Source organism: Lolium perenne, chromosome 4, assembly GCF_019359855.2.
Source record: "Lolium perenne isolate Kyuss_39 chromosome 4, Kyuss_2.0, whole genome shotgun sequence".
Taxonomy (NCBI): domain Eukaryota; kingdom Viridiplantae; phylum Streptophyta; class Magnoliopsida; order Poales; family Poaceae; genus Lolium; species Lolium perenne.
The window spans coordinates 55,641,660-55,713,748 of NC_067247.2; positions in this window are offsets into that span (position 1 = coordinate 55,641,660).

Here is a 72,089-nt window from a genome sequence, read left to right on the forward strand (position 1 = left end):
AAGTGGATCACCCAAGGATCTCAGGGAGGAAGAGGTCAAAGATATCCCTCTCATGCAACCCTGCAACCACAAAGCAAGAAGTCTCTTGTGTCCCCAACACACCTAATAGGTGCACTAGTTCGGCGAAGAGATAGTGAAATACAGGTGGTATGAATAAGTATGAGTAGTAGCAACAGTGCCAGAAAAGTGCTTTGCTATCCAGGACTGGCGTGTGGTTGATGGTGGTAATATTGCAGACAGTACAGATGCAGTAGAACAGTAAACAAGCAGCGATAGCAGTATTGGAAACAAGGCCTAGGGATTATACTTTCACTAGTGGACACTCTCAACATTGATCACATAACAGAATAAATAGATAGATGCTAGACTCTACACTCTCTTGTTGGATGATGAACACCACTAATTGCGTAGGGCTACAAGAACCCTCAATGCCGGAGTTAACAAGCTCCACAATATTCGATATTCATATTTAAATAACCTTAGAGTGCAAGATAGATCAACACAACCAAACCAACACTAGTAGGAAAACCCTTATAGGCAAAAGCTTAGTTCTGTGGCGCACCACTAAAAATGCGCCACAGAAACTGTTTTTGTGGCGCACCAAGCAAGGTGCGCCACAGAAATAGCTTAATTTTGTGGCGCAGCAGCCGACCATGCGCCACAAAAACTTGGCGGGCCCCACAACCTGTCACCCCCAATTATCAGTGTACGTATTTCTGTGGCGCACGCGGTGCGCTGCGCCACAGAAATTACTGTTTCTGTGGCGCACTTTCTTTGGTGCGCCACAGAAGTATTTGATTCTGTTGCGCACTTGTTCTGGTGCGCCACAGAACTAAGGGAACTTAGCTATATCATCCCGTGCCCTCCCCCGCCCACGCCTGTTCACCTCTGATCCGTACCGCGCGCCTCTCCCCTCTCCCCTCTCCTCACCGCGCGCCGCCATGGTCGTCGCCATCGCCGTCGCCATCGCCGCCGCCTTCCTACGCGAGGGCCGCCTGCCGCCACGCTCCTCCCATCCCCGCCACCTGCAGCACAAGCTGCCGCTACGGCGAGGAGGGGCCGCCGCGAGGAGGGGCCGCCGTCGCGTCAAGGTGGAGGAGCCGCCGCGACCTCCACCCTTGCCGTCGTCGTCGGTGAGCTCCTCCACAACTGTTGTTGTCGTCGGTGAGCTCCCTCCCTCTTCCTCCCCTCCCCTCCCTCTTCCTCCCCCGCGCGAGCACAACGTGCTCGACGAAATGCTCGCTCTGGATGTATTGCTGCTGTTGCTCTGGATGCATTGCCCCTAATCGTTTTGCTTCATATGGTGTTCATATGCATTGCTGCTGCTAGTGATGCTTATTGGAGTGTTCTATATGTTGTTCTGAACCTGTACAATGTGACAATGAAATTGTTCTGAACCGTACCTGTATATGGTGTTCATATGCATTGCTGCTGCTGCTAGTGATGCTTATAGAAAGATGTGACAATGAAATTGTCTATGCTTATAGAAATTGGAGTGTTCTATATGCTTATAGAAATTGTCTATGCCTCTGCCTCTGCCTCTCTGTACTTGTTCTATAAATCCTTGTCTGAACCTGTACAAGGTAATGAAGACTTGCTCACTTGGTATTGCTTGCTAGTTGGACATTTGGTTGGTTTTGATGCTACTGGTTCATTTAAATGCATGAAATGCTACTATGGTATGCTACTGTGGTATCCTCTGGATCATTTGCAATAGTCTGGTGCACTGTTAATTATGCATTTCATTTATCTGGTTAGTTTAACTTGATTGATTAGATAAATGAGATGAACTGCTGAGCAGTAATGATCTCATGGATGGACTGGATGTAGCTAGAGGGTTGCCAATCATTGATTGGGTACCCTAGCTCATGCTGAGCCCTATTGGGTTATGATGCAGTGGCTTAGTGAATGTTCCTATGGGTTTGAGGTAGCCCTGACAGCCTTTATGTTGTCCAAGGGTGGCTCCCCTTTACTGTGGCTGTTGTTGTGACTCTCTTATGCTATCTGGTTGATCCATGACTAGATTACCAGTAGCTTTTGCTGTTGAAAACAAAATAGACATTTAAATGTCTATATTCTGATGGTATAACTAGCTGTGTGGTGCTAGGTGAGTTTGGATGGCTAGTTAGGGATTAATCCATGTTGGATTTCTCTGGTAGTGTCACCATACTGACATACCAATGTTCCCTTGGTGATTTCCTTCTGGCTGATCTTCAGTTTGCTTCCACCAAATGGCTTAGTAGCCAGATGATGATACAAACTGGGTATTCTACCCATTTTGGCCTGGCAAGCATGTGGTGACTCACTGGCCTGTGTGTGCTGTTGGGCATGCACACTGCCTGGTGAGCTGTTTGGCTGCATCTGCCCCATGCTATATATGTGTATTTGACCATGCTTATGATGGATTTCTTTTAAGGACTCTAGCTAGATTAGAGGGGAAAAAGTTGCTGCTTTGTTGCCTATGATAATGGATCATAAAATGTTTCCCTTTGTCCCCTGGTTGCCTCCTTAATTGATGCCTTATGATCCAAATTACTATATTATTGGATTGAGTGATATGGCTACTGCTTGTTTGCTCTCCAAATTACCAAGTGATGAATATATAATCCCTTTGGAGCATCTGCCCCATGCTATATATGTGTATTTGACCATGCTTATGATGGATTTCTTTTAAGGACTCTAGCTAGATTAGAGGGGAAAAAGTTGCTGCTTTGTTGCCTATGATAATGGATCATCAAATGTTTCCCTTTGTCCCTGGTTGCCTCCTTAATTGATGCCTTATGATCCAAATGACCCAAGTCCCTTGCATGATCCCATTTGTCCCTAATGTTGCTTAAGATGAATAAATTCCCTCTAATCACCATTTGGAGATCAAGACTAGTTCTTGATTTCCATTAGCTAGACTCCAATATTAAAAATGTCTCCCAAATATGGAGACAAACATTTTAACATTACCCCAAGTGATTTACTTGTCGATGATTAGATGGTTGGTCGATCACTCGTACACTCGGGGGTGGAGCAAGTGAGGCTTGGTGTGATGGCACAAATATCAATATCTTGTGCATCCTACCTGGCCTCACTTACTCCATCCCTGGATGTTAATATTTGTTTCGACCAACAAAGTATGAGGCATTCCATTTAGTTGATACCACTTGGCTCTTTCTTCCATTTTAGTGCCGATGATTAGAATGTTCGGTCAACTGTACACTCCGGGGTGTCGCTAGTGAGCCTGGTGTGATGGCACAAATATCAATCTCTTGTGCATCCTACCTGGCCTCACTAACGCCATCCCGGGATGTTCATATTTGTTTCGACCAACAAAGTATGAGGCATTCCATTTAGTTCATACTAGCTACTTCTTAATTGCATTGGCCTTTCTTCCATTCTAGCTAGTGCCGATGATTAAATTGTTTGGTCACTTGTACACTCTGGGGTGGGGCCAGTGAGCCTGGTGCGATGGCACAAATATCAATCTCTTGTGCATCCTACCTGGCCTCACTGACCCCATCCCGGAATGTTAATATTTCTTTCGACCAACAAAGTATGAGGCATATGATATCTAGTTGAGATACCACTTGGCTCTTTCTTCCATTTTAGTGCCGATGATTAGAATGTTTGGTCACCTATACGCCGCAATATACTTTGTAGACGAGCTCCCCTTTCCCTAGCCGCCGTTCCGTGAACGAGTCCTTGACGAGACAACAACGCCGACATGCCTCTCCGGCGCAGCACCACTTTTCTTCTCTCGCCGTCCAGTACGTGAACGAGTCCTTAATGCGAAGATGGTGCCAGCCTCCCTAGCATCATGCCGACCCCTGTTGTCGTGCTTCAGGCCGTGTCGATCAGTGGACACACGGTTTGAAGCGCGGCAACACGGCCCGGCATAATGCTGGGCAGGCCGGCACGGTCTTTGCATCAAGGACTCGTTCACGTACTGGACAGCGAGGGACTGGCGTGGTTCTGCGCCGGAGATGCAGATCGGCGTTGTTGTGTCGTCAAGCACCCGTTGACGGAACGCCAACCGGGGAAAGGGGGCCCTTCTGCAAAGTATACGGCGGTGTATACTGCAACTATGGTTTATTAACATAGTATTTGTGTTGACCAACAATGTATGAGGCACTTATTCCATTTTGTCATTCCATTTGCTTTGAGATTTTCAAAATGCCGATGATTAAAATGTTTGGTCACCGTACACTTGGGGGTGGCGTAAGTGAGCCTGGTAAGATAGCACAAATATCAATCTCTTGTGCATCCTACCTGGCCTCGCTTACCCCATCCCTAAATGTTAATATTTGTGTTGACCAACAATGTATGAGGCACTTATTCCATTTTGTCATTCCATTTGCTTTGAGATTTTCAAAATGCCGATGATTAAAATGTTTGGTCACCGTACACTTGGGGGTGGCGTAAGTGAGCCTGGTAAGATAGCACAAATATCAATCTCTTGTGCATCGGACTTGGTCTCACTAACGCCATCTCTAAATGTTAATATTTGTGTTGACCAACAATGTATGAGGCACTTATTCCATTTTGTCATTCCATTTGCTTTGAGATTTTCAAAATGCCGATGATTAAAATGTTTGGTCACCGTACACTCGGGGGAGGCGTAAGTGACCCTGGTAAGATAGCACAAATATCAATCTCTTGTGCATCGGACTTGGTCTCACTTACACCGTCCCTGAATGTTAATATTTGTGTTGACCAACAATGTATGAGGCATTTATTCCATTTCTCTTGTGCATCGGACTTGTTGGTCTCACTTTCTTCCATTTTCATCATAGTAGGAACTGGATGAAGGACCCCGATGCAAGCGAGCCTGGTGGGTAGAGATGACGGAGCAAAGGAGGAACCGGATGAAGACTACTTTGTATCTTGAAATTGTGAATTTTGTATGAATTAAGAGTTGTATGCAAAACATTTGACACTTGCCACTATATATGTATCTTGATCGGGTTCTAAGTAATGTGATGATGATGTCTATGTTATATCTGTGCAATGTACATGATATTTATATTATATCTGAATGTTGCTGTATATAACCTGTGTATCTGTATTGCTGTCTATAAACTGCATGTGTATAGCAGGCAGAACAAAATCGTGTATAATACAAGCAAATTCTGTGGCGCACTAAAAACCAATTACAGGCGCACGCGTTTCTGTGGCGCACCTAAGAACAAGTGCGCCACAGAAACCTTAATTCTGTGGCGCACGGGAAGGTGCGCCACAGAAACCTTATTTTTGTGGCGACGTTTCTGTGGCGCAGCTCCCATGCGCCACAGAATCCATTTTTGGTGCGCCACTGATGAGGCTTTTCCTACTAGTGCAAGTACTAACATAGCATGCACACTGTGACCATCACACTATGAAAGGAGGAATAGATCACATCAATACCATCATAGTAATAGTTAACTTCATAATCTACAAGAGATCACAATCATAGCATAAACCAAGTACTTCATGATGCACACACTGTCAACATTACATCATGGAGGAGGAATAGACTACTTTAATAACATCACTAGAGTAGCACATAGATGAATTGTGATACAAAACTCATATGAATCTCAATCATGTAAGGCAGCTCATGAGATCATTGTATTGAAGTACATAGGAGAGAGATTAACCACATAGCTACCGGTACAGCCCCGAGCCTCGATGGAGAACTACTCCCTCCTCATGGGAGACAGCAGCGGTGATGAAGATGGCGGTGGAGATGGCAGCGGTGTCGATGGAGAAGCCTTCCGGGGGCACTTCCCCGTCCCGGCGGCGTGCCGGAACAGAGACTCCTGTCCCCCAGATCTTGGCTTCGCGATGGCGGTGGCTCTGGAAGGTTTCTCGTACCGTGGCTTTTCCGTATCGAAGTTTTAGGTCAGGGACCTTTATATAGGTGAAGAGGAGGCGTCAGAAGGTCAACGAGGCGACGACACACTAGGGGGGCGCGGGCCCCCCCTTCGCCGCGCCAGGGTCATGTGTGGTGGGCCTGTGGCCCCCCTCTGGCCTCTCTCGGGTGTTCTGGATGCTTCCGGGGATTCTAAGATGCTGGGCGTTGATTTCGTCCGATTCCGAGAATATTTCCTTACTAGGATTTCTGAAACCAAAAACAGCAGAAAACAGCAACTGGCCCTTCGGCATCTCGTCAATAGGTTAGTTCCGGAAAACGCATAAATATGACATAAAGTATGCATAAAACATGTAGATATCATCAATAATGTGGCATGGAACATCAGAAATTATCGATACGTCGGAGATGTATCAGCATCCCCAAGCTTAGTTTCTGCTCATCCCGAGCAGGTAAACGATAAAAAAGATAATTTCTGGAGTGACATGCCATCATAACCTTGATCATACTATTGTAAGCATATGTAATGAATGCAGCAATCCAAACAATGTAAATGACATGAGTAAACAATTGAATCATATAGCAAAGACTTTTCATGAATAGTACTTCAAGACAAGCATCAATAAGTCTTGCATAAGAGTTAACTCATAAAGCAATAATTTCAAAGTAAAGGCATTGAAGCAACACAAAGGAAGATTAAGTTTCAGCGGTTGCTTTCAATTTATAACATGTATATCTCATGGATAGTTGTCAATGTAAAGTAATATAACAAATGCAATATGCAAGTATGTAGGAATCAATGCACAGTTCACACAAGTGTTTGCTTTTGAGGTGGAGAGAAATAGGTGAACTGACTCAACATAAAAGTAAAAGAATGGCCCTTCGCAGAGGGAAGCATCGATTGCTATATTTGTGCTAGAGCTTTGGTTTTGAAAACAAGAAACAATTTTGTCAATGGTAGTAATAAAGCATATGTGTTATGTAAATTATATCCTACAAGTTGCAAGCCTCATGCATAGTATACTAATAGTGCCCGCACCTTGTCCTAATTAGCTCGGATTACCTGGATTATCATCGCAATGCATATGTTTTAACCAAGTGTCACAAAGGGGTACCTCTATGCCGCCTGTACAAAGGTCTAAGGAGAAAGCTCGCATCGGATTTCTCGCTATTGATTATTCTCAACTTAGACATCCATACCGGGACAACATAGACAACAGATAATGGACTCCTCTTTTATGCATAAGCAACTAACAACAATTAATTTTCTCATATGAGATTGAGGATATTTGTCCAAAACTGAAACTTCCACCATGGATCATGGCTTTAGTTAGCAGCCCAATGTTCTTCTCTAATATTATGCATGCTCTAACCATTCTAGCGGTAAATCTCCCTTACTTCACACAAGACGGACATGCATAGCAACTCACATGATATTCAACAAAGAGTAGTTGATGGCGTCCCCAGGAACATGGTTATCGCACAACAAGCAACTTAATAAGAGATAAAGTGCATAAGTACATATTCAATACCACAATAGTTTTTAGGCTATTTGTCCCATGAGCTATATATTGCAAAGGTAAAGAATGGAAATTTTAAAGGTAGCACTCAAGCAATTTACTTTGGAATGGCGGAGAAATACCATATAGTAGGTAGGTATGGTGGACACAAATGGCATAGTGGTTGGCTCAAGTATTTTGGATGCATGAGAAGTATTCCCTCTCGATACAAGGTTTAGGCTAGCAAGGTTTATTTGAAACAAACACAAGGATGAACCGGTGCAGCAAAACTCACATAAAAGTCATATTGTAAACATTATAAGACTCTACACCGTCTTCCTTGTTGTTCAAATTCAATACTAGAAATTATCTAGACCTTAGAGAGACCAATTATGCAAACCAAATTTTAGCAAGCTCTATGTATTTCTTCATTAATGGGTGCAAAGTATATGATGCAAGAGCTTAATCATGAGCACAACTGAAAGGATCGTATGCCGCACCTAGAGGGGGGGTGAATAGGTGCTAACCAATTTTTAGTTCTTTTTCAATTTAGGCTTGACACAAAAGGTAAATTCTCTAGATATGCAACTAAGTGAATTTACCTATATGACAAGGTTATCAACTAGGCAAGATATAGCTACGCAATATATAAGAGATAGAGTGGGATAGAGGTAACCGAGAGTGGAGCACGCGATGACACGGAGATGATTCCCGTAGTTCCCTTCCTTTGCAAGAAGGTACGTCTACGTTTGGAGGAGTGTGGTTGCTACGCAAGCCAAACCAACAGCCACGAAGGCTTCACTCAGATCTCCTGTGAGCAACGCCACGAAGGCCTAGCCCACTTCCACTAAGGGATTTCCTCGAGGCGGAAACCGGGCCTTTACAAAGTTCTTGGGGCACACATCCACAACCAAATTGGAGGCTCCCAAATCTGTAACAACACAACAAATCAACACGCATACATCAACAACAACTAGGGATCCAAAGAGGAACACTAGCAAGGGGGCCCTCAAGCATAAGAGGGGGAAATGAAGAACGCTTCGGTGAGGATGTAGATCGGGGTCTTCTCCTTCGATTCTCCAAAGCACAAGTGATTTGGGTGGTTGAGGGAGGAGATCTGGCGATTTTGGTGTTCTTGGTGGCTCAGCAATGGAGGATGAAGTTCTTAGGGTTTGAGCAAGCTTCCAAGGTAGGTGAAGGGGGGTATTTATACCCCACCTACTTTTCTGCCCGTTGGAGAAGAATCGCCGGCAGTGCCGGCCAGGATCCGCCGGCAAAGGCCGGCCTGAATATCGAAACAAATAGATCAGGCTGGCCGGCAGTGCCGGGCCAGAAACGCCGGCAGTGCCGGGGTGCACGCACCGGCAGTGCCGGTCTGGACACGCCGGCAGTGCCGGCCTGGATACGCCGGCAGTGCCGGCCTGGACCAGACTTCAGGTTCCTCCTTCTTTTCTTCCTTTTTGAGTGAGTCGAGATTTTCCTGTGATATCTTTTCCTAAACTGTAAACCACTTAGCACACGGTTAAATTGTCACCGGTGTTGTTAACAAACACACAAAACTCAGAGATCATGAAATGTTCTTTCAATCTCCCCCTTTTTGGTGTTTGATGACAATACCGGGATTTTGCAAAGAATAGAGCAAGAATATCTATATGTTTGACAGAAGAGAGAAACTCCCCCTAGATGTGTGCATGCGAGAAATTTAGTGCAAGAATGTATATATGCACACATTAGGTATAGAGCAACTTCAACTAACAAGATAGTAAGCACAATGCTCATAAGACATAAGGCATATAATGTATGGGAAAAGATAAAAGATGACAAGTTAAGATCATACCTTTTCATACTGACATCCTTAACATTTCAAGACAATAGCCTCAATATTATGAACAAGAGTCCCATAATCACATCAAGTATCAAATTGAGATAGATCCATGGACAATATGAGATATAAGATGATCATACCAATCCATGACAATACTCTCAACCATATAGAATACCGAAACCAAAGCAATAGTTCACCACACAAAGGACACATAAAACACAAGATAAGGTTCAACATAACATAGAAGATAAAAGGAGGACACAAGCTTTAACGGAATGATAAAAAGCAAATGCTTGTGCCCTTAAACCACCCTAGCAAATCCCGTGCAAGTCCTACTAGACCTTCTTCTCCCCCTTTGGCATCAAGACACCAAAAAGGAGAAAAGAAGCGATGCTACAACGTCCCATGAGAGCTCACTCATCCTCCGTCTCTTCATCGTCCTCCGACTCTTCATCCTCTTCAGACTCGGCGGGCTCAACATCATCACTAGGAGGGCGCCGACGGCGAGAAGGACCGGGGAGCCCAAGCTGTTCAAACTCAGACACATTGCCATGCTTGGAGAGCCATTCTTCTTCAGGAGTGATGACCTCCTCAGATCCACTTTCAACAGGAATATCCAACTTGCGCATGATGAGCTTTGTGTTCCTCCTGTCCATTTTCCGCTCCCTATGAGCCTGATACTGACGCCTGTTGATGTCAGACTTGAGGCAGAACATCTTGGCCAACTTGGCCTCTATGCGAGCAAACCAGCCATTGTCAGCAGGAGGTGCAAACTCAAAATCAGAGTCTTCTTCAGCAGAATCCTCATCATTGGGAAGACGAGGAGGGTTGTCGTGAGTCTTGACCTTGAGATCCTTAGCCTTGTGAGGTACCAAAACACCTACCTCACCAGAGAGTATGCCATATCCAGCATTGTCCCAACGAGAGCATATGAAGCGCATGAAGTAAGGGGCAAAAACAGGAGCCTTGCGAGCAATAATGCATGCCCAAAACTCATTCCACAGAAAGTCCATCACATCAAGCTGAATCCCAGAGTCACGATGCTGATGAGAGAGATATAACAAGTTCCCAAGGTATCCATAGATCTGATCAACGCAACCAACCTTGGGATTAAGGACCTCTCGATAAATGCGGAGGAGGATGTCATACACCGGGCGAAGAAATTTCTGAGATCCATATACCACTTCTCCTTCAAGATAGAGATCAGCAAGGAGAGCCTTCTCAATGGGCTTGGGAGAGGTGTGAGCTCTAAAAAATCCATCTGCATTGTCAGGGAGCACAGGATAACCAAGGCAAGCTGCAAATTGGTCCCAAGTGCCATGTAGCAAGCGACCCTCTGTCATCCAAGTCATAGTCTTGGCATCATCATTGTCAACATAAACTGTGGCAAAGAATTGCCCAATCACATCCACACTGTAAGGCTGCTGGAACTTCATAAGACGAAAGAGACCAAACTGCTCACAAATCTCTCGAGCTTCTGCAAAGTATTGGACATGTTTATCCATGTGAGAAAAGTTGATGTGATGCATAGGAGCGACTTTGTAGGTGGCATGAGCATAGAGATCATCAAAAATCTTCTCTTGATACTTAGTCCAGAACAGCTCAGAGCAATTGGTGGCCTTTTGAGTGGTGTAGATGTTGGTCTGACGCAGTCGAGCATACTCATGATCGGGCCACTTCCCAACAGGCATGCCTCTCAACCTCCTGATGAGATTAGCTCGAGGTTCAACCGGAGCCATGTTCTTCTCCCGACGAGACGACTTCTTCACAGGTAGGACTTCAGCTTCAAAGTCACTCGGTAACGTCCGTTTTCCTGAGTTGAAGCGATGAGGGTCAGCACCTGCACCGGAGGAGGAAGCCATGGAGGGGAGGGGGCCCTGCCCGGATCAACCGACCAGAGGAGGAAGGAGAGCCCGGGACGGCGGCCGGAGGGCAGGGGCGATGGCGGCGGCGGCTGGAGTCGGATGGGAGGAGGAGACACGCGCTGGGGAAGGAAAAAGGGCAGTTCCCCTAACCCCCTTTGCGGGTCCACTACATATCCCACGCCAACAGCGGCAGTGCCGCCCAGCCGGGGCCGGCAGTGCCGGCACCACCGGCAGTGCCGGTGTGGACACGCCGGCAGTGCCGCCGAAGCTGCCCACAGCCCAAAAACCCTCGAAAAATTGCGGAGTTTTAGAGTATGGAGATAGATATGGTTTCTTTAGGAAAGGTGAGGCTTAGGATAGATACGCCAAACTGTGAGATGGTACATGATCACTCATTTTTGCAAATAAATCAAATGAAGGCCAAAAATGAGTGATTTCCCATAAACAAGGAGATGTCAAAAAGATCCAATGAAAATCCAAACAACTCCAACTCTTCACGAAGAAGAGTGTGGTGGCCTAGGCCACCATATATGAGTGTTATGGTATGGCACCGCGAAGATATATCTAGGGTCCAAACCAATACTCATCATTTAAGCTCACATATCAACATATGATATAACGAGAATGAAATCATTAATGTTGGCATTATGGGGGGAGGGATAGCTCAATAATTTAAACCGCACTCCCCCTATTTCCATGCCCACATCTAAACCAAATAAAGTTTTGAGACGAAGGTGTGTTTGCAAGATAGTCAAGCTATACTCCTTGAATCGATGATATTTAGCTCATTCCTCAAATAAGTGAACCTTGCTTCATCAAGAGGCTTCGTGAATATATCGGCAAGTTGATCTTTGGTAGGAACATAGATAAGCTCAATATCACCACGGGCAACATGATCCCGAATGAAATGATTCCGGATCTCAATATGCTTCGTTCTTGAATGTTGCACCGGATTATAGGCAATCTTGATAGCACTTTCATTGTCACATAATAGAGGCACTTTGTCACAAATGACACCGTATTCCTTTAAAGTTTGCCTCATCCATAACAATTGAGTGCATCCACTTGCGGCGGCAACATATTCGGCTTCGGCGGTGGAGAGAGATATGCAATTTTGCTTCTTAGATGACCAACACACCAAGGACCTACCAAGAAATTGGCAAGCCCCCGAGGTTGATTTCCTATCATCCTTGTCTCCCGCCCAATCCGCATCGGTGTACCCATTGAGAATAAAACTTGAGCCTTTGGGGTACCAAATACCATATCTTGGGGTATCAACCAAATATCGAAAGATTCTCTTGAGAGCTATCATGTGGCTCTCCTTAGGAGAAGCTTGATACCTTGCACACACACCAACACTCAACACTATATCCGGTCTAGATGCACAAAGGTAAAGCAAGGATCCAATCATGGAGCGATATACCTTTTGATCCACCTCTTTACCATTGGGATCAAGTGCAAGATGACATTTGGTAACCATAGGAGTGGCAACACCCTTCATCTCGGTCATCTTGAACCTCTTGAGCATGTCTTGGAGATATTTTGCTTGATTGATGAAGGTTCCTTCTCTCAATTGCTTGATCTCAAAACCAAGGAAGAACTTCATCTCTCCCATCATAGACATCTCAAACCTATCGGTCATAAGCTTTGAGAATTCATCATTGAAAGCTTTGTTAGTAGAGCCAAATATAATATCATCAACATATAATTGGCAAACGAAAAGCTCCCCATTGACTCTCTTAGTAAAAAGAGTGGGGTCGATTAGCCCAACATTAAACCCACGGTCTACCAACAATTCCTTAAGGTGCTCATACCAAGCTCTAGGAGCTTGTTTGAGACCATAAAGTGCTTTATCAAGCTTGTAGACATGGTTAGGAAAGTTGAGATCCTCGAACCCCGGGGGTTGCTTAACATACACCTCTTCATGCAAAGGACCATTAAGAAAAGCACTTTTCACATCCATTTGTTGTAGCTTAAAGTTATGATGCGATGCATAAGCAAGAAGGATACGGATGGACTCAAGACGAGCCACGGGAGCATAGGTCTCTCCAAAGTCAATCCCTTCAACTTGAGAGAAACCTTGAGCCACCAATCTTGCCTTGTTCCTCACAATATTTCCAAACTCATCTTGCTTGTTCTTGAATATCCATTTAGTGCCTATAACATTGCGGCACTCCTTTGGCTTCTCTACTAAGGTCCACACTTTGTTGCGCTTGAAGTTGTTGAGTTCCTCATGCATGGCTTCAACCCAATCCGAATCTTCAAGGGCTTCAAACACTTTCTTGGGTTCCACAACGGAGATATAGGCATGATGATTGCTAAAGTTAGCCAATTGCCTTCTTGTGGAGACTTTTGCTCGAACATCACCGAGGACCTTATCACGAGTGTGTCCACGAATTTCAAGGGTCCTATCTCTTCTTGCCAAACGACGGGCCTCGATCTCCTCCTTGGTTCTTCTTGGCCTTGGAGGTGTCACTTGATCAACTTGATCATTTGGGTCCCCGTCTTGACCTTCAATTTGAGCTTCCTCAATTACTTGAGGTTGCTCATCCTCATGTGCTTGATCTTGGACATTATCCGGTGAGAGTAGAATGTTGAAACGATATTCATCGGATCCATCATGAATCCGTGGTTGATCTTGTCCTTGATCTTGTCCTTGATCTTGTCCTTGATCTTGCACACAAGGGGGAGGGTTTTGTTCTTGTTCTTGGGTTGGTGCAACATTTGCTTCACTTGATGGGGTTTGTTGATGTTGAGAAGATGAGGGCTCCACCGTGGTAGAGCATAGTCCTTCCCGAGACGCCACACCGTGTCCCTCAATGGGGCGGAAAAATCCCACACCCATTCTTACTATGGCATCTTGAGGTATTTCATCACCTGCACAAACATCAACTTGCCCCACTTGGGAGCCATCATTTTCTTCGAACTTCACACTACAAGATTCAATGATAATCCCGGAGGATACATCAAAGATTCTATAAGTGTGAGATTCGGCACCGTAACCAACAAATATACCCTCCAAAGCTTTAGGAGCAAATTTAGACAAACGAACCCCTTTGATTTTGTAGAAACACTTACACCCGAACACCTTGAAGTATGAGATATTAGGCTTGTTCCCGGTGAGTATTTCATATGGAGTCTTGTTCAAGCCCTTGCGGAGATATAGCCGGTTGGAGGAGTGACAAGCGGTGGAGATGGCTTCGGCCCAAAAGTTATAGCGGGATTTATACTCCGCCATCATAGACCTCGCCATATCCATAAGAGTCCGGTTCTTCCTCTCCGCAACACCATTTTGTTGAGGGGTGTAAGCAGCGGAATATTGATGACGAATCCCCTCATCACTAAGAAAATCATTGAGTGTGTAGTTCTTGAACTCGGAGCCGTTGTCACTTCTTATTGCCATAATGAGGAGGTTGTGTTGGCGTTGCACCTCGGTAGCAAAATCAATGAATACTTGTTGAGTCTCATCTTTCGTCTTGAGAAAGTAAACCCAAGTGTATCTTGAGTAGTCATCGACAATCACCAAGCAATGTTTCTTCGCACCAAGACTTGCATGAGTAACGGGACCAAAGAGATCCACATGAAGGAGCTCCAAGATCCTCTTGGAAGAGATGATGGTCTTGCTTGGATGCGGAGAGTCATGCATTTTGCCTTCAACACAAGCCCTACAAACACGATCTTTGGCAAAAGACACATTTTCCATTAGTCCCACAATATGGTTCCCCTTGTGAAGACTTTGCAAAGTTCTCATGTTGACATGGGCTAGGCGCCGATGCCACAACCAACCCACGTCCGCCTTTCCGAATAGGCACATCGCACTTGACGTGGTGGTCCCCGAAAAGTCCACCACATACAAGTTGTGTTCGCGATACCCAACGAATGCGACTTTTAGAGTCTTGCTCCACAAGAGGACCACAATATCATTATCAATAAAGACGGCGAAACCCATCTTGCCAAGGGCGGAAACGGAAAGCAAATTGTAACCAAGGGTTTTGACAAGCATGACATCCACAAGAGTAATGTTGTGTGCAACCACAACCTTGCCAAAACCCAATACCTCGGATGTAGAATTATCGCCAAAGGAGACGGTGATATCATTTATGTTAGGCCTCAACTCCTTGACGAGGTTCTTGGCGCCGGTCATATGACTTGTACATCCACTATCAAGTACCCATTTTGAACCTCCGGCGGCATAGTCCTACATGAGATCAATTCTTGGATTTAGGTACCCATTTTTCAATGGGTCCTCTTTTGTTAGCAACAAGGGTCTTTGGGACCCAAATAGACCAAGCAACGTAACCATCATATGGACCAACATACTTAGCATAAACATCACCATAATAATCTTTAAAGAGAACATAGTGAGGATTATCTATTCCCGCACCATCATCATTAATGGTGTTACCCTTTCGGGGTTCACCATTAGCTTTCTCATGTGCGGGCTTGGTCTTTTTCTTGTTTGCCTTTTTAGCCTTGGAATTAAAACCAAGTCCCTCCTTCCCATTGTTTGATCTTTGCTTACTCAAAAGATCATCCAAAGAAAGTTTACTTTGGGGAGAGGAGGTCCTAGCAAGTTCATCTTTCAACCTAGCATTTTCCTCAATAACATTTGCATGATCACATGAAGGAGTAGAGGAGCTAGGCACATCATATGAGGCAAGCCTAATTTGAAGTTGCTCATAAGACTTGGATAAGAGAGTGTATTCACTCTTCAAAGCTTTGTGAGCTTTGTCTAGTTCATCTAGATCTTTCACAAGTTTCTCATGATCAACCTCAAATTGGGCCTTTTCCTTTTTAAGCACTTTAGACTTAGCCCTAGCAAGATCTCTAGCTTTAGTGAGCTTGTTAATTTTATCTTGAGGCTCTTCAAGAGTTTCTAGCCTCTCCTCAAGAGAAGCTATAGTTTCTTGACTTTCCTCAAGAGCATTTTTAAGAGCATGGATTTCAAGAGAGTCTTCTCTCTCTATTTGACCCTTTTTCTCAAGCATATCACTTTGTTGAGCTATACGAACCATGAGGCTAGAAACATGCTTCTTAGTGTTACCTTGTAGGTTAAGAATGAAATCATCAAACTCTAGCATTTCTTGTTTCACTTTTAGACTAGCATCATCAACCCCTAGATCACTAGATAAGTTAGGCATAGAGGGGTTAGGGGATGATACCTCGGAGGATTTAGCCATAAGGCAACTTTCTTCCTCCACATGAATGACCTCATTGGGGGATTTACTTGATGATGAAGCGTTGGTGGAGAGGGAGGCAAGAGCGACCAATCCATTAGAGGTTGCATCTTCTTCATCATCAACATCATCATCTCCGGAGGTATATTCTTCTTGAGTTGATAGCACAATAGGTGTGTCCAAGGAGGACCTTGCCATGAAGCAATGTGCATTCTTGATTTGAGGGTTCTCATTGGGAGATTCAAAGAGAGATGAAGAGGGTGTGTTGGTGGTGACGATGGCGGCTAATTCCTTTGAGCTTTCTTCATCTTCATCACCACTAGAACTTTCAACTTCATCGGTAGAATATTCTTCCCTTGTTACTAGCACAACTCTTGAGGGCCTCTTGCCCTTCTTGGTCTTGTTGTTGTAGAACTTCTTGTTGAGGGGCTTTGAATATTTGCCCTTTGAGTCTTTGCTCTTGTCCTTGGGAATGAGCCTCCCATTATGAAGCTCTCTATTCTCATAGGGGCATTCGGCAATGAAGTGGCGCTTGTCATCACAATTGTAGCATGATCTTGTCTTTGGACCAAAGCTAGTGAACCCATTTTTGTTGTTCCTCTTGATGTTGTCTTCCTTGGCCTTGGAGGGATCAACCCAAAAGGATTTTGCATGGAAGGCCATGTGATCATGGTAGTGGCATTGCAAATCTTCCGGATAGGTCATACTCCAAGATGCTCTATAAGATTCTTGAGGAACCACTTCTTCAACGGAGTTGACCACCAAGGCAAGGTTGGACCCTTTTGCCATCCCAATAGCACGATTGCGAGAATCATGAGAGGTTTCCTCAAGCACCTTGAGAGCTTGCAACTCGTGCACGACTTGTTGAGAGGTGAGAGAGGAATAGCATTCCCTTCCCACAAGAGTCTTGACATCAATGGGTACAAATGGCATCATGCATTCAATGTACTTCTCCTTGATCCAAGAATCATTGATGTGGGTGGCACCAACAAGCCGGAAGGCATCGGCAACGGTGAGAAGTCTTCCATACATGTCTTCATGATCTTCATACGGTAGCCTCATGAACCCTTCGGCTTTATTCTTGAGAGCATTATACTTGTTCCTCCTTGTGCTCTCACTTCCAATGCAACTCGAGGTCAAACCCTCCCAAGCTTCCTTGGCGGTGGTGTAGTTCCGGACACGATGCAATTCCTTTGTCCCCACACTAGTTTGAATCATGTACAAGGCGGTGACGTTGAGTTGACTATCAACCGCTTCTCTTCTAGTCAACTTGTCGGGGTTGTATGGCTTGAAGCCCTCCATGATGATTCTCCATAATTCATTGGAGGCACTACAAACATGAGAGCGGAACTCAAATCGCCAAGTATCGAAATTTTCAATAGAAAACTTAGGTGGGTCGCCCCGAATGTTCAAATGAGGATGGGGAACCGGTATATCGGGTGATTGGAAAGGTGGAGGTACTCGATTGTAGCTCTCACTTTCACTAGTTCCCTTGGGAGATGCAATGGGGGATTTGGTAGTGTTTAAGTTATCACCTTCCACGGGTTTGGTAGATGAGGGTAAGTTCGAAGCCTCTCCCTCATCTAACACACCCGTGTCTTTTACCTCTACACTAGGAGCCTTGGGAAGGGCCTGAGCTAAAAGCTCGGCAATCATCTTTTTCATGCTTTCCATTTGGGCTTCCATGGAGGACTTCAACGAATTGAAGTCTTCCACGGAGACCATCTTGGCGGCCCCTTCCGAGGACTCCTCGTCCGGCATACTCTTAGGCGGTTAAGCCCGAAATAAGAGCCGAGGCTCTGATACCAATTGAAAGGATCGTATGCCGCACCTAGAGGGGGGGGGGTGAATAGGTGCTAACCAATTTTTAGTTCTTTTTCAATTTAGGCTTGACACAAAAGGTAAATTCTCTAGATATGCAACTAAGTGAATTTACCTATATGACAAGGTTATCAACTAGGCAAGATATAGCTACGCAATATATAAGAGATAGAGTGGGATAGAGGTAACCGAGAGTGGAGCACGCGATGACACGGAGATGATTCCCGTAGTTCCCTTCCTTTGCAAGAAGGTACGTCTACGTTTGGAGGAGTGTGGTTGCTACGCAAGCCAAACCAACAGCCACGAAGGCTTCACTCAGATCTCCTGTGAGCAACGCCACGAAGGCCTAGCCCACTTCCACTAAGGGATTTCCTCGAGGCGGAAACCGGGCCTTTACAAAGTTCTTGGGGCACACATCCACAACCAAATTGGAGGCTCCCAAATCTGTAACAACACAACAAATCAACAAGCATACATCAACAACAACAACTAGGGATCCAAAGAGGAACACTAGCAAGGGGGCCCTCAAGCATAAGAGGGGGAAATGAAGAACGCTTCGGTGAGGATGTAGATCGGGGTCTTCTCCTTCGATTCTCCAAAGCACAAGTGATTTGGGTGGTTGAGGGAGGAGATCTGGCGATTTTGGTGTTCTTGGTGGCTCAGCAATGGAGGATGAAGTTCTTAGGGTTTGAGCAAGCTTCCAAGGTAGGTGAAGGGGGGTATTTATACCCCACCTACTTTTCTGCCCGTTGGAGAAGAATCGCCGGCAGTGCCGGCCAGGATCCGCCGGCAGTGCCGGCCTGAATATCGAAACAGCAGCTAACAGGCTGGCCGGCAGTGCCGGGCCAGAAACGCCGGCAGTGCCGGGGTGCACGCACCGGCAGTGCCGGTCTGGACACGCCGGAAGTGCCGGCCTAGATACGCCGGCAGTGCCGGCCTGGTGTTGCCGGCAGTGCCGGCCTGGACCAGACTTCAGGTTCCTCCTTCTTTTCTTCCTTTTTGAGTGAGTCGAGATTTTCCTGTGATATCTTTTCCTAAACTGTAAACCACTTAGCACACGGTTAAATTGTCACCGGTGTTGTTAACAAACACACAAAACTCAGAGATCATGAAATGTTCTTTCAACAACAATTGCCAAGTATCACATTATTCAAGACATCATACCAATTACTACATGTAGCATTTCCCGTTTCCAACCATATAACAATTAACGAAGCAGTTTCAACCTTCGCCATGAACATTAAGAGCTAAGAACACATGTGTTCATATGAACCAGCGGAGCGTGTCTCTCTCCCACACAAGCATTTATTCAAACAAAAACAAAAACAAAAACAAAAGCACACAGACGCTCCAAGCAAAGTACATAAGATGTGACCGAATAAAAATATAGTTTCAAGAGAAGGAACCTGATAATTTGTCGATGAAGAAGGGGATGCCTTGGGCATCCCCAAGCTTAGATGCTTGAGTCTTCTTGAAATATGCAGGGATGAACCACCGGGGCATCCCCAAGCTTAGAGCTTTCACTCTTCTTGATCACATTGTATCATCCTCCTCTCTTGACCCTTGAAAACTTCCTCCACACCAAACTCGAAACAAACTCATTAGAGGGTTAGTGCATAATCAAAAATTCACATGTTCAGAGGTGACAAAATCATTCTTAACACTTCTGGACATTGCCCAAAGCTACTGGAAGTCAATGGAACAAAGAAATCCATCCCACATAACAAAATAGGCAACGCGAAATAAAAGGCAGAATCTGTCAAAACAGAACAGTCCGTAAAGATGAATTTTAAAGAGGCACCAGACTTGCTCAAATGAAAATGCTCAAATTGAATGAAAGTTGCGTACATATCTGAGGATCACTCAAGTAAATTGGCATAATTTTCTGAGTTACCTACAGAGGATTAGACCCAGATTCGTGACAGCAAGAAATCTGTTTCTGCGCAGTAATCCAAATCTAGTATCAACCTTGCTATCAAAGACTTTACTTGGCACAACAATGCAATAAAATAAGATAAGGAGAGTTTGCTACAGTAGTAACAACTTCCAAGACTCAAATAAAAAATAAAAGTATTCTAGCAAAATAAACTCATGGGTTATCTCCCAAGAAGTTCTTTCTTTATAGCCATTAAGATGGGCTCAGCAGTTTTAATGATGCACTCGCAAAAAATAGTATTTGAAGCAAAAGAGAGCATCAAGAGGCAAATTCAAAACATATTTAAGTCTAACATGCTTCATATGAAAAGGAATCTTGTAAATAAACAAATTCATGAAGCATAATGCAACAAGCATAGAAAGATAAAACAAGTGCAGCTTCAAGATTTTCAGCAAAAAGAGAGGTGTTTTAGTAACATGAAAATTTCTACAACCATATTTTCCTCTCTCATAATAATGTCCAGTAGCATCTGATACGTCTCCGACGTATCGATAATTTCTTATGTTCCATGCCACATTATTGATGATATCTACATGTTTTATGCATACTTTATGTCATATTTATGCGTTTTCTGGAACTAACCTATTGACGAGATGCCGAAAGGCCAGTTGCTGTTTTCTGCTGTTTTTGGTTTCAGAAATCCTAGTAAGGAAATATTTTCGGAATCGGACGAAATCAACACCGGAGATCTTATAATTTCAGGAAGCTTCCAGAACACCCGGGAAGGACCAGAGGTGGGCCACAGGGGCCCCGGGAGGGTGGCCGGCGTGGCCCAGGCCCTGGCCGCGCCGCCATACCCCCTCACCGCCTCGTGGCCCCTCCGACTCCGCCTCTCCGCCTATTTAATCGTCCCTGACCTAAAAACCTTGACAAGTTCGACGAAACCAGAGAAAACCATCCAGAGCCGCCGCCATCGCGAAACTCCAATTCGGGGGAGAGAAGTCTCTGTTCCGGCACCCTGCCGGGACGGGAAATTGCCCCCGGAGTCGTCTCCACCGCCATCTTCACCGCCAACGCTGCCTCCATGATGAGGAGGGAGTAATTCACCCCCGGGGCTGAGGGCTCCGCTGTAGCTATGTGGTTCATCTCTCTCTCTTTGTGATCAAGTTGAATATCATCTATGTCCTACTCTAGTGATGTTATTAAAGTAGTGTATTCCTCCTGCACGGTGTAATGTGGACAGTGTGTGCATCGTGTAGTACTTGGTTTATGCTATGATTGTGATCTCTTGTAGATTATGAAGTTAACTATTACTATGATGGTATTGATGCGATCTATTCCTCCTTTCATAGTGTGATGGTAGAAGTGTGCATGCTATGTTAGTACTTGGTTTGGTTGTGTTGATCTATCTTGCACTCTAAGGTTATTTAAATATGAACATTGAATATTGTGGAGCTTGTTAACTCCGGCATTGAGGGTTCGTGTAATCCTACACAATGGTGTTCATCATCCAACAAGAGGGTGTAGAGTAGTCCTATTATGTGATCATTGTTGAGAGTGTCCACTAGTGAAAGCAGGATCCCTGGGCCTTGCTTCCAAGCATCGAATCTCCGTTTGTTCACTGTTTTGTTGAATGTTTACTCGCTGCCATATTTTATTCAGATTGCTATTGCCACTCATACTCATCCATATTACTTGTATCTCACTATCTCTTCGCCGAACTAGTGCACCTATACATCTGACAAGTGTATTAGGTGTGTTGGGGACACAAGAGACTTCTTGCTTTGTGGTTGCAGGGTTGCTTGAGAGGGATATCTTTGACCTCTTCCTCCCTGAGATCGATAAACCTAGGGTGATCCACTTAAGGGAAACTTGCTGCTGTTCTACAATCCTCTGCTCTTGGAGGCCCAACACTGTCTACAAGAATAGAAGCTCCCGTAGACATCAAGTACTTTTCTGGCGCCGTTGCCGGGGAGGAAAGGTAAAAGGCACTCATACTTCGGTTCCAGGTAACGGTACTTTTCTGGCGCCATTGTGTTTGTGCTCGAAGCTATTTCCTTTAGATCCTGCAATTGCATCTTTTTGTTTCTTGTTTTACACTAGTTAGGCATGATGGAAAACAACAAAAATATGAGAGATCTTTATGAACTTTATCTTGAATTAGGACATGATGTGTTTGAAGAGAGAATTATAAAACCCATGGAACTTTATATGCATGCTAATGGGAATGTTATTAATATGAATGCTTTGAACACTATTGTTGCTAATGCTATGGAAAATTCTAAGCTTGGGGAAGCTGGTTTTGATGAGCATGATCTTTTTAGTCCACCAAGCATTGAGGAGAAAATTTACTTTGATGATACTTTGCCTCCTATTTATGATGATTATAATGATAGTAGTCTTTTGGTACCGCCTGTTATGGAGGATAAATTTGATTATGATTACAATATGCCTCCTATATTTGATGATGAGAATGATAATGATAGCTACTTTGTTGAATTTGCTCCCACTATTGCTAATAAAATTGACTATGCTTATGTGGAGAGTAATAATTTTATTCATGAGACTCATGATAAGAATGCTTTAAGTGATAGTTATATTGTTGAGTTTGCTCATGATACTACTGAAAGTTATTATGAGAGAGGAAAATATGGTTGTAGAAATTTTCATGTTACTAAAACACCTCTCTATGTGCTGAAAATTTTGAAACTACACTTGTTTTATCTTCCTATGCTTGTCGCTTTACTCTTCATGAACTTGTTTATTTACAAGATTCCTTTTCATAGGAAACATGTTAGACTTAAATGTGTTTTGAATTTGCCTCTTGATGCTCTCTTTTTCTTCAAATACTATTTCTTGCGAGTGCATCATTAAAACTGCTGAGCCCATCTTAATGGCTATAAAGAAAGAACTTCTTGGGAGATAACCCATGTGTTATTTTGCTACAGTAATTTTGTTTTATATTTGTGTCTTGGAAGTTGTTACTACTGTAGCAACCTCTCCTTATCTTATTTTATTGCATTGTTGTGCCAAGTAAAGTCTTTGATAGTAAGGTTCATACTAGATTTGGATTACTGCGCAGAAACAGATTTCTTTGCTGTCACGAATCTGGGCAAAATTCTCTGTAGGTAACTCAGAAAATTATGCCAATTTATGTGAGTGATCCTCAGATATGTACGCAACTTTCATTCAATTTGAGCATTTTCATTTGAGCAAGTATGGTGCCTCAATAAAATTCGTCTTCACGAACTTTTCTGTTTTGACAGATTCTGCCTTTTATTTCGCATTGCCTATTTTGCTATGTTCGATGGATATTTCGATTCTATTGACCTTCAGTAGCTTCGTGCAATGTCCAGAAGTGTTAAGAATGATTGTGTCACCTCTGAACATGTGAGTTTTTGATTATGCACTAACCCTCTAATGAGTTTGTTTCGAGTTTGGTGTGGAGGAAGTTTTCAAGGGTCAAGAGAGGAGGATGATATACTATGATCAAGGAGAGTGAAAGCTCTAAGCTTGGGGATGCCCCGGTGGTTCATCCCTGCATGTTTCAAGAAGACTCAAGCATCTAAGCTTGGGGATGCCCAAGGCATCCCCTTCTTCATCGACAAATTATCAGGTTCCTTCTCTTGAAACTATATTTTTATTCGGTCACATCTTATGTACTTTACTTGGAGCGTCTGTATGTTTCTTGTTTTTGCTTTTGTTTGAATAAATGATTGTGTGGGAGAGAGACACGCTCCGCTGGTTCATATGAACACATGTGTTCTTAGCTTTTAATTTTCATGGCGAAGGTTGAAACTGCTTCGTTAATTGTTATATGGTTGGAATCGGGAAATGCTACATGTAGTAAATTGCTATAATGTCTTGGATAATGTGATACTTGGAAATTGTTGTGCTCATGTTTAAGCTCTTGCATCATATGCTTTGCACTTATTAATGAAGAAATACATAGAGCTTGCTAAAATTTGGTTTGCATATTTGGTCTTTCTAAAGTCTAGATAATTTCTAGTAAAGAGTTTGAACAACAGGGAAGACGGTGTAGAGTCTTATAATGTTTACAATATGTGTTTTATGTGAGTTTTGCTGCACCGGTTCATCCTTGTGTTTGTTTCAAATAACCTTGCTAGCCTAAACCTTGTATCGAGAGGGAATACTTCTCATGCATCCAAATACTTGAGCCAACCACTATGCCATTTGTGTCCACCATACCTACCTACTACATGGTATTTCTCCGCCATTCCAAAGTAAATTGCTTGAGTGCTACCTTTAAACAATTCAAAATTTATCACCTCTGATTTGTGTCAATGTTTTATAGCTCATGAGGAAGTATGTGGTGTTTATCTTTCAATCTTGTTGGGCAACTTTCACCAATGGACTAGTGGCTTCATCCGCTTATCCAATAATTTTGCAAAAAGAGCTGGCAATGGGATTTCCAGTCCCAAATTAATTAATAAAAATAGACACTCCTCCATGGTATGTGATTGTTGGACGGCACCCGAAGGATTCGGTTAGCCATGGCTTGAGAAAGCAAAGGTGGGGAGGAGTGTCATCATAATAAAACTAAAATAAAAAGGCACTCCTTCATGGTATGAGATTGTTGGCAGGCACCCGAAGGATTCGGTTAGCCATGGTTTGTGAAAGAAAGGTTGGAAGGAGTGCCACACAAAAATAAAAATAAAATGGGAGCCGCTCTTTGAAGGTTTGTCTGGCAAGGGGGTTAGAGTGCCCACTACCATTCGTTGACAACAACAAACACCTCTCAAAATTTTACTTTTATTGCTCTCTATATGTTTTCAAAATCAAAGCTCTAGCACAAATATAGCAATCGATGCTTTCCTCTTTGAAGGACCATTCTTTTACTTTTATTGTTGAGTCAGTTCACCTATTTCTCTCCACCTCAAGAAGCAAACACTTGTGTGAACTGTGCATTGATTCCTACATACTCGCATATTGCATTTGTTATATTACTCTATGTTGACAAATATCCATGAGATATACATGTTATAAGTTGAAAGCAACCGCTGAAACTTCATCTTCCTTTATGTTGCTTCAATGCCTTTACTTTGAATTATTGCTTTATGAGTTAACTCTTATGCAAGACTTATTGATGCTTGTCTTGAAGTACTATTCATGAAAAGTTGCTATATGATTCATTTGTTTACTCATGTCATTTACATTGTTTGGATCGCTGCATTCATTACATAAGCTTACAATAGTATGATCAAGGTTATGATGGCATGTCACTCCAGAAATTATCTTTGTTATCGTTTACCTGCTCGGGACGAGCAGAAACTAAGCTTGGGGATGCTGATACGTCTCCGACGTATCGATAATATCTTATGTTCCATGCCACATTATTGATGATATCTACATGTTTTATGCATACTTTATGTCATATTTATGCGTTTTCTGGAACTAACCTATTGACGAGATGCCGAAAGGCCAGTTGCTGTTTTCTGCTGTTTTTGGTTTCAGAAATCCTAGTAAGGAAATATTTTCGGAATCGGACGAAATCAACACCGGAGATCTTATAATTTCAGGAAGCTTCCAGAACACCCGGGAAGGACCAGAGGTGGGCCACAGGGGCCCCAGGAGGGTGGCCAGCGCGGCCCAGGCCCTGGCCGCGCCGCCATACCCCCTCACCGCCTCGTGGCCCCTCCGACTCCGCCTCTCCGCCTATTTAATCGTCCCTGACCTAAAAACCTCGACAAGTTCGACGAAACCAGAGAAAACCATCCAGAGCCGCCGCCATCGCGAAACTCCAATTCGGGGGACAGAAGTCTCTGTTCCGGCACCCTACCGGGATGGGGAATTGCCCCCGGAGTCGTCTCCACCACCGTCTCCACAGCCATCTTCACCGCCATCGCTGCCTCCATGATGAGGAGGGAGTAATTCACCCCCGGGGCTGAGGGCTCCGCTGTAGCTATGTGGTTCATCTCTCTCTCTTTGTGATCAAGTTGAATATCATCTATGTGCTACTCTAGTGATGTTATTAAAGTAGTGTATTCCTCCTGCACGGTCTAATATGGACAGTGTGTGCATCATGTAGTACTTGGTTTATGCTATGATTGTGATCTCTTGTAGATTATGAAGTTAACTATTACTATGATGGTATTGATGCGATCTATTCCTCCTTTCATAGTGTGATGGTAGAAGTGTGCATGCTATGTTAGTACTTGGTTTGGTTGTGTTGATCTATCTTGCACTCTAAGGTTATTTAAATATGAACATTGAATATTGTGGAGCTTGTTAACTCCGGCATTGAGGGTTCATGTAATCCTACACAATGGTGTTCATCATCCAACAAGAGGGTGTAGAGTAGTCCTATTATGTGATCATTGTTGAGAGTGTCCACTAGTGAAAGCAGGATCCCTGGGCCTTGCTTCCAAGCATCGAATCTCCGTTTGTTTACTGTTTTGTTGAATGTTTACTCGCTGCCATATTTTATTCAGATTGCTATTACCACTCATACTCATCCATATTACTTGTATCTCACTATCTCTTCGCCGAACTAGTGCACCTATACATCTGACAAGTGTATTAGGTGTGTTGGGGACACAAGAGACTTCTTGCTTTGTGGTTGCAGGGTTGCTTGAGAGGGATATCTTTGACCTCTTCCTCCATGAGATCGATAAACCTTGGGTGATCCACTTAAGGGAAACTTGCTGCTGTTCTACAAACCTCTGCTCTTGGAGGCCCAACACTGTCTACAAGAATAGAAGCTCCCATAGACATCAGCATCATGAGCAAATTCAACAATATAACTGTCAAATGAAGCATTCTTATCATGAGTCTCATGCATAAAATTATCACTACTCCCAACATAAGCATAGTCATTCTTATTAATTGTAGTGGGAGCACATTCAACAGAGTAGCTATCATCAAATATAGGAGGTATATCGTAATCATAATCAAATTTATCCTTCATAACAGGCGACACCAAAAGGCTACTATCATTATAATCATCATAAATAGGAGGCAAAGTATCATCAAAGTAAATTTTCTCCTCAATGCTTGGGGGACTAAAAATATCATGCTCATCAAAGCCAGCTTCCCCATGCTTAGAATTTTCCATATCATTAGCAACAATGGTGTTCAAAGTGTTCATACTAATATGTTCCATGGGTTTTTCAATTTTCAGATCAAACCATCCATGTCTTAACTCAGGAAATAGAATAAGAAGCTCATTGTTGTCCATTATGCCTTACTAGTGTAAACAAGAAACAAAAAGATGCAATTGCAGGATCTAAAGGAAATAGCTTCGAGCACACACACAATGGCGCCAGAAAAGTACTGTTACCTGGAATCGGAGTATGAGTGCCTTTTACCTTTCCTCCCCGGCAACGGCGCCAGAAAAGTGCTTGATGTCTACGGGAGCTTCTATTCTTGTAGACAGTGTTGGGCCTCCAAGAGCAGAGGTTTGTAGAACAGCAGCAAGTTTCCCTTAAGTGGATCACCCAAGGATCTCAGGGAGGAAGAGGTCAAAGATATCCCTCTCATGCAACCCTGCAACCACAAAGCAAGAAGTCTCTTGTGTCCCCAACACACCTAATAGGTGCACTAGTTCGGCGAAGAGATAGTGAAATACAGGTGGTATGAATAAGTATGAGTAGTAGCAACAGCGCCAGAAAAGTGCTTTGCTATCCAGGACTGGCGTGTGGTTGATGGTGGTAATATTGCAGACAGTACAGATGCAGTAGAACAGTAAACAAGCAGCGATAGCAGTATTGGAAACAAGGCCTAGGGATTATACTTTCACTAGTGGACACTCTCAACATTGATCACATAACAGAATAAATAGATAGATGCTAGACTCTACACTCTCTTGTTGGATGATGAACACCACTAATTGCGTAGGGCTACAAGAACCCTCAATGCCGGAGTTAACAAGCTCCACAATATTCGATATTCATATTTAAATAACCTTAGAGTGCAAGATAGATCAACACAACCAAACCAAGTACTAACATAGCATGCACACTGTGACCATCACACTATGAAAGGAGGAATAGATCACATCAATACCATCATAGTAATAGTTAACTTCATAATCTACAAGAGATCACAATCATAGCATAAACCAAGTACTTCATGATGCACACACTGTCAACATTACATCATGGAGGAGGAATAGACTACTTTAATAACATCACTAGAGTAGCACATAGATGAATTGTGATACAAAACTCATATGAATCTCAATCATGTAAGGCAGCTCATGAGATCATTGTATTGAAGTACATAGGAGAGAGATTAACCACATAGCTACCGGTACAGCCCCGAGCCTCGATGGAGAACTACTCCCTCCTCATGGGAGACAGCAGCGGTGATGAAGAAGGCGGTGGAGATGGCAGCGGTGTCGATGGAGAAGCCTTCCGGGGGCACTTCCCCGTCCCGGCGGCGTGCCGAAACAGAGACTCCTGTCCCCCAGATCTTGGCTTCGCGATGGCGGCGGCTCTGGAAGGTTTCTCGTACCGTGGCTTTTCCATATCGAAGTTTTAGGTCAGGGACCTTTATATAGGTGAAGAGGCGGCGTCAGAAGGTCAACGAGGCAACGACACACTAGGGGGGCGCGGGCCCCCCCTTGGCCGCGCCAGGGTCATGTGTGGTGGGCCTGTGGCCCCCCTCTGGCCTCTCTCGGGTGTTCTGGATGCTTCCGGGGATTCTAAGATGCTGGGCGTTGATTTCGTCCGATTCCGAGAATATTTCCTTACTAGGATTTCTGAAACCAAAAACAGCAGAAAACAAAGAATCGGCCCTTCGGCATCTCGTCAATAGGTTAGTTCCAGAAAACGCATAAATATGACATAAAGTATGCATAAAACATGTAGATATCATCAATAATGTGGCATGGAACATAAGAAATTATCGATACGTCGGAGACGTATCATCAGGCGAGGGCTTTGTATTTGACCTTAGCGTGACCGGTGTCGATGAAGGGAACCTTGCTTTAAACAACAAGGGAGTTGTTGGGGTAGGCATAGATGAACCTCCCTTCTCTGAAGGGGACTGCCTATGGTCCCCACTTTTACGCTGATCGGAAGAAGAACCTCCGGTGCTTGCGGGTGCAAATGGCATGATGAGGCGCCTCCCCTCTATGGTGGGTGTGGTGCCAGTCTTGAGCAGGACATCAGATGCTGGCGTAGGTTGCCCCCGCTTTTGTTCACTTTCACTAACGGGGAAGTAGTACTTTGCGTCAGCATGATGTGACTCTTGCACTGTGTAAGGATTGGCGTTGCCGACGATGCGTTGTTGTGTGCCGCTACCGTCTAAGAACTTTAGGCATTGGTGGAGGGTAGAGGGTACCACACGGTACTTGTGGATCCACGGTCTTCCCAAAAGGGCGGAGTAGGAGGTGTTTGCCTCAATGACGAAGAATCGCACCTTGAAGCTAAATGTCGACATTTGGATCTTCACAGTAATGGCGCCCAAAGTGGGCTTCCCTTGGTTGTCGAAGCCGCAGATCATCACATCGGTGGGCTCCAAGTCATCCGTCGTGAACCCCGCCCGTGTCAAGCTTTTGACGGGCAGTATGTTCACGGCAGACCCTGGGTCAATGAGGACTCGCCGCATGTGGGCAGTCCCGATGTTTCCCTCCATATAGAGTGGACGGTTGTGGTCCCCCTCTTCGAGGAGCCTATCTTCATCGTCGAACGTGATCTCATTCACGAACAACGGGTTCGAGAAGAGGCGATGCTTCGCCATAGCCACTTCGTAAAGTTGTGGCTCTTGTAGCGCATGTACGAGTGCTTGGCGTAGGTCCGGCACTAGCATGAGAGCGTCGTAAACACTCAGTAGTGCTGGAATTCTCTTGAGGTGGGCAACGATGTTGTAGTCCACGTCTTTAGACGTAGACTTATCCTTGTCCGGCAGATTTGGGGTATGGTCCCCTTGTGGTGCCTCTCTTGAGGCGGCTGATACGCGTACAGCACGTGACCGTTGGGAACCCCAAGAGGAAGGTGTGATGCGTACAGCGGCATGTTTTCCCTCAGTAAGAAACCAAGGTTTATCGAACCAGTAGGAGCCAAGAAGCACGTTGAAGGTTGATGGCGGCGGAGTGTAGTGCGGCGCAACACCAGGGATTCCGGCGCCAACGTGGAACCTGCACAACACAACCAAAGTACTTTGTCCCAACGTAACAGTGAGGTTGTCAATCTCACCGGCTTGCGGTAACAAAGGATTAGATGTATAGTGTGGATGATGATTGTTTGCAGAAAACAGTAGAACGAGTATTGCAGTAGATTGTATTCAATGTTAAGAATGGACCGGGGTCCACAGTTCACTAGAGGCGTCTCCCATAAGAAATAGCATGTTGGGTGAACAAATTACAGTTGGGCAATTGAAAAATAAAGAGGGCATGACCATGCACATACATCATATGATGAGTATTGTGAGATTTAATTGGGCATTACGACAAAGTACATAGACCACTATCCAGCATGCATCTATGCCTAAAAAGTCCACCTTCAGGTTATCATCCGAACCCCTTCCAGTATTAAGTTGCAAACAACAGACAATTGCATTAAGTATGGTGCGTAATGTAATCAACACATACATCCTTAGACATAGCATCGATGTTTTATCCCTAGTGGCAACAGCACATCCACAACCTTAGAACTTTCTGTCACTGTCCCAGATTTAATGGAGGCATGAACCCACTATCGAGCATAAATACTCCCTCTTGGAGTTACAAGCAAAAACTTGGCCAGAGCCTCTACTAGCAACGGAGAGCATGCAAGATCATAAACAACACATAGATAATAGATTGATAATCAACATAACATAGCATTCTCTATTCATCGGATCCCAACAAACACAACATGTAGCATTACAGATAGATGATCTTGATCATGTTAGGAAGCTCACACGATCCAACAATGATAGCACAATTAGGAGAAGACGACCATCTAGCTACTGCTATGGACCCATAGTCCAGGGGTAAACTACTCACACATCACTCCGGAGGCGACCATGGCGGTGTAGAGTCCTCCGGGAGATGATTCCCCTCTCCGGCAGGGTGCCGGAGGCGATCTCCTGAATCCCCCGAGATGGGATTGGCGGTGGCGGCGTCTCTGGAAGGTTTTCCGTATCGTGGCTCTCGGTACTGGAGTTATTATCGACGAAGGCTTAAGTAGGCGGAGGAGGTAGGTTTAGGGGCGACGCGAGGGGCCCACACAGCAGGGCCGCGCGGCCAGGGGGTGGCCCGCGCCACCCTGGCGTGTCGTCGCCTCGTCGCCCTACTTCGTATCTCCCCCGGTGTTCTGGATGCTTCGCGGAAAAATAAGATCCTGGGCGTTGATTTCGTCCAATTCCGAGAATATTTCCTTACTAGGATTTCTGAAACCAAAAACAGCAGAAAACAGCAACTGGCTCTTCGGCATCTCGTTAATAGGTTAGTGCCGGAAAATGCATAAATATGACATAAAGTATGTATAAAACATGTAGGTATCATCAATAAAGTGGCATGGAACATAAGAAATTATCGATACGTTGGAGACGTATCAGCATCCCCAAGCTTAGTTCCTGCTCGTCCCGAGTAGGTAAACGATAACAAAGATAATTTCTGAAGTGACATGACATCATAATCTTGATCATACTATTGTAAGCACATGTAATGAATGCAGCGATCAAAGCAATGGTAAATGTAATGAGTAAACAACTGAATCATATAGCAAAGACTTTTCATGAATAGTACTTTCAAGACAAGCATCAATAAGTCTTGCATAAGAGTTAACTCATAAAGCAATAAATTCATAGTAGAGGCATTGAAGCAACACAAAGGAAGATTAAGTTTCAGCGGTTGCTTTCAACTTGTAACATGTATATCTCATGGATATTGTCAACATAAAGTAATATAACAAGTGCAATATGCAAGTATGTAGGAATCAATGCACAGTTCACACAAGTGTTTGCTTCTTGAGATGGAGAGAAATAGGTGAACTGACTCAACATAAAAGTAGAAGAAAGGCCCTTTGACGAGGGAAGCATTGATTGCTATGTTTGTGCTAGAGCTTTGATTTTGAAAACAAGAAACAATTTTGTCAACGGTAGTAATAAAGCATATGTATCATGTAAATTATATCCTACAAGTTGCAAGCCTCATGCATAGCATACTAATAGTGCCCGCACCTTGTCCTAATTAGCTCGGATTACCTGGATTATCACCGCAATACATATGTTTTAACCAAGTGTCACAAAGGGGTACCTCTATGCCGCCTGTACAAAGGTCTAAGGAGAAAGCTCGCATTGGATTTCTCGCTTTTGATTATTCTCAACTTAGACATCCATACCGGGACAACATAGACAACAGATAATGGACTCCTCTTTAATGCTTAAGCATTCAACAACAATTAATTTTCTCATATGAGATTGAGGATATTTGTCCAAAACTGAAACTTCCACCATGGATCATGGCTTTAGTTAGCGGCCCAATGTTCTTCTCTAACAGTATGCATGCTCAAACCATTCAACTCATGGTAAATCACCCTTACTTCAGAAAAGACGGACATGCATAGCAACTCACATGATATTCAACAAAGAGTAGTTGATGGCGTCCCCAGGAACATGGTTATCGCACAACAAGCAACTTATAAGAAATAAAATGCATAAGTACATATTCAATACCACAATAGTTTTTAGGTTATTTGTCCCATGAGCTATATATTGCAAAGGTAAAGGATAGAAATTTTAAAGGTAGCACTCAAGCAATTTACTTTGGAATGGCGGAGAAATACCATGTAGTAGGTAGGTATGGTGGACACAAGTGGCATAGTGTTTGGCTCAAGGATTTTGGATGCATGAGAAGTATTCCCTCTCGATACAAGTTTTGGGCTAGCAAGGTTATTTAAAACAAACACAAGTATGAACCGGTACAGCAAAACTCACATAAAAGACATATTTTAACCATTATAAGACTCTATACCGTCTTCCTTGTTGTTCGACCCTTACTAGAAATTATCTAGACCTTAGAGAGACCAATTATGCAAACCAAATTTTAGCAAGCTCTATGTATTTCTTCACTAATAGGTGCAAAGTATATGATGCAAGAGCTTAAACATGAGCACAACAATTGCCAAGTATCAAATTATTCAAGACATTCTACCAATTACTACATGTAGCATTTCCCGTTTCCTACCATATAACAATTTAACGAAGAAGATTCAACCTTCGCCATGAACACTATGAGTAAAGCCTAAGGACATATTTGTCCATATGCAACAGCGGAGCGTGTCTCTCTCCCACACAATGAATGCTAGGATCCATTTTATTCAAACAAAATAAAAATAATAAACAGATGCTCCAAGGTGTGATGGAATAAAAATATAGTTTCACTAGAGGAACCTGATAATGTTGTCGATGAAGAAGGGGATGCCTTGGGCATCCCCAAGCTTAGACGCTTGAGTCTTCTTGAAATATGCAGGGGTGAACCACCGGGGCATCCCCAAGGTTAGAGCTTTCACTCTCCTTGATCATATTGTATCATCTCCCTCTCTTGATCCTTGAAAACTTCCTCCACACCAAACTCAAAACAACTCATTAGAGGGTTAGTGCACAATCAAAATTCACATGTTCAGAGGTGACATAATCATTCTTAACACTTCTGAACATTGCACAAAGCTACTGAAAGTAAATGGAATAGAAAAATCCATCAAGCTTAGCAAAACAGGCAATGCGAAATAAAAGGCAGAATCTGTCAAAACAGAACAGTCCGTAAAGACGAATTTCTAAGAGGCACCAGAATTGCTCAAATGAAAATGCTCAAATTGAATGAAAGTTGCGTACATATCTGAGGATCACTCACGTAAATTGGCATAATTTTCTGAGTTACCTACAGAGAATTTGACCCAAATTCGTGACAGCAAGAAATCTGTTTCTGCGCAGTAATCTAAATCTAGTATGAACCTTACTATCAAAGACTTTACTTGGCACAACAATGCAACAAAACTAAGATAAGGAGAGGTTGCTACATTAGTAACAACTTCCAAGACTCAAATATAAAACAAAAGTGCTGTAGTAAAATAAACACATGGGTTATCTCCCAAGAAGTGCTTTCTTTATAGCCATTAAGATGGGCTCAGTAATTTTAATGATGCACTCCCAAGAAATAAGAGTTGAAGCAAAGGAGAGCATCAAAAAGCAAATTCAAAACACATTTAAGTCTAACCCACTTCCTATGAAAAGGAATCTTGTAAATAAACAAGTTCATGAAGCATAATGTAACAAGCATAGAAAGACTAGACAAGCGCAACTTCAAGATTTTCAGCAAAAAGAGAGGTGTTTTAGTAACATGAAAATTTCTACAACCATATTTTCCTCTCTCATAATAATATCCAGTAGCATCGTGAGAAAACTCAACAATATAACTATCAAATGAAACATTCTTATCATGAGTCTCATGCATAAAATTATTACTCTCCACATAAGCATAATCAATTTTATTAGTTGTAGTGGGAGCAAATTCAACAAAGTAGCTATCATTATTATTCTCATCAAGTGTAGGAGGCATAGTATAATCATAATAAAATTTACTCTCCATAGTAGGTGGCACCAAAAGACCACTATCATTATAATCATCATAAATAGGAGGCAAAGTATCATCAAAGAAAATTTTCTCCTCAATGCTTGGGGGACTAAAAATATTATGCTCATCAAAACCAGCTTCCCCAAGCTTAGATTCTTCCATAGCCTTAGAAATAATAGTGTTCATACTAATAACATTGCTACTAGCATGCAAATAAGGTTCAATAGGTTTTTTAATTTTCGCATCAGACAATCCATGTCTTAACTCAGGAAATAGCTTCAAAAGCTCACTGTTACTTTCCATTATGCTTAACTAGTGAAATAAAAACATGCATGATATTAAGTAAAGTAAAACAAGTAACTATTTTTTTTGTGTTTTAATATAGTGCAGCAAACAAAGAAGTAAATAAAAGTAAAGCAAGTCAAAAACAAAGTAAAGAGATTGGAGGTGGAGACTCCCCTTGCAGCGTGTCTTGACCTCCCCGGCAACGGCGCCAGAAAACAGTCTTGATACGCGTACAGCACGCGACCGTTGGGAACCCCAAGAGGAAGGTGTGATGCGTACAGCGGCAAGTTTTTCCTCAGTAAGAAACCAAGGTTTATCGAACCAGTAGGAGCCAAGAAGCACGTTGAAGGTTGATGGCGGCGGAGTGTAGTGCGGCACAACACCAGGGATTCCGGCGCCAACGTGGAACTTGCACAACACAACCAAAGTACTTTGTCCCAACGTAACAGTGAGGTTGTCAATCTCACCGGCTTGCTGTAACAAAGGATTAGATGTATAGTGTGGATGATGATTGTTTGCAAAAAACAGTAGAACGAGTATTGCAGTAGATTGTATTCGATGTTAAGAATGGACCGGGGTCCACAGTTCAGTAGAGGCGTCTCTCCCATAAGAAATAGCACTAGTTGAATGCCCATGTGTTGCTACGGTCCAGTAAAGTTGCCATTATCACCCGAGATACTCCTGATGACTATCATTTCACTCTTTTCAGATTTCTTTCCTCTTCACACATTTTAAATAATGCATGTGCATGCTTGTGTTATTTCTCCTAATTTCGACCTCAATTAATGTCACTTATGTTTAAGTATATCCGTGAAATATAGGCCTTTTACTTGTGAATATATATAGGGTGTCCTTATTCTCATATAGATTTCAACATCCTTCTGGTAAAAATGCAAGACACAGGAAAATCCATGTACGAAACAAATTTTGACGGTATACGTGTACATGTTGAGTGACCAGAAAAAATAATGAATTTTCAGGACAAGTCAAAGACCAAATACGTTGCTGCTAATACACCAGTTGATATGCCCATTCTGCCATCCTGCATAGATAGGCAAAAATTTGCTTCAAGTTGTGTCACAACTAAGGATTGTGGACATTATCAATCAGTGATCATCCGTGTCTAGAACAAAGCTATTAAACATTAAATTCTTAACACTATCACTATTAACGTAGTTGCTGAAATGTCACCAATTTGTACATGAGGGGCAACCAATTTGTGTGCTTCACAGCTTCGCTCCGCCGCTCCTCCATGGCTATGTAGTGAAATTCTTCAGCCATTAGGTTATAGAGGCATGGTCAACATGGTAAAGCACCAGAACTAAATCAGCTATTAAAGGGTCATCATGTTGATATATATAAGAAAAGGCAAAGCTAAAACAATAAGTACTAAATGGACAAACTCACTGATGTATTTCTTCTCCACACCATCTCATGTTTATGTACGTACAACTTACATTCTACATATTTTAATGAAATTTTTACATATATTTGCTCGCCAGCTGAACACTAAACCATTTTTATATTTCTGTATAAAAGCCTTTCCCTAGGCTGCCAGTAAGAAAAATTACGTACAAACAGTAGGATACCAATATGTAGCAATCATACACAGGTTTTTCAGCGCATAAGAGGCTAGATCAATTGATTTTTGAACGTAGTAGAAAATTGAAGTTCTCACTGGAACTGCAGCACAGAGGCCAAAAACTGTTGCAGCTGAAATAACATCAGTTATCACACAATTTACTCTCAATAACAATTATGGGAACTCATCTTTTCAGGTCAAAGGCGTGACAACAGTCCATCAAAATTAAATGTGTTTGAATTTGAACTCAAACATTTTTCTTCTGGCTCGACAAAATAGCTAGATCGAAGGTTGTACTTCCAGCCATCATCAGCACGAGCCAGCAAGGTATTTTATTTGTTATAGTTTCCACACTGATTGCTATAATATTTATTCAAAACTAAGAAGCCCATGTTAGAAGGACCTATGACAGATGCTACTACTAACAATAATTTGGTCAGTATTTTTCCATCCGTTATGTCGCCCTTAAAATTACCATCGCTACTATCCTCGCATGTATACTTTGAATTCAGGTTAGATCTGAAGACGGCGAAAACTCACACTCAAATGGAACTGGTGAAATTTCATTGTACTCCCCGCCTGCCACAACAAATATGCCTCCGACACTGAACATGGTATGCTAGTAATAGTGTATATTCTATCATTTTCTACATGCCTTCTTATACGTATGGTGATCTTCTCTAGCAATGCTAGACTCCTGTTGTACCAATTCATCTGCTTGAACAATCCCTAGAAGTTACACCAATTCCCATTGTTAGAATCCTCACAAGTTGGTAGTAATGATGGGTCTAAACCAAAAAGGCACATTGGCTCCACTATTTGTTTATCAACTACATAAGTGTTCAGTGTTCTGGTTCATTCCTTCTAAAGGGGTTAATCTCACAAATTACATCCAAAAAACTACATGTCAGCAACTAATGGAAATAAATCCTCTAGCTAAAAGAATCTGTTTATTGATACCTCAGAAGATATTGCATCATGAAGACCTTGGATTGAAAAGGATGAAGAAAACAGAATATGCATCACGAAGTCTTTGCAATGGAGAAAAAATAGCATGTGCCTTGCTGTCTTTGTGCTTCCAATAAATAACTTTTCACACAAATAAAAAACTCTTATTGTCATATACCATTCGCTTTACGAACCTTATATTAAAAAGCTTGATCATGCTAACACCATTCTTTCTTCTGCGTTCTGCTATTATCCGTTTATGAAATATCGTGTCCTGTCAAAGAAAAAAAGAGGTCTTACAAAAGCAAACCTTCTATGTATCAAAAAAATGATTGTATTATCTTACCGGACATTTTCCTTTTGTTCCTGTTACATATCAACTACAAATTAAATTGAGGGTCCCATACTTCCCGTGTGACAACAATTATCTATGTACAAGAATATATATCACCACCAGCAGAAATATTCCTCTGAAGAATCTTTTCTGCCAAAGTGAATAAAGTCAAATACAAGACATGTATACAACCATGGCTACTACAAACATGAGAATTAATCGGAGATGTTATAAGATTAATATGCAGTTTTAACAACTACGAGAAACCGAATTTTGACAAGGGCGTGTACACATATCAGTGTTAATAATTTCTTGGAAACAAAAAAATTACAACAACTTGAGAAGATGGTAATAACAAGATCTATTAACAACGTGTAAGAGCATAAATCCGATCTTCCATTATCAGGAGAGCAAAAAGATAAACAGTACTTGTGATATTTGCATATGTTTACACCTTTCAAATCAGCTAAGTGATTTTAGAATAAAATTACATGTAAATGCTTCTACCAATTGGATGGCTAATGCGAAAGACTTATAAAACAGTATAGAAACTCTTGCATTTGTCAATCACTTGGAGCGTGTGTAGTGACCAACAGCGGTGAAGCAAAGATGGATGTACCTAGACATGCAGAGGACCTCCAGAGCCTCTGCCTGTGGGTGGAAGCGATGCAGCCACCAATCCGTCCATGCCGAAGCAGCAATGGACAACAACGGTGGCCGTAGCCCTTGGGGTGAGTGCTCTGCCCTGCTAGGGGAGATGGGGGATGAAGGGATCTGATGCCATTTAAGCACTTCTGCATCGACACAGCAGGGTGCTACGCTCATGACGATCCCTGCAAGCACAAAGGTGCCAGTTGATCCGGCATCTCCTTGACCGGTTGGGCGAGGTCGCAGCCTTCGGCACCATGGCCGCCGTGCGTGCCAGCATCACTGCACGAAGGAGAAGAAGGCCCTAAAGGATAGCTCGATGAAGATGTGTCGTCCGTTGACCTAGGCCCCGTGGTCGTCGATCTAGCCCCCAAGCCATCTCGGCGCCCCCGCCCAACGAGGAATCGAAGATCTCGCGACGGCGACCGGAGACTATAGGGTACATAGAAGAGGAGGACCAGGCGGGAGGCCGTGGCAATGGCGAAGGGGAGGGCGCGTGCGACTAGGAATGACCAGCCTCCGTGGCTGTGGGACTCCTCCAGGGCCTCGAGTGCCTTCTCGTGGTCAGCCAAGGACTCCTGCTGCTTGGCGTCCTCGAGGAAGGCGAGGGCGGCGGGAGGCCGGGAGGGTGGGCGGGCTGAGGGAGACGGCAGCGACGGAGTTCACGAGGGAAGTTGGGGGATGATGGGTCAGGGTGTCGCCTTTCCGCGGTGGCGTTGATTTTTCACTTATCGGTGGCATGAAGCCGTAATTAGCTAAGCCGGGATTACAGCAACCTACTATATCATTAGATGTAGATTGAGCGGTTAGGATGATTCGAATCTCCTTCACCAAACGTGTTGTACGACCTACGATCAACTCCAATATAATAGTAAACATGTTGGGTGAACAAATTATAGTTGGGCAAATTGACAAATAAAGAGGGCATGACCATGCACATACATGATATGATGAGTATTGTGAGATTTAATTGGGCATTACGACAAAGTACATAGACCGCTATCCAGCATGCATCTATGCCTAAAAAGTCCACCTTCAGGTTATCATCTGAACCCCTTCCAGTATTAAGTTGCAAACAACAGACAATTGCATTAAGTATGGTGCGTAATGTAATCAACACATACATCCTTAGACATAGCATTGATGTTTTATCCCTAGTGGCAACAACACATCCACAACCTTAGAACTTTCTGTCACTGTCCCAGATTTAATGGAGGCATGAACCCACTATCGAGCATAAATACTTCCTCTTGGAGTTACAAGAAAAAACTTGGCCAGAGCCTCTACTAGCAACGGAGAGCATGCAAGATCATAAACAACACATAGATAATAGATTGATAATCAACATAACATAGCATTCTCTATTCATCGGATCCCAACAAACACAACATGTAGCATTACAGATAGATGATCTTGATCATGTTAGGCAGCTCACAAGATCCAACAATGATAGCACAATTAGGAGAAGACAACCATCTAGCTACTGCTATGGACCCATAGTCCAGGGGTAGACTACTCACACATCACTCCGGAGGCGACCATGGCGGTGTAGAGTCCTCCGGGAGATGATTCCCCTCTCCGGCAGGGTGCCGGAGGTGATCTCCTGAATCCCCCGAGATGGGATTGGCGGCGGCGGCGTGTCTGGAAGGTTTTCCGTATCGTGGCTCTCGGTACTGGAGTTATTATCGACGAAGGCTTAAGTAGGCGGAGGAGGTAGGTTTAGGGGCGACGCGAGGGGCCCACACAGCAGGGCCGCGCGGCCAGGGGGTGGCCCGCGCCGCCCTGGCGTGTCGCCGCCTCGTCGCCCTACTTCGTATCTCCCCCGGTGTTCTGGAAGCTTCGTGGAAAAATAAGATCCTGGGCGTTGATTTCGTCCAATTCCGAGAATATTTCCTTACTAGGATTTCTGAAACCAAAAACAGCAGAAAACAGCAACTGGCTCTTCGGCATCTCGTTAATAGGTTAGTGCCGGAAAATGCATAAATATGACATAAAGTATGTATAAAACATGTAGGTATCATCAATAAAGTGGCATGGAACATAAGAAATTATCGATACGTTGGAGACGTATCAGCGGCCGTCTTGTCCGTCCTTGGTGGCTTTACCTTAGACAGTTCAGGAAGAACCTTGCCACTGCGCAGGTTCATGTTGACTTCTTGAAGTTGGGGCTCCTTGGCGGAGCCCTCCTGTAACATCCCAAGTTTCAATACAATGAACAAGAGAGAGAGAGTTCAAGAATCCAAAATTCAGAGCCAACAAAAACTTTTTCTCATCATATAGGACTATGCATATTAGCTCACCTTATTAATTCATTTGAGTGTGCTTTTGCCATGATGCTTGTTTATGTGTTACTCTCATTCTAAAACCCTAGCAATGATCACTTGATCACCCATAGCCAAATAAAAATAAAATAGAAAGAAATTCTAAATTTCCACTTCACCCTCACATAAGGCCTATGCCATTTTTACAAATCTTTGATCTAGGCCAAATTGGTTTGCACCATTACTTGTAAATGGTTACTAAATACTTATTAACACTTTTGAAATCAAGCCAACTCAATTCAAAACAAATTTGAATCAAAATGGAGCTCACATGTGATTATGGTCATATGTGCCAATTTTAACCTGATGCCCACTTTGAACCCCTGGATTTTTACTTTTCACTTCTAACCTTTGTCAACTCTCTTCACCTCATCCAAGACAACATCAAGCACTTCAACTTTGCCCAAAACCATCAACCCAAATTCTTTACCAATTTCAAATGAGAAGCAAGCAAAGTTGGAACAAACTCACATATGCAAGATCATATGCAAAATGTGATTTTGCATCTCAACTCCATTTTGATCACCACCACCACCAAAATGCTACATTTAATATTTGATTACAACCCACCAAAAAGATTTGCAAAATTCAAAAATTATTTTCTTTCGGGCATTTCCACAAACATTTGGCAGGCAGGGTGAAGAATGTTGCCCATACTGAAAATTTGAGAGGACCAAGTCCAACCTAAGCCACCACAGCCACCCCTGGACCCTCCTCTCACCTCACAACATCAGTTCCACCACTTGCACTGGCCATGGTTTGATTTAATCAACAAAACCTTGCCATGCCGTGGCATGGCATGTCCATGTCATGCCATCTCCTCACCTGGTCGATTCCAGCATGCACCACCATGTCTGGCCGCTCCCTCTCACCTCCCTGAACACGCCCGTGCACCCCCTTGACCAAGACCACGCGTGCACACACGGGCATTGGCGCGCCCAGTGGCGCCCAGAACGCGCCCATGCCGCGCCAGAGCGCGCATGGCGCCAACCCTGGACACGCCAGGGCGTGACGACGCCCACGGCCCTGCGTCCCCTCCACCCTTCCTCTCAACGCCAGTCGACGCACGACGACTCGCTGAAGCGCCTGGACACGTCCACTAGCCCGCGGGAACGTCAGCCGTGACGACCACGACGACGCCTGCCCGCCATGGCCCGAGCACTCCCATCAAGCGCGCCAGCGCCACAGAGCCTCTGCGGAGCCACGATCACGCTCGTCACCTTCGCCAGTGCACCAGCAACACGCCGAGCCCATCACTTGCCCCTTGGCGCCCTTGGAACGACGACGCCGTCGACGACTGCCGCTCCGCCCCACTGCCACCTCGCGCCGCTATAAAAGGAGGACGCTTCTTCTCAAATTGGACACACCATTCGCTTCTCCTCCTCACACCACCCCTCCACGACCGCTCAATTTCACCAGCTAGCCACCCCACTGCTCCAATCGCAAGATCGACGCCGCCGCCAGTACACGGAGTTGCCGGAGCAGGAGGCCGCCATTGGAGACGCAACTGCTACAGGCTGCTTCCTCTACCTCGCCAACATCCTCGCCGTGCTTCGCCGACCCTCGCCGCGCCGCCGGTGAGCCGTCGACCCCCTGCCGTCGCCGCCAGTACTCGCCCTTCTCGCCGGAGACGACGACGTCTGTCGTTCGTCCGATCCGATTCTAATCCTACGGTCCACCTCCCTCGTACCGATTCGGTGTGTTTAAACACACTGACGTGTGGTCCCCACACTGTCAGCTGGCCCGCTGCGTTGGACGCAGTACTGGGCCGGCCCATTTTCCCTTTCCCGCGCGAGCCCACGGTTTGAATTCAAATTTGGAAATTAGAAAAATACCCTAATCTGTTGCAAACTTTGAAATTCAATAGGGACAAATCTACTCGGCCAAATTTTACAAACTTGATATTGTTGGAAAGCTTAGAATTTTATCTACACAATGCCACTGGATAGAACCCTAGATCTATTGTAGAATTAAAGTGACAAAATAAACAAGGCAGGGACTTTTCTGCCTTATAATAATTCTTAAAAATCAACCATAAATGCTTTTCAATTAATTCCACCTCCAATAATTCACATTTCACTTATACTAATTGTTTCTACAAAAATATGCCATGCCTACTTTGAATGATCATGGCTTAGTTGATTTAAATGACTTTATGGCTATTTCTAGTCAAAGATATTGTCCAAAACTATTAAGAAATCTTATGAGAGAGTTTCTCTCATTTAAATCTTGTCACCACCATTTCCAAATGAAGTAGAGACTCTGGTCATTTAGGTCTCATAGGAAATGTTGGTGATATTAAATCTTTGTTATGCTAGAATTAAATTGTATGAGGTGCTCACCTCATTTAAATCATTTTCTCCAAATGATAAGTGTGAAGAGGTTGACTTGGGTCAACCTAGGTCACATATTATGCATAAGAGAAATTAAATCTTAATAAGATAATGAGAGGAAATTATTTCTCTGAATAATTCAAAGTAACATTTAAGACTAGTATGAGAGGAAATTATTTTTCTTAAATGATAAGGAAAGCACATCCACCAACTTAATAGTAATATGTGATGCTAGTTTAAGTGTGTGAACCATGTTTGTGCATAGTTTAGTAAATTAGTTTGGTGTGATGATTGTGTACCCCGTATTCGTATTTTAGACGCTAGTACCGAGGAGTACCAGGAGGAGGAGGAGGTCTACTTCCAAGAAGAAGAAGACCACTTTGACCAGTTTCCCAACCAAGGCAAGATAATACTCTTGCAAAGTGCAAAGCTCACCATGAGCAAAGCATTACCCCATTTAATTTATGCTTATGATCCTATTTCCCAGTTTTACTTTACAAGATTAAATTTACCGTTGTTTTATCAAAGTACTTTTTGATTTATGATTTACCTGGTTAGTATGGAGTTAGTACAAGAGTATCAAACTTAGCCTAGAAGCAAAGCAAATACTTAGCACCCCTCATACATAGTTGCTAGTGCTAAATTAAAAATGACTACTCTAGATGGGAACATATGTTGATGAATGATGATGGTGAAAACCTTGGAATGATGAGTCATTTCCATTGAAATATTTTGAAGGTGAATATGACACTGAATTTGACTTGGTGATCTTGGGCTGAAAACTGATGATTGAGTTGGATGCGATACCTTACCAATATTAAGTACCCCCACAATACCTGATTATGGGTAGGGCTTAGCTGGAAATTTATGTGTCTTAGTATGGGTTCCCTCTGAACACACATCATAGGGGTTATGCTTGAGGCTGCCTCCGTTGTTGAGAAATGATGTGAATTGAGGTGAATTGTACGGCCAAGCCCTGTGCAGTTCCCGGGTTAACAGTTGGTTTTCACCGGGAGGCCAAGCTCATGGGGAGAGGTGCCTATACTAGGGTGTGTAAGTGAAAGGTTAACGGTTGATGATCCGCGTACTGAGTTACGATTATTCGGGGTTTTATCCCTGACGGATGTAATCAAATGTTGTGGCACAAGTGTGCAACCTCTGCAGAGTGTAGAACTATTCGAATAGCCGCGTCCGCGGATATGGACAATTGGAAAGGCCATTCTGTTTCCGTCATCAAAATTTACATCTATGTGACTGGTGTTTTGAAATTGAACTTGAACGGTGACTTGAGTTTGCATCACAACAGAGTTGTGGGAATGACACTAATGTTCCCACTTGAGTTAGTTAGCACATGAAGAGTTGTTTTACGAAAAGGTTTATCAACTAAAATTGGCTTTATGCAAATAAACTTAGAGCTTAGAACACTCTCAATAGTAATGTTAGTACTTACTTTAGTATTAGATTGCGAGTACTTAAAGTACTCACGGCTTTGTCCCTGGCTATTCAAATGGCCAGACTATAAAGCCGAGCAGCAGTACGAGGATGACGATCAGCAGGACGTCTACCACAACTAGGAGCTTCTAACGTCAAGCGTTGGCCTGTGGACTAGAGAGTCCTTGTATCTTACGCTTCCGCTATGAACTTGTGTTGTTCGTTGATCATTAGATCAACTATTTGTGTAATATGGATCATGTGATTCCAAGTTGTAAGACATTATGGTTTGTAATGAATGATGACTGTGATACTTAACTATTATGCCTCGCAACAACAATTTCCTGGGATTGCGATGTATGACATAATAGGCATTCGGATTTAAAAACCCGGGTGTTGACAAGTTGGTATCAGAGCCATTGTTTGACCTTAGGAGACCCTAGTTAGAAATGGACGTTCTGAAAATTTAGTTTCAAAAAGGAATGAAGTATTTCGGAAAATTTAAGTCTTTGTCTTCTCCTTGAGTTCTTTGGAAAAACAAGAAGACATGCTCTTCCTTAGAAATATAACTAAAATTTTGCCGCACTTGTTCACTTCTCTAACTTAATCCTTTACTTCACTTTCAGATGGAGCCCGTGAACACGAAGTTTTACCAGCTTGGGAATGGGGGAAGCTTGATCTTCGAGCACGACCTCAACGCCCTTTCCGACCACCTTGGTCGCCCGCACCCGGAGTTCCACGGAGCCCAGATCGCAAACCAGCCAGGAGGCGAACTGCAGTGGATCATCACTGCGGATTTGAGGGGCAAGATGGAGCCTCCCACTTCTGAGAGGATCCTCTTCTCCTTCATGGAGAGCAACTGGCTGGACGGACTTGCCCGCGCCCTTCAGGAGGGACTCGCACACCTGTGCGGGATGAGCGGGGAGGCACTCAAGCACCCTCGCTTTTCTCACCTCGCGAGGCGTAACTCTGCTGGAGAGCCCATGGACATGTCATCCCACCCGGAGCTGAAGCACCATGTGGAGCATCTCGACTTCATGCTGTACCACACGCAGCAGGATCTCGACCACTCCCGTGAGTACGCCAACCAGACTCACGCCCGCATCATCGAGCAAGGAGACGCCATCAAGATGCTCGCCAACGACCGCAGGACCCTCCGCCAGCAGAGGGCGAAGAGGGATGCCACCATCACTCGCCTCCGCGCGAAGATAGCCGCACTCGAGGCCACTGTCAAGGCCCAGGAGGAGCAGATGAAGAAGATGGAGGAAGATGGAGAAGACATTCAGGGAGGAAGCAACTACCTGAGTGACGACAACGACTTCGAGGAGGATGAGAACACCGAGGGGGAAGACTACGACTTCCTGGACGACGAAGATGATGACCACACCCCCATCGACGTTGATGAGGATGAGGAGTAGTTCACTTATGCACTATCGTAGGTGTGAGTTGTATCCCGCCCCATGTATCGTAGCTTGGAGAAGAAGGGTTCTTAAAACCCTTAGTGTGCTAGCTTGTAATGTGTGTTGTTTGCTATGAATGAATGTATGTTTGTATCACCATGAAAAGACTTCAAGTTTTAAGCTTTTGAACTTAAACACAAAACGAGCCATAGAAAATTTCCCTCTTATCTCATGATCAATCTAAATGCTCAGATGGCCCCTCCAACTCGCAACGCGAATCAAGACGCTATGATGCAGATGTTGCAAGTTATGCTGGAAGATAGAGAAGCAGAAAGAGCTGAAAGGCAAGCCAACATTGCAGCACTTCAACAGCTTGCCAACAACAATCAAGGCCACCATGATCATCCAGGATCCAAGCTCAAGAACTTCCAGAATACCAACCCGCCAGTTTTCAGCAAGACTGAGGAACCACTTGATGCAGATGATTGGCTCCAAACTATGGAGAACAATCTAGAAGTAGCGGGAGTTGAAGAGAATGAGAAAGTGCTGTTTGCCACGCACTACTTAGCAGGACCAGCAAGAGCTTGGTGGACAAGCACCCGTGCCATGAACGCGGGACAGTTTATCACTTGGACTGATTTCAAGCTCAAATTCAGCAAGTACCATGTGCCCCCGGGTCTGATAAAGAAGATGAGAGATGAGTTCCGTGAACTGAAGCAAGGCCGGATGTCCGTGGTGGAATACCGCGACAAGTTTCTCACACTGTCAAGGTACGCCCCGGATGAGACCGACACTACTGAGAAGAGGAAGGAAAGGTTCCTGAACGGACTGCATGATGAGATGCAGACTGTGTTGATCAACATCCCCTTTGCCGACCTCGAAGCCCTTGTTGACTCCGCCATCCAGATGGAAGGCAAACTGCACCAAGCCAGCGAGAACCGCAAGCGCCGCATGATGAATCAGAGTGGGCCTAGCAATGCCCCAAGGTATCGCCCCAACTCAGGCGGAGGCTTCAGGACCAACAAGCCCAATGCACAGATGTCACGTCCGGTTTATCAGAACCGGAGTGGAGGAAACCCCAGGCCAGGAGGCCACCACAACAACAGCAACTACAACACCAACAACAACTTCAACCGCGCTCCGCCGAGAGCCCCCAACAACAACAACAACACCAACACCGCACCAAGGACCGGGAGCAATGCAATCCCCGTCGCAAACAAGCAAGACAAGACCACCATCACTTGCTATGAGTGTGGTGTAGTGGGGCATTACTCCAATGAGTGTCCCAAGAGGCTCGCCAAGCTCGCAGGCAACCCCGCACCACCAGCTCAGCAGCAACGCCGTGTCTCCACCGGCAAGAAGTTCGCCCCCAACAACCCGAACAACCGCGGAGGTCGCCTCTACCACATGAATGCTGAGGAAGCCCAGGAAGCACCTGACGTGGTGCTGGGTATGTTCTCTGTTAACTCAATACCAGCAAGAGTGTAGTTTGATTCTGGAGCATCGCATTCGTTCGTTACAGAAGATTTTGTGTGCACTAGTAAGATTCAACCAATCAGCTTGAAACATGTCATGGTAGTTCAAATACCTGGATCAACAACTAAAGCTAGAAAATTTTGCAAAGATGTACCCATCAGAATCCATGAAATAGATTTTTATGCAAACTTGATTGTTCTGGGAACAAAAGGTTTGGAAGTAGTCCTGGGTATGGATTGGATGGCGAAACATCATGGATTGATAGACTGCGCCAAGAAGGCCATCACCATGACAAGTAGCACCGGAATAATAATAGAACACTTGTCTGAAAAACTACCCCGAAATTTCACTTGCAACCAAAGTGTAGCCAAGCCAACTCTGGATCAAATCAGGGTCGTCTGTCGATACCCTGATGTGTTTCCGGATGATCTACCCGGTATGCCCCCGGACCGGGATATCGAGTTTATCATTGAGTTAATTCCGGGAACAGGACCTATAGCCCAGAGAGCCTATAGCATGAACCCCGCAGAGTTAATGGAACTGAAGAAGCAACTGGATGATATGCTGTACAAGGGTCTGATTCGACCAAGTGCGTCACCTTGGAGATCACCAGTTTTGTTTGTGGATAAAAAGGACGGTGCCACTCGTTTGGTTACGGATTATCGTAAGCTTAACGATGTCACCATCAAGAACAAATATCCCTTGCCAAAGATAGAAGATCTGTTTGACCAGCTAACCGGTGCCCAAGTATTCTCAAAGATTGATCTGAGGACAGGTTACCATCAACTGAAGATCCGAGCAACAGATATTCCCAAGACTGCCTTTACCACCAGATATGGACTGTATGAGTACAATGTCATGTCTTTTGGACTGACCAATGCCCCCGCTTATTTGATGAATCTCATGAATAAGATCTTTATGGAATTCCTGGATAAGTTTGTCGTTGTCTTCATTGACGACATTCTTATCTACTCCAAATCAGAAGAAGAACATGAGCAACATTTGGAAGTGGTTCTAGAAACCCTTAGGCAACATCAGTTGTACGCCAAGTTTAGCAAATGTGAGTTTTGGTTGAAAGAAGTGGGATTCCTGGGACACATCTTGTCTGCAGGAGGAATTGCTGTAGATCCCGCAAAAATCAAAACCGTTGAGGAATGGAAAGCCCCAACCACCCAGACTGAAGTCCGAGCATTTCTGGGATTAGCGGGATATTACCGCCGATTCGTTGAAGGATTTTCAAGTATCGCAAGACCAATGACTCAACTGCTGAAGAAGGACCGGAAATTTGACTGGAATGACAAATGTGAAGAAAGCTTTCAGCTACTCAAGCTCAGATTAACCACAGCCCCAATACTGATCATGCCCGATGTCACCAAGCCATTTGATGTCTATTGTGATGCATCCAAGACTGGTCTTGGATGTGTGTTGATGCAGGAAGGCAAAGTGATATCTTACCTATCAAGGCAACTGAAGCAACATGAACAGAACTATCCAACTCATGACTTGGAGTTAGCAGCCGTAGTGTTAGCCCTGAAGGTTTGGCGTCATTACCTCATGGGTAATCGATGCGAGATATATTCAGATCACAAGAGCCTGAAGTACATTTTCACCCAGAAGGATCTGAACATGAGACAGCGCAGATGGATTGAATTAATCAAGGATTACGACATGGAAATTCACTACCACCCCGGCAAGGCCAATGTGGTAGCGGATGCCTTGAGCAGACTGCCGTGTCAGTTGAACTCCATGATCGCAATAGAGCAACCAAGCCTGTACCAAGAGTTTGAACAATTCAGACTAGAGCTAGTGAGCGAAGGATTCCTCGCCAGCATTGAACTCCAACCCACCTTGATGAGCCAGATAAAAGAAGCCCAGAAAGGAAATGCCAGCATTGACGGAATAAAGAGTCAGATAGCTGCAGGAAAGGCACCAGGATTCACCGTAGATGAAGGAGTTCTTTGGTACAACGAACGCCTGTGTGTACCATCAGATTCAGAGTTGAAAAAAGTCATTCTGAAGGAAGCTCATGATACACTGTATTCCATTCATCCCGGAGGAACCAAGATGTACCAAGACCTGAAGGAACAATTCTGGTGGCACGGAATGAAGCGAGAGATAGGAAGCTACATCGCCAAGTGTGATATCTGTCAACGAGTCAAGGCAGAACATCAACGCCCCGCAGGACTGTTGCAACCCTTACAGATTCCTGAGTGGAAATGGGATTCTGTCGGTATGGATTTTATCACAGGATTGCCCAAATCTAGCAGAGGAAATGACTCCATTTGGGTAGTCATCGATAGGTTGACCAAAGTTGCACATTTCATCCCTGTCAAGACCACATACCAAGGCCCAAAGCTTGCAGAGTTATACATATCCAGAATAGTCAGCCTTCACGGAACACCGAAGTCAATTGTGTCAGATAGAGGATCACAATTCACCTCAAGATTCTGGCAGAAAGTGCATGAAGGACTAGGAACCCGTCTGAATTTCAGCACCGCCTATCACCCGCAGACTGACGGGCAGACCGAGAGAGTCAACCAGATACTGGAAGATATGTTAAGAGCCTGTGTGCTAGAGTACGGATCCAAATGGGAAGACTGCCTACCATATGCAGAATTCTCCTACAACAATAGCTACCAAGCCAGCTTACAGATGGCCCCCTTTGAAGCCCTGTACGGAAGAAAATGCCGTACCCCTCTGAACTGGTCGGAAGTCGGAGATAGTCAAGTCTTCGGCCCCGAAGAAAAGGTGCACAAGATCCGCGAGTACCTCAAGACCGCCCAGTCAAGACAGAAGAGCTACGCCGACAAGAGACGCCGAGAGATGACCTTCGAGATCGGAGATTTTGTGTATCTCAAAGTCTCACCCCTCAAAGGAATGCAGAGATTCCAACTCAAAGGAAAGCTCGCCCCCAGATATGTCGGACCATTCAAGATCCTGAGTCGCCGAGGAGAAGTCTCATATCAGCTGGAACTGCCGGAAGAAATGTCCGCCGTACACAATGTGTTTCACATCTCACTGCTACGGAAGTGCCTAGAAGTGCCGGAAAAGACCGAAGTATTCAAGAACATCGACCACAGAGCCATTGATATCAACAAGGACCTAACCTACCGCGAAGTGCCGATTCGCATCCTTGAAGAAGCATTCAGGACCACCCGCACCAGGAGTATCAAGTTCCTGAAGATACAATGGAGTAATCACACCGAAGAAGAAGCAACTTGGGAACGCGAAGAAGACATGAAGAAGGAATACCCAGATCTCTTTAGTACCTAGTTTTCTCTAGATCTCGGGACGAGATCTTTTGTAAGGGGGAAGGGTTTGTAACATCCCAAGTTTCAATACAATGAACAAGAGAGAGAGAGTTCAAGAATCCAAAATTCAGAGCCAACAAAAACTTTTTCTCATCATATAGGACTATGCATATTAGCTCAGCTTATTAATTCATTTGAGTGTGCTTTTGCCATGATGCTTGTTTATGTGTTACTCTCATTCTAAAACCCTAGCAATGATCACTTGATCACCCATAGCCAAATAAAAATAAAATAGAAAGAAATTCTAAATTTCCACTTCACCCTCACATAAGGCCTATGCCATTTTTACAAATCTTTGATCTAGGCCAAATTGGTTTGCACCATTACTTGTAAATGGTTACTAAATACTTATTAACACTTTTGAAATCAAGCCAACTCAATTCAAAACAAATTTGAATCAAAATGGAGCTCACATGTGATTATGGTCATATGTGCCAATTTTAACCTGATGCCCACTTTGAACCCCTGGATTTTTACTTTTCACTTCTAACCTTTGTCAACTCTCTTCACCTCATCCAAGACAACATCAAGCACTTCAACTTTGCCCAAAACCATCAACCCAAATTCTTTACCAATTTCAAATGAGAAGCAAGCAAAGTTGGAACAAACTCACATATGCAAGATCATATGCAAAATGTGATTTTGCATCTCAACTCCATTTTGATCACCACCACCACCAAAATGCTACATTTAATATTTGATTACAACCCACCAAAAAGATTTGCAAAATTCAAAAATTATTTTCTTTCGGGCATTTCCACAAACACTTGGCAGGCAGGGTGAAGAATGTTGCCCATACTGAAAATTTGAGAGGACCAAGTCCAACCTAAGCCACCACAGCCACCCCTGGACCCTCCTCTCACCTCACAACATCAGTTCCACCACTTGCACTGGCCATGGTTTGATTTAATCAACAAAACCTTGCCATGCCGTGGCATGGCATGTCCATGTCATGCCATCTCCTCACCTGGTCGATTCCAGCATGCACCACCATGTCTGGCCGCTCCCTCTCACCTCCCTGAACAAGCCCGTGCACCCCCTTGACCAAGACCACGCGTGCACACGCGGGCATTGGCGCGCCCAGTGGCGCCCAGAACGCGCCCATGCCGCGCCAGAGCGCGCATGGCGCCAACCCTGGACACGCCAGGGCGTGACGACGCCCACGGCCCTGCGTCCCCTCCACCCTTCCTCTCAACGCCAGTCGACGCACGACGACTCACTGAAGCGCCTGGACACGTCCACTAGCCCGCGGGAACGTCAGCCGTGACGACCACGGCGACGCCTGCCCGCGATGGCCCGAGCACTCCCATCAAGCGCGCCAGCGCCACAGAGCCTCTGCGGAGCCACGATCACGCTCGTCACCTTCGCCAGTGCACCAGCAACACGCCGAGCCCATCACTTGCCCCTTGGCGCCCTTGGAACGACGACGCCGTCGACGACTGCCGCTCCGCCCCACTGCCACCTCGCGCCGCTATAAAAGGAGGACGCTTCTTCTCAAATTGGACACACCATTCGCTTCTCCTCCTCACACCACCCCTCCACGACCGCTCAATTTCACCAGCTAGCCACCCCACTGCTCCAATCGCAAGATCGACGCCGCCGCCAGTACACGGAGTCGCCGGAGCAGGAGGCTGCCATTGGAGACGCAACTGCTACAGGCTGCTTCCTCTACCTCGCCAACGTCCTCGCCGCGCTTCGCCGACCCTCGCCGCGCCGCCGGTGAGCCGTCGACCCCCTGCCGTCGCCGCCAGTACTCGCCCTTCTCGCCGGAGACGACGACGTCTGTCGTTCGTCCGATCCGATTCTAAACCTACGGTCCACCTCCCTCGTACCGATTCAGTGTGTTTAAACACACTGACGTGTGGTCCCCACACTGTCAGCTGGCCCGCTGCGCTGGACGCAGTACTGGGCCGGCCCATTTTCCCTTTCCCGCGCGAGCCCACGGTTTGAATTCAAATTTGGAAATTAGAAAAATACCCTAATCTGTTGCAAACTTTGAAATTCAATAGGGACAAATCTACTCGGCCAAATTTTACAAACTTGATATTGTTGGAAAGCTTAGAATTTTATCTACACAATGCCACTGGATAGAACCCTAGATCTATTGTAGAATTAAAGTGACAAAATAAACAAAGCAGGGACATTTCTGCCTTATAATAATTCTTAAAAATCAACCATAAATGCTTTTCAATTAATTCCACCTCCAATAATTCACATTTCACTTATACTAATTGTTTCTACAAAAATATGCCATGCCTACTTTGAATGATCATGGCTTAGTTGATTTAAATGACTTTATGGCTATTTCTAGTCAAAGATATTGTCCAAAACTATTAAGAAATCTTATGAGAGAGTTTCTCTCATTTAAATCTTGTCACCACCATTTCCAAATGAAGTAGAGACTCTGGTCATTTAGGTCTCATAGGAAATGTTGGTGATATTAAATCTTTGTTATGCTAGAATTAAATTGTATGAGGTGCTCACCTCATTTAAATCATTTTCTCCAAATGATAAGTGTGAAGAGGTTGACTTGGGTCAACCTAGGTCACATATTATGCATAAGAGAAATTAAATCTTAATAAGATAATGAGAGGAAATTATTTCTCTGAATAATTCAAAGTAACATTTAAGACTAGTATGAGAGGAAATTATTTTTCTTAAATGATAAGGAAAGCACATCCACCAACTTAATAGTAATATGTGATGCTAGTTTAAGTGTGTGAACCATGTTTGTGCATAGTTTAGTAAATTAGTTTGGTGTGATGATTGTGTACCCCGTATTCGTATTTTAGACGCTAGTACCGAGGAGTACCAGGAGGAGGAGGAGGTCTACTTCCAAGAAGAAGAAGACCACTTTGACCAGTTTCCCAACGAAGGCAAGATAATACTCTTGCAAAGTGCAAAGCTCACCATGAGCAAAGCATTACCCCATTTACTTTATGCTTATGATCCTATTTCCCAGTTTTACTTTACAAGATTTTATTTACCGTTGTTTTATCAAAGTACTTTTTGATTTATGATTTACCTGGTTAGTATGGAGTTAGTACAAGAGTATCAAACTTAGCCTAGAAGCAAAGCAAATACTTAGCACCCCTCATACATAGTTGCTAGTGCTAAATTAAAAATGACTACTCTAGATGGGAACATATGTTGATGAATGATGATGGTGAAAACCTTGGAATGATGAGTCATTTCCATTGAAAGATTTTGAAGGTGAATATGACACTGAATTTGACTTGGTGATCTTGGGCTGAAAACTGATGATTGAGTTGGATGCGATACCTTACCAATATTAAGTACCCCCACAATACCTGATTATGGGTAGGGCTTAGCTGGAAATTTATGTGTCTTAGTATGGGTTCCCTCTGAACACACATCATAGGGGTTATGCTTGAGGCTGCCTCCGTTGTTGAGAAATGATGTGAATTGAGGTGAATTGTACGGCCAAGCCCTGTGCAGTTCCCGGGTTAACAGTTGGTTTTCACCGGGAGGCCAAGCTCATGGGGAGAGGTGCCTATACTAGGGTGTGTAAGTGAAAGGTTAACGGTTGATGATCCGCGTACTGAGTTACGATTATTCGGGGTTTTATCCCTGACGGATGTAATCAAATGTTGTGGCACAAGTGTGCAACCTCTGCAGAGTGTAGAACTATTCGAATAGCCGCGTCCGCGGATATGGACAATTGGAAAGGCCATTCTGTTTCCGTCATCAAAATTTACATCTATGTGACTGGTGTTTTGAAATTGAACTTGAACGGTGACTTGAGTTTGCATCACAACAGAGTTGTGGGAATGACACTAATGTTCCCACTTGAGTTAGTTAGCACATGAAGAGTTGTTTTACGAAAAGGTTTATCAACTAAAATTGGCTTTATGCAAATAAACTTAGAGCTTAGAACACTCTCAATAGTAATGTTAGTACTTACTTTAGTATTAGATTGCGAGTACTTAAAGTACTCACGGCTTTGTCCCTGGCTATTCAAATGGCCAGACTATGAAGCCGAGCAGCAGTACGAGGATGACGATCAGCAGGACGTCTACCACAACTAGGAGCTTCTAACGTCAAGCGTTGGCCTGTGGACTAGAGAGTCCTTGTATCTTACGCTTCCGCTATGAACTTGTGTTGTTCGTTGATCATTAGATCAACTATTTGTGTAATATGGATCATGTGATTCCAAGTTGTAAGACATTATGGTTTGTAATGAATGATGACTGTGATACTTAACTATTATGCCTCGCAACAACAATTTCCTGGGATTGCGATGTATGACATAATAGGCATTCGGACTTAAAAACCCGGGTGTTGACACCTCCGCATGGAACACTTCATGCTCGCGAGTCGTGAACATGTCGTCGGACTCAGAGTTGTTGGTATCACTACAGTTGAGGATGACGTTGCAACTCTCAATGTTTGATGATTGAGAGGAGCTAGCTTCTTCTTGAACCTCCTCGTTTGCTGAGGCTTGCCCCCAGCGAGGTGGCAAGAATTGCCCCAAAGTGGGCAGTATCCGCCCCCGTCGAGGGAATAATTCATCACCCTCTGACTTGGGGAAGAATCGTGGTGGAGGAAGACGCTGACTTGGGTCAAAGCGTCGCGGGGTTAGTAGAGAGGCGTCTCTCCTATATGCTTGGCGGAAGGTTTGTGGCAGAAACCCTCTTGCATGCGCTCGGCTCCGAACTGCGCTCCACGGTTTGTCACGATGGGTAGCACTAGTGGCGCCACGGCTGAAGGGGACTGTCGATGTTGAAGCCATGACGAGGCTCGACAGTCGATGCTCGACTTGTGCAAGAGGGACCCATGATGGCCCACCATCTTGTTCTTGTGTTGCCGAAGATGGCGACCCCACGCTCACCATGTTCACGGCGTGATAGTCGGCATTGATGGCTTCAGGGTCCAGGTTGATCCTCTTCTCATTGACGGCTCGTTGGAGCCATTCCTTGAAGGAGATGCAATCTTCTATGGCATGACCAACGTACCTGTGATAAGGGCAATAGAGGGGATTATCAACCATGTTAACTTGGTCAGGCCGTCGCGGATCTGGCAGGTTTAGTGCATGATGTTCCATTAGTTGGTTGAACATGTCATGCACCAACTCGCGACGGAATATGTATTGCTTCTTGAGAAGCTCTTGCATGGTTGGACGTTGTCTTGCGCCACCTTGGTCACCCCTTGCGCCTAAGAAAGGCACATTGTTTCGTGGGGCAGAGGCGAATACTCTAGTGGCATTCGTTTCTACCGTCGCCTTTGGTTTGCCGTTGTTGGCAGGCGGCTTGGAAGTAGAGTTGAACCTCTTGGCAGGGTCATACGCACTAGCATTCTTGTAGAGCTCCATGATTTGTGGTGACTTCTCGAATTCTAGCTTTGTGGCAGCTACAACCGAGCTGAGTGCGCTAAAGTTTCTCAGCTCACGCCGAGACACCTCTAGCGACCAGTGTTGTTGCATGCCATGGACGCACATCTCGATGGCATCCTCAAGGTGCATCTCTCTTGCGAGACGCACGTAGCTGTTTCGGAATCGTACGATATAGTCATCAATGGACTCCTCTCGTCGCTGATGAACTTGGGATAGCTCGACGACGGAGAAATCTTTCTTCATGGCCACGAAGTGTTTTCTGAAGACTTCCTTCATTCCCGACCAACTACTAATGGATCCCACTGGTAGGCGACTATACCAGTGGAAGGCGGGGCCAGTCAGTGACCCTGAGAATTCTCGAAGGAGAAGAGACGAGCTATTGGCCGTGTCACCACATGCCGCCTCGAAGTATGCTAGGTGCTCCCTTGCATCGCCGGTTCCGTCAAATTGACGGAACTTTGGCGGGTGCCACCCTGATGGGAACGACACTAGGTCATGCCATGCTTCATAAGGCTTCTCTAGCTCGCTCTCTGAGGAGTGAGGAGCTTGGTCGATAGCCATTTGCTTGAACCTCTTGGTCACCATATCTTCAAGGATGTCGTGGTAGCTCTTGAGAGTGCTTGGACCTGGTTCCGCGTTGGCGGAACCTGCGGGCATGACCAATGGTCGAGCCCGCGCGTCGGCGTCTTGTCGTTGATGTCTGTTGTTGGCCGGCGCATTTCCTGCAGCACCGGCTAGGAGCTCCTCTTCTTGTGGATCCACCACTCTCTGTGGTGCTCCTGGCACCATGGTAGGGTTGCTCATCATGAAATCGATGAACCTGTCAACCTTTGTGGTTAGCTCATCGAGCGTGCGGCCTTGATGGCGCACCTGATCGGCTAGGTTTTCCTCGCGTGGTACTTCCTTGTCGGCATTGCTGCCGGAAGAGTTGTCGGGAGGGCCTTTTGGACCCTCGAGCTCCTTTGCTTTTGCTGCAGCCACCTCAGGGTCATCGTCCTGGCCATCCACTGCCATACGTGCCGGCACGGTGTGGAGATCCTGAAGGTAAGACTCATCATCCGACGGGATTGACGAGTCAAGGTCATCGCAAAGAGGCGAAGTGGGAAGCACTTCTAAGGACGAGGAAGAGGCGGCGTCAGAAACCTCCTCTTCATCGCTTTGAGCCTCCAATGGCTCTTCTAGTCTCATTTCATTCTCCGCCACACCTTGACGCGCCAATTCCCTTAGCCGAGTTTCGGCTCCTGGGCGACCTGCAACTTTTTGTAGATCAGCACGGTTTCGAGGAAGCCTAGATGCCATGTCGGTATAGTGGACCGGGGATACATCCCAATCCCGTTTGGATCCCGCCGTTGACTTCTTGCCTCCTGCTGTGATGGGGAGGCATGAGGCAGTCGATCATGCCTCTTCTTCCGATGTCGACGTGCTTGATTTTGGTGCTTCGCCAGCGCCTTTGAACCATGATCGAACATGGTCCAAACGTGGGAGTAGTGTGGCTCGGAAATTGGCCCTAGGATTTGGCACAATCTCCTCATCAGAAGGGTATGTGAAGTCATGGGTGACATTTGGCGGTTGCCACCCCTTATCTTCGTCGAGCCTAGAGCGCACTGCTAGAGTGCCACATGAAGCGATGTTCTTCTCGCCATCGTTTTCACCGCCCGCTTCCTGTGGTGGTGAAGCATTGACCTCTTGTTCCACCATGTTGGGGGAAGCAAGAGTGGGCACCTCTTCCATGGTTACATCCATTTCGAGGGCAACTTTCGATTGCGCCTCAATGGCCTCTTCTGGGCTTGCCTTGATAGTCGAACCTCCATCGGGCACGTCATTTGTGTGCGCCTCTTGAGGCTTCTCGACACCCTCCATAGGTGAGGAATGTGTCTCTCTAATTTCTTGTGGAGGCGGTGTAGGAGCGACATTCCCTTGCTCGCTTCCTCGCCTAAGGATTGTTAAGGGACGCGACGCAGGAACTGCCGCTCCCTCTTGTCCCGCGGGACTAGGTTGTGCCTTACGTGGTTTCGGGCTCAGGCGGTTGAGAAGGTAGTTGTACCTCTCATGCCGCTCCAAGTCTGGAGAGAGACGAAATGTGATTCTGTCGTTCTCTTGAACAACATCACCGTCCGCCCGAACACGGACCTGAGTGTGCCGAAGCACCAAGTCCTCAAGCTTCTGGAAGAGAACCTGTCGATTCCTCCGGTGCCTCTCGCGCTTGCGTTGGTTCTCGGTAAGAGCACCATGAACTCTCGGTGCAACCGGCGGTGTAGGAAGGAGGGGTGGTGCCCCTCGCCGAGTTGGTGGGGCGGACGGGTTGCTCATTGGCCGCTCCCTCACTTGTTCCTCGCGCCTCATCGGAGGCGGCACTCGGGTGGGAGCCGTCTCTAGTGGAGGGCTCCGTGGACGCCATTGCTGAAGAGGGCGTTGGTTCACCGCATCGACCTGGCGTCAAGGCCACCTGCTCCCATGTGGAGGCAACGTGTTATGCCCCCGGAAGCCGGTGCGTATTGGCGAAGGCCGTCGCCGCGGTGCCAAAGTTTGGCGCTCGTGTTGCGGACGATGGGTTTGGGCTGGGCGCCTGTTCCTGCTCGCACCCTGCGCCGATGACTCGGGCTGATCTACATGCCCGTCGAGCCGCCTTTGAAGATGGCTCATATGGTGTTGGAGTTGGCGAAGTTCTTGTCGAAGATCCTTGATACATCTCCGACGTATCGATAATTTCTTATGTTCCATGCCACATTATTGATGTTATCTACATGTTTTATGCACACTTTATGTCATATTCGTGCATTTTCTGGAACTAACCTATTAACAAGTATCCGAAGTGCCAGTTGCTGTTTTCTGCTGTTTTTGGTTTCAGAAATCCTAGTAACGAAATATTCTCGGAATCGGACGAAATCAACGCCGAGGTTCCTATTTTGCCCGGAAGCATCCAGAACACACGAGAACCGCCAGAGAGGGGGCACAGGCCCACCAAACCCTAGGCCGGCGCGGCCAAGGGGGGGCCCGCGCCCCCCTATAGTGTCGGCGCCCCTTCGACCTTCTGACGCCGCCTCTTCGCCTATATAAAGCCCCTGTACCTAAAACCTCGATACAGAAAAGCCACGGTACGAGAAACCTTCCAGAGCCGCCGCCATCGCGAAGCCAAGATCTGGGGGACAGGAGTCTCTGTTCCGGCACGCCGCCGGGACGGGGAAGTGCCCCCGGAAGGCTCCTCCATCGACACCTCCGCCATCTCCATCAACGCTGCTGTCTCCCATGAGGAGGGAGTAGTTCTCCATCGAGGCTCGGGGCTGTACCGGTAGCTATGTGGTTCATCTCTCTCCTATGTACTTCAATACAATAATCTCATGAGCTGCCTTACATGATTGAGATTCATATGATGATGCTTGTAATCTAGATGTCGTTATGCTAGTCAAGTGAATTTTACTTATGTGATCTCCGGAGACTCCTTGTCCCACGTGTGTAAAGGTGACAGTGTGTGCACCGTGTGGGTCTCTTAGGCTATATTTCACAGAATACTTATTCACTGTTATGAATGGCATAGTGAAGTGCTTATTTATATCTCTTTATGATTGCAATGTGTTTTGTATCACAATTTATCTATGTGCTACTCTAGTGATGTTATTAAAGTAGTTTTATTCCTCCTGCACGGTGTAATGGTGACAGTGTGTGCATCCGTGTTAGTACTTGGCGTAGGCTATGATTATGATCTCTTGTAGATTATGAAGTTAACTATTGCTATGATGGTATTGATGTGATCTATGCCTCCTTTCGTAGCGTGAAATTGACAGTGTGCATGCTACGTTAGTACTTGGTTTAGTTGTGTTGATCTGTCGTGCACTCTAAGGTTATTTAAATATGAACATTGAATATTGTGGAGCTTGTTAACTCCGGCATTGAGGGTTCGTGTAATCCTACGCAATGGTGTTCATCATCCAACAAGAGGGTGTAGAGTATGCATTTATCTATTCTGTTATGTGATCAATGTTGAGAGTGTCCACTAGTGAAAGTATGATCCCTAGGCCTTGTTCCTAAATACTGCTATCGCTGCTTGTTTACTGTTTTACTGCGTTACTACTGCTGCGTTACTACTGCTTGATTACTGTCCTGGGGCAAAGCACTTTTCTGGTGCTGTTGCTACTGCTCATATATATATTCATACCACCTGTATTTCACTATCTCTTCGCCGAACTAGTGCACCTATTAGGTGTGTTGGGGACACAAGAGACTTCTTGCTTTGTGGTTGCACGGTTGCATGAGAGGGATATCTTTGACCTCTTCCTCCCTGAGATCGATAAACCTTGGGTGATCCACTTAAGGGAAAACTTGCCGCTGTTCTACAAACCTCTGCTCTTGGAGGCCCAACACTGTCTACAGGAAAAGGAGGGGGGCGTAGACATCAAGCTATTTTCTGGCGCCGTTGCCGGGGAGGAAAGGTAAAAGGCACTCATACTTCGGTTCCAGGTAGTACTTTTCTGGCGCCATTGTATTTGTGCTCGAAGCTATTTCCTTTAGATCCTGCAATTGCATCTTTTTATTTCTTGTTTACACTAGTTAGGCATAATGGAAAACAACAAAAATATGAGAGATCTTTATGAACTTTATCTTGAATTAGGACATGATGTGTTTGAAGAGAGAATTAAAAAACCCATGGAACTTTATATGCATGCTAATGGGAATGTTATTAATATGAATGCTTTGAACACTATTGTTGCTAATGCTATGGAAAATTCTAAGCTTGGGGAAGCTGGCTTTGATGAGCATGATTTTTTTAGTCCGCCAAAGCATGGAGGAGAAAATTTACTTTGATGATACTTTGCCTCCTATATATGATGATTATAATGATAGTAGCCTTTTGTTACCACCTGTTATGGAGGATAAATTTGATTATGATTACAATATGCCTCCTATATTTGATGATAGCTACTTTGTTGAATTTACTCCCACTATTACTAATAAAATTGAGTATGCTTATGTGGAGAGTAATAATTTTATGCATGAGACTCATGATAAGAATGCTTTATGTGATAGTTATATTGTTGAGTTTGCTCATGTTGCTACTGAAAGTTATTATGAGAGAGGAAAATATGGTTGTAGAAATTTTCATGTTACTAAAACACCTCTCTATATGCTTAAAATTTTGAAGTTGAGCTTGTCTAGTTTTCTTATGCTTGTCACTTTGCTCTCCATGAACTTGTTTATTTACAAGATTCCTTTTCATAGGAAGCATGTTAGACTTAAATGTGTTTTGAATTTGCCTCTTGATGCTCTCTTTTGCTTCAAGTCTCATCTTTATGAGTGCATCATTAAAACTGCTGAGCCCATCTTAATGGCTATAAAGAAAGAACTTCTTGGGAGATAACCCATGTGTTATTTTGCTACAGTACTTTGTTTTATATTTGTGTCTTGGAAGTTGTTTACTATTGTAGCAACCTCTCCTTATCTTAGTTTTGTGTTTTGTTGTGCCAAGTAAAGTCGTTGATAGTAAGGTTCATACTAGATTTGGATTACTGCTCAGAAACAGATTTCTTTGCTGTCACGAATCTGGACAAAATTCTCTAGGTAACTCAGAAAATTATGCCAATTTACGTGAGTGATCCTCAGATATGTACGCAACTTTCATTCAATTTGAGCATTTTTATTTGAGCAAGTCTGGTGCCTCAATAAAATTCGTCTTTACGGACTGTTCTGTTTTGACAGATTCTGCCTTTTATTTCGCATTGCTTCTTTTGCTATGTGGGATGGATTTCTTTGTTCCATTAACTTCCAGTAGCTTTGAGCAATGTCCAGAAGTGTTAAGAATGATTGTGTCACCTCTGAACATGTGAGTTTTTGATTATGCACTAACCCTCTAATGAGTTTGTTTCAAGTTTGGTGTGGAGGAAGTTTTCAAGGGTCAGGAGAGGAGGATGATATACTACGATCAAGAAGAGTGAAAAGCCTAAGCTTGGGGATGCCCCGGTGGTTCACCCCTGCATATTTCAAGAATACTCAAGCATCTAAGCTTGGGGATGCCCAAGGCATCCCCTTCTTCATCGACAACATTATCAGGTTCCTCCCCTGAAACTATATTTTTATTCCATCACATCTTATGTGCTTTGCTTGGAGCGTCGATTTGTTTTTGTTTTTGTTTTGTTTGAATAAAATGGATCCTAGCATTCATTGTATGGGAGAGAGACACGCTCCGCTGTAGCATATGGACAAGTATGTCCTTAGGCTCTACTCATAATATTCATGGCGAAGTTTCTTCTTCGTTAAATTGTTATATGGTTGGAATTGGAAAATGATACATGTAGTAATTGCTAAAATGTCTTGGATAATGTGATACTTGGCAATTGTTGTGCTCATGTTTAAGCTCTTGCATCATATACTTTGCACCTATTAATGAAGAAATACATAGAGCATGCTAAAATTTGGTTTGCATATTTGGTCTCTCTAAGGTCTAGATAATTTCTAGTATTGAGTTTGAACAACAAGGAAGACGGTGTAGAGTATTATAATGTTTTCAATATGTCTTTTATGTAAGTTTTGCTGCACCGCTTCATCCTTGTGTTTGTTTCAAATAGCCTTGCTATCCTAAACCTTGTATCGAGAGGGAATACTTCTCATGCATCCAAAATATTTGAGCTAACCACTATGCCAATTGTGTCCACCATACCTACCTACTACATGGTATTTCTCCGCCATTCCAAAGTAAATTGCTTGAGTGCTACCTTTAAACAATTCAAAATTTATCACCTCTGATTTGTGTCAATGTTTTATAGCTCATGAGGAAGTATGTGGTGTTTATCTTTCAATCTTGTTGGGCAACTTTCACCAATGGACTAGTGGCTTCATCCGCTTATCCAATAATTTTGGAAAAAGAGCTGGCAATGGAATTCCCAGTCCCAAATTAATTAACAAAAATAGACACTCCTCCATGGTATGTGATTGTTGGACGGCACCCGAAGGATTCGGTTAGCCATGGCTTGTGTAAGCAAAGGTTGGGAGGAGTGTCATCATAATAAAACTAAAATAAAAAGGCACTCCTTCATGGTATGAGATTGTTGGCAGGCACCCGAGGATTCGGTTAGCCATGGTTTGTGAAAGAAAGGTTGGAAGGAGTGCCACCCAAAAATAAAATAAAATGGGAGCCGCTCTTTGAAGGTTTGTCTGGCAAGGGGGTTAGAGTACCCGCTACCATTCGTTGACAACAACATACACCTCTCAAAACATTATTTTTATGCTCTCTTTATGTTTTCAAAATAAAAGCTCTAGCACAAATATAGCAATCAATGCTTCCCTCTGCGAAGGGCCTTTCTTCTACTTTTATGTTGAGTCAGTTTACCTATTTCTCTCTATCTTAGAAGCAAACACTTGTGTGAACTGTGCATTGATTCCTACATACTTGCATATTGCACTTGTTATATTGCTTTGCATTGACAACTATCCATGAGATATACATGTTACAAGTTGAAAGCAACCGCTGAAACTTAATCTTCCATTGTGTTGCTTCAATGCCTTTACTATGAATTTATTGCTTTATGAGTTAACTCTTATGCAAGACTTATTGATGCTTGTCTTGAAGTACTATTCATGAAAAGTCTTTCCTTTATGATTCATTTGTTTACTCATGTCATTTACCATTGTCTTGGATTGCTGCATTCAGTACATATGCTTACAATAGTATGATCAAGTTTATGATGGCATGTCACTCCAGAAATTATCTTTGTTTATCGTTTACCTGCTCGGGACGAGCAGGAACTAAGCTTGGGGATGCTGATACATCTCCGACGTATCGATAATTTCTTATGTTCCATGCCACATTATTGATGTTATCTACATGTTTTATGCACACTTTATGTCATATTCGTGCATTTTCTGGAACTAACCTATTAACAAGATGCCGAAGTGCCAGTTGCTGTTTTCTGCTGTTTTTGGTTTCAGAAATCCTAGTAACGAAATATTCTCGGAATCGGACGAAATCAACGCCCAGGTTCCTATTTTGCCCGGAAGCATCCAGAACACACGAGAACCGCCAGAGAGGGGGCACAGGCCCACCAAACCCTAGGCCGGCGCGGCCAAGGGGGGGCCGCGCCCCCCTATAGTGTCGGCGCCCCTTCGACCTTCTGACATCGCCTCTTCGCCTATATAAAGCCCCTGGACCTAAAACCTCGATACGGAAAAGCCACGGTACGAGAAACCTTCCAGAGCCGCCGCCATCGCGAAGCCAAGATCTGGGGGACAGGAGTCTCTGTTCCGGCACGCCGCCGGCATGGGGAAGTGCCCCCGGAAGGCTCCTCCATCGACACCACCGCCATCTCCATCAACGCTGCTGTCTCCCATGAGGAGGGAGTAGTTCTCCATCGAGGCTCGGGGCTGTACCGGTAGCTATGTGGTTCATCTCTCTCCTATGTACTTCAATACAATAATCTCATGAGCTGCCTTACATGATTGAGATTCATATGATGATGCTTGTAATCTAGATGTCGTTATGCTAGTCAAGTGAATTTTACTTATGTGATCTCCGGAGACTCCTTGTCCCACGTGTGTAAAGGTGACAGTGTGTGCACCGTGTGGGTCTCTTAGGCTATATTTCACAGAATACTTATTCACTGTTATGAATGGCATAGTGAAGTGCTTATTTATATCTCTTTATGATTGCAATGTGTTTTGTATCACAATTTATCTATGTGCTACTCTAGTGATGTTATTAAAGTAGTTTTATTCCTCCTGCACGGTGTAATGGTGACAGTGTGTGCATCCGTGTTAGTACTTGGCGTAGGCTATGATTATGATCTCTTGTAGATTATGAAGTTAACTATTGCTATGATGGTATTGATGTGATCTATGCCTCCTTTCGTAGCGTGAAGGTGACAGTGTGCATGCTACGTTAGTACTTGGTTTAGTTGTGTTGATCTGTCGTGCACTCTAAGGTTATTTAAATATGAACATTGAATATGCTGCGTTACTACTGCTTGATTACTGTCCTGGGGCAAAGCACTTTTCTGGTGCTGTTGCTACTGCTCATATATATATTCATACCACCTGTATTTCACTATCTCTTCGCCGAACTAGTGCACCTATTAGGTGTGTTGGGGACACAAGAGACTTCTTGCTTTGTGGTTGCAGGGTTGCATGAGAGGGATATCTTTGACCTCTTCCTCCCTGAGATCGATAAACCTTGGGTGATCCACTTAAGGAAAAACTTGCTGCTGTTCTACAAATCTCTGCTCTTGGAGGCCCAACACTGTCTACAGGAAAAGGAGGGGGGCGTAGACATCAATCCTCGTCACGTGGTGCAGGTGCCTCATTCCGAAGAACGGAAAACCTGTTGTTAGTTGTGGAGGATGTTCGTCCGTCACCTGCCGAGGTATGGAGGCATGGAGCCCACATACTTGGCGGGTGGAGCGAGCCGTTGTCGAGGTTGAAGGAAGAAGTTTGGCCCGGTAGAACGGGCTGCTTGCGGGAGCGTCTCTTCCAGAACTCCCTCATGATTGCTCGCCGTACGAGCACTTTGACCTTCGATGGCTCGTTCACCCATTGATCGGGGAACAAGTCATACATGGAGGGTTCAAGGTGTTGCTGTACGTGAACACCTTGTGGGCAAGCTCCATTGCGCCAAGAGACGAGTCCTCATCGGGGATGGCGCTCTGGGCAATGCGAGAGCTAATCAGTCGATGAAGGCGTTGTACCTTTTGGTACTTCCTCCTATGGTTACGAAGACGATGGGGCTACGTGACAAACGAGCGTTCGTTATTAGCCTTCGAAGGTCAAGGGAGACAGCCTCGAGAGCCTCGAGAAGCTCAACTTCTGTACGCCCTGCAGTTGGCTTAGTAATTTCCGGCTCGGCACCCGGTGTCGGTGCGCGAACCAAGGCGGCGGCAGCCTGCCTGTTAGCAGCTTGGACACGTAGGCGTTGAGCAGCCTCCGTGTCTCCTTTCATTTCCGTCATCGCGGAGTTCTTCAAGAGGGCGCGCGCCTCGAGCATGAGCTCGCGGCGCTCCCTTTTTGCCTTGGCGACCGCCCTCTTCTGCGCCTTCTTGGATTCCATGATGTGGAACTGGGCGGTGTCTTGCACTTGATGGATGTAGAACTTGTCGCCATGCTTGAAGGAGATCATGAGCGGTAGCGACCCAAACTGGATTGGAGTCGGCATCGCATCATTAGCGACATCGGGGAAAACACCTGCACGAAGATGTTCACCATCAGCGGAGATCCTCGCCAATGATCTTCATGCAACACGCAATGCAGCTAGAAGAACGGGCGAAGATCGAGCCGCGACCAATGCGCAGCAGAGATGGGAGGAGAACCACGTCCCACCGGGCGTGCCAATTTGTTTGACACGAAAAAGAGCCGCTTTTCCGTAGGAGGAAGAGAAAACGCGTCTCCCATACACCGGGGGAAAATAAAATGTGCGGGCGTGCCAGTGTACAAGTACACAAAAATAAAAGGGAAAAGATACATATTAATCATCACGACTAATAAACTAATCCCGGGTGTGCGCTCCGTATGGCCTGCTGGCGCGGCCAGTATGACTAGGCGATTGTGGTTTCCTGGTTCCCGGAGCCTCGGAAGACACCCGGTTAATTACTCCCGCGGACAGAACCGTGAGACACCTCCGATTAAGCTGCTTGGTCGTCGTCTTCGGTCTTCGCTTCGCGTTCTTCATGCATGGTGGCGGTGTGTGTTGGCGACGGCAGAGTCCGTGTACTAGCGTGTACACGCGCCGTGGATAGCATGGCCTTTGCTCCGGCCATGACCGCCTCGCCGTCTTGCCTCGTCGGTCTTGAGCGGCGTCGGTGTTGGTGTCGAGGTAGCATGCATGCTTGAGCTTCGCTAGACGTCGCGACGGCTTTGTAGTTTGGCTGAAAGTGCGAGGGGTACACCCCGCGGAAGTAGATGTAATCAAGAATAGAAATAGAAGAAGAAAACGGATATTGGTTGCCGCCTACGCCGGCGGAAATCCGGACGGCGATCAAGACATCACTGTAAAGGGCCTGAGTGTGGCGCGTCCTAACGGCGGCAGCCATCATCAGCTGGCGCTCGCCCCATTGAAAGAGCACCCATACGTAGGCAAAGCTACGTTTGTGGTGTAGCTTGCTTGCATGGACAGGCCATGCACGTACATGACTCCATCCGCGGAATCTTGATAGTGCTAGCTTCATTACTAGCTCATGTAACCCGTCGTGTGTGCGTGCTCGGCCAAACAAACCAGCTGGTTCGCTGAGCTCGTCCATCGGCAGCCCATGCGACTGCATCGCAGGCAGCACTGATTACCCGACAACAGCGACGGGTGGCAGGTCCGGCAACTCGAGATGATGGCGACGGCGAGCAGTAGCTCGGCCTGTTGCCGCGACAAGGCGAGAAGCAGACCATGGTCACAACATCGGCGAGAAGAAAGCCATGGCCCTCGCAGCGGCGGGCAGTTGCTCCGGCAGCTGACCCAACATTGTGCACCACGGCTGGCGAGCGAGTCGTCCAACTCAAAAGTTGGATATCGAAGAACGCGGAGATGATGAACGCTGTCGTGTCAACGACCACCGCCGTGTATGGCGAGGCAGGGCCGCCAACAATGTCCCCGTCGGCGGAACCAATTGTTCCTAGCGGCGAGCATGCCGGGACATCGCCGCCACCAACGGCGACGCGCGAGTGTGCGCCAAGTACGGCACCACCCTGGCGGTGTGGCCAAGGTAGCGTCCGAGGTAGAGGAGGGCCATCGTAGGTCGGTGGCCACCGTCCCGTCGACGGCACCTCTGTCAACGGTGCAGATGGTTCGCATAACGCACGCGGAAGACACATCCGGCGAGATCATATGGCGACACGACGATCAATCTGCGGCGTTGGCCGCGCCTCGACCGATCGGGAGATTGGTACCGCCACACTAGATGCAAGGAAGAAGAAGACATAAATATTAGCGTTGCTTCTCACCATTGGCGAAAACGACCGGCATGATCTCGTCAAATCTCCGACAAGCTCGTTAGCCTGCGGTGCACGCGTGCTCCTCACGGCGCACACCAAGTCGACTTATCCTCTCGGCCGCCTGCGCGAGAGGAAGGTGTGGTTCGTGGCTATTTTCTCCAGACGAGAAACTCGCGAGGTCTCGGCTGGATGGTGTCTGCGTCGGGACGATCTCTGTGCGTGGAGATTTCTTCCCGTCCTCTCGGCCACCTGGTGCTCTATTTATATAGGCCGGAGGTCTTGGTTTAAGGCGGTGTAAGATACGCGTGATCGCGTCTGACTCTTGGTTCGGTAAGGTCTGGGTCACTTTCCTTTCGTGAGCTGCACCAGATCTTTCCTTTCGTGAGATGCGCGCACCAGATGGAACGCTCTAGAGTATTTTCGTCCGTGCACGTAATCATACACCAGGCCTCTAGTCTGATCCGATCGATACGTGTACGTGGTATCAGTGTGGCTGCCCAAACTGTTTGACACGCACGTACAAGGTACCGCGTCCGACCGGGTATTGATCTGGTTCCAAGTCACGTATATATATTTGTATATACTGTATACATGGATGGAATCCACATCACCGATATCTCTAGGCAGTTGATTAAGTAAATGCGGCTAGGCTTCATCAATTAAGCTCTAGGCCATATGCATTCATTTTTGCACACGCATGTATGTATATACGTGGCATTTTGAATAATAATTTCGCGGGCGCTTGTCGCTCCGTTCGCGCATATTAGTACCGAATATGATGATGACTTTTGCACAAAATATCATCAAACACCAGTATGCTCCTCCCTCTACGCGGGCGCGGCTCATCTACAGTAAAGATATTACTGTACCTGTACAGTAATGACCAAAATCAACCGTTAATTTGCATCTAACGGCGGTCTCAGAGGGCCCCTTTGATGTCTTCTTCTTCCTCGATTACTTCATGTCCTCCCGCAACAAACAGAATCACCATCGTGAACAACTGCGCCTATGGTGCTCTGATGAGGGACAAGAATACGGTGGAATAATTTCCGTCTAAAGAATCCGGTGGAACAGCTCCCAGCACCATGTCCATCGGTCTATGATTGGCTTCGTACACCACCTCGTATGCAGACTGTAACCGTTGTTCGACGGCGAGCAGCTCCACTACGAATCGAGGCCTAGCTAGGCCCTAGCAGTGGCACTCCGGCGCAGCGCGTGTCATGACGGAGAGCACATCGGCAAGGAATCGAGCCCCTGGGGTACGTAAAGTGTTGTTTCTGGTCGAATACGGGGCCTTCTTCTTGGAGCAGACCAAAAAAAGAAGCTACACTTATCCACCATAATTGATGAGCTAGAGGTGTACGCTGAAGTTTGACCGCTAACAAGCATGGAAGTGGATTTAAAAATCCAATAGCGGTTCTTCTTCGGGTAGAGGAGTTGAAATGGTAGCAGCGTTCAAAGGCTCAATTCATTCTAGAAGGAGATTCGAATACTAGATATTTTCATGGGATTGCCAATGGCCGCACAGGAAAATACATATTCAATCTTTAGTATAGGATGAGGGGTTAATTGAAGTCCATGGTCAACTCAAATCTTACATTACTAATTACTATAAAGGGCTATTTGGTCTACCAGAGGAGAGTTCTTTCTCTCTGAATGAATCTCAAGTAATTGACATACCCCAAGTATCTCCGGAGAAGAATGCTCTATTAACGGCACCTTATTCTGAGGATGACGTTAATAAAGCTATTTTCAGATGGAACATAATAAAGCCCCGGGTCCAGATGGTTTCCCTGTTGAGTTTTATCAGAGTTTTTGGGACACCATTAAAACGGACCTTCTACAAATGTTTACCGTTTTACACGCTGGACAATTGGAGCTATTTCGTCTAAATTTCGGCGAGGTTATCTTGTTACCTAAGGTTAAGGAGGCAGAATGGATTCAGCGGTATCGGGCGATATGTCTCTTAAACGTAAGTTTCAAGATTTTCATGAAAGTGGCCACCATTAGGCTAAATACAGTAGCTGACCAAACTGCATTCATGCAAGGACGTAATATCCTGGATGGGGTGGTTGACATGGGATTAACTTGTCAATGCCTACAGATTGTAGACTTAGGGTTTCATGGAAAGTAGAGGGCAAGTAGATCTCGAAGGTTCAGCCGAAAAAGGTACTCGACTATGAAAACTAGGGTGTATGTTGACAATGGATTCGATCTTTTCTTTCTCCCTCGGCTCCCCTTTATATAGGAGGTGGAGCCGAGACTTTCGTATCCTACAAGTTACAAACTCCGGGAGACTATACGAGTCTTTCCCGTACAATTACACGACTCATGATTCCTAATACAAATCTATATTCCATATGGATGTTCGCCAGGCTTCTGGGCTTTGAGAATCTTCAGGTCGTGGGCCTCCAAACGCCCTCGGGTACTTTATCCGGCAGATCCATCCGGGATACCTATGTCAGTGGTGGTCCTACATGAAACGGTGCATGAGTTGCATACAAAAAGATGAATGGGGTTATTTTAAAGCTAGATTTCGAGAAGGCCTACGATAAAGTTAAGTGGTCATTTCTCCATCAGACACTTAGGATGAAAGGTTTTCACCAGAGTGCTGTGCTTTGATCAATGATTTCGTGTCTGGAGAAAGTGTTGCGATTCGTGTTAATAATGACACATGCCATTTCTTCCAGACTAGAAAAGTTTTACGCCGGGGGGGGGGGGGGGGGGGGGCTAGGGTTATCCCCCGGTCGCCTGGAGGAGACCACGTGAAGGGGGTTATGGGTGATGAGTTCACTTATAGGGCTTGTTTGGATCACTAGATTTCAAAAACTTAGGAATGAGAAAAACACGAGAATAGGCTCTGCCATGAAACATTGAATTCTGCATGAATTAAAAACAGAAGAATATGCGTTACATATTGTTTGATTATATTGCAGGAAAAACACTAGGAATTTTTTTACGGATTGTGTGTATTTCATAGTCATCATAAAACAAAGATTTTTTTGCACTGACCTAGAGTAATGTTTCCTAGGGAACTGCATACAAAGTAGGCCATAGGTCTTATGGTTTCAAATCCTACAAACCGAATAAACTCTACATAAAACATTCATAAGTAATGGAATCCTCCAAAATTTATATGAAATCCATTTGAATCAAATATAGCCGTGCTCTGAACAGGAAGAAAAATCAGTTTCCACCGTGGTGACACGATAGTCACAATTAGCATCTCAATGCCACACTAAAATTGTGAGGTCAAAATTGAAGAGTTGCATGCATAGGTACACGATATCTATATGTTTTTATATACAGATGACTTAAGTTATATTGTACAAAATGATGATAACCCATGTTACTGGTCGACCGAAACGTTAGGGTTGGAAATTCCAACTTGAAAGCACCACCAGAGATTATCGCGAGTGACATCTGCGAGATTTCCACGAAAACGGTTGTTTGATGCAATGCGGAATCAGTAACTAGCTCATAATTCCCATTTTATAATTTGTGAGCAGCGTTAATTTTATATGCTAACAATGCTGATTACCAACTAACTTTCATGCTTTCTCAAGCACAGTTTCATTTTCGACGCGTTTGGTTACCTGGGTTAATTTTTTGCATCATTGGTGCAGTGGGAACAAGTCTACATCTTGTTCCATACGGGTCACAGTGCAGGTTTGGGTTGTTGTTTGGTCGTCTGGGCCGACTTTTTGTTGCACCGGGTAGGGAAGTGTGGCCTCATTGTTTGGTTTGCCTGCTTCCAGCCTAACTTGCACGCACGAAAACACGAATCAGTTGTTTGGTTGCACAAATCACAATTACATATTCTTACCACAATTCAAATAGGGTGAGAATACCATACCATAGGGTGTTACATATGATCACACACCATTGAGAAGAACAAGATCCTCAAGATCACCACGATGAGGAAGACAATGATGTAATCTTTGACCCTGACGTACCACCGGTGGTGCTCCTTGTAGAGCATGCACTTCCTCCGGCGGTAGATGTGCTAATGGCATTAGCTCATCGATGGCATGATCTGCCAGGAACTCATCTTCAAGGGAGGTGAGGTACTCTTGATGTGCCCCCTCTAATGTTTCATACCCTCTGTAGTTGTTGTTGGAGTATCCATTGACTTGTTCTTGACTGATCCTCCATGAGCTGTAGATTGATCGAAACCGTCCACGGAACACCACACACCACTAGCATGACATAAGAATAACAGGTAATCGATCACAGCCATGAACCAATTCATAACGGAGCAATAGAACTACACAAGTGTTAACAGCAAATGATAAACTAACAGGGGCATTCATGATCATTCCAAAAGTGGATCACAAGTTTATCCTGCACTA